The sequence below is a fragment of the Oryzias melastigma genome, linkage group LG1 (genome assembly GCF_002922805.2).
Source record: "Oryzias melastigma strain HK-1 linkage group LG1, ASM292280v2, whole genome shotgun sequence".
In the NCBI taxonomy this organism is placed as follows: domain Eukaryota; kingdom Metazoa; phylum Chordata; class Actinopteri; order Beloniformes; family Adrianichthyidae; genus Oryzias; species Oryzias melastigma.
Genome location: NC_050512.1, coordinates 25,122,383 through 25,194,029, shown reverse-complemented (window position 1 = coordinate 25,194,029; position 71,647 = coordinate 25,122,383). Strand labels below are relative to the sequence as shown.

The 71,647-nt window shown below is 39.2% G+C and overlaps 3 protein-coding genes across 5 annotated transcripts in view; all 3 read left to right on the top strand.

The window, feature by feature from the left end:
* The window catches only part of LOC112157282 (sodium/potassium/calcium exchanger 3), a 58,879-nt gene extending 28,445 nt beyond the window's left edge, over positions 1-30,434 (top strand). For both annotated transcript variants that reach the window (XM_024289950.2, XM_024289947.2), the window contains 15 exons: positions 12,382-12,458; positions 15,391-15,465; positions 17,230-17,314; positions 17,517-17,620; positions 18,638-18,712; positions 21,630-21,655; positions 21,740-21,793; positions 21,861-21,994; positions 22,865-23,025; positions 23,180-23,444; positions 23,527-23,693; positions 26,271-26,385; positions 26,481-26,593; positions 26,667-26,732; positions 28,856-30,434. In XM_024289950.2, the coding sequence (XP_024145718.1) occupies positions 12,382-12,458; positions 15,391-15,465; positions 17,230-17,314; positions 17,517-17,620; positions 18,638-18,712; positions 21,630-21,655; positions 21,740-21,793; positions 21,861-21,994; positions 22,865-23,025; positions 23,180-23,444; positions 23,527-23,693; positions 26,271-26,385; positions 26,481-26,593; positions 26,667-26,732; positions 28,856-29,008 (1,670 nt within the window). In that variant the 3' untranslated portion in view covers positions 29,009-30,434. The remainder of the gene's footprint in view (positions 1-12,381; positions 12,459-15,390; positions 15,466-17,229; positions 17,315-17,516; positions 17,621-18,637; positions 18,713-21,629; positions 21,656-21,739; positions 21,794-21,860; positions 21,995-22,864; positions 23,026-23,179; positions 23,445-23,526; positions 23,694-26,270; positions 26,386-26,480; positions 26,594-26,666; positions 26,733-28,855) is intronic.
* A 2,835-nt stretch (positions 30,435-33,269) lies between these two features.
* LOC112157425 (ras and Rab interactor 2) lies at positions 33,270-63,707 on the top strand. Of its 2 annotated transcripts, none has more exons than XM_024290137.2 (13): positions 33,270-34,071; positions 39,710-39,845; positions 46,813-46,901; positions 47,233-47,422; positions 47,500-47,614; positions 49,452-49,524; positions 49,964-50,055; positions 53,259-54,593; positions 60,091-60,173; positions 60,245-60,470; positions 60,550-60,681; positions 62,258-62,461; positions 62,747-62,886. In XM_024290137.2, exons 1-12 carry the CDS (start codon positions 34,046-34,048, stop codon positions 62,437-62,439), a joined length of 2,679 nt encoding a protein of 892 aa, XP_024145905.1. In that variant the 5' UTR covers positions 33,270-34,045; the 3' UTR covers positions 62,440-62,461; positions 62,747-62,886. The 2 variants fall into 2 exon arrangements, with proteins under 2 accessions (XP_024145905.1, XP_024145904.1); XM_024290136.2 differs by having other exon boundaries at positions 33,271-34,071; positions 62,258-62,421; positions 62,747-63,707.
* A 4,282-nt stretch (positions 63,708-67,989) lies between these two features.
* The window catches only part of LOC112157446 (NACHT, LRR and PYD domains-containing protein 12), a 9,269-nt gene continuing 5,611 nt past the window's right edge, over positions 67,990-71,647 (top strand). Inside the window, exons 1-2 of the mRNA XM_024290173.2 lie at positions 67,990-68,188; positions 69,710-71,357. Coding sequence (XP_024145941.1) covers positions 68,161-68,188; positions 69,710-71,357 — 1,676 coding nt within the window. The 5' untranslated portion in view covers positions 67,990-68,160. The remainder of the gene's footprint in view (positions 68,189-69,709; positions 71,358-71,647) is intronic.

Below are 71,647 nucleotides of genomic sequence, written 5' to 3'. Positions count from 1 at the left end.
CTGACAAAAGATTAAATTTTAAATATTTGCTAAATACCTAATTTGTTTTTGTTAGTTTACTTGATTATTTACATGCATTCGTTTTCTCTTTTTTCATTGAACCTGCATGTTTTTGTGTTAGGCTGGATGCTTTTTTCCATCTCCTTATTTTTGTTCATTTAATCCATTTTCTTTAGAGGTCTGTGATAAAATCTGCACTCCTCTTCACGTCTGATAGTAATTCTCCAGAACTGGGTTGTCAGAGTTCATCTAAATCAGGAGAAAACTCGTTTTATTTTATTCAGGACGGCTGCATCACGCTTGCCTGAACTTATTCCCTTTGACTGGATGCAAAGTAAGTGTACTCGCCAGCTGTGGCATATTTTTCCTGTTATCCTGAGATTTGAGTTCAGACGCTGACTGAATGCGTTCCCACGGTTACAGATCCTCCAAAGGATGTCGACATGAATGAAAAAAAACGGATGCACAGACGTGAACAGCTCAGATGGGATCTGGAGTTTTCACCTTTCATGCAGATCATTTCTTTGAAGATGCTTCTTCCTCTGAAGTTAGCCAGCCCTCTCCACCTCTTCAGTACGTAATCGCAGCTTGAGATTGTCAATCAAGCAAATGACCCTGGTATCATTCAAAAGAAATATTCTGGGGGTTTTTCACAGCGAGCAAACACACTCATAGAAAAGATAAAAACATTTCCCTGTGAGCATAATTAGTCAGAAATAGGAGATGGGAATAAATGTAGTCATAATTGGCTGGATAGCCTTCAGTTGATGGTAGTTTGATTACAAACCAGGAGGGAGAAGTATAGCAAATCCATAGTTTTTCACAGCTCTCTGTGGAGCATGAAAGCAGAGACTCATTCATCACTGGAGCAGCAAAAACGTCGATAAAGATCAGCGGGTTTGACTTTTTCTGGATGCAATGCTTCAATAGTTTCATAGAAGTTAGTGGACAAAATAAATATTGATATGTAAAGGAAGACTTTACTCACAAAGAGGTCTTAAGCCTTTGTTCAAGACAAAATCTATTTTTTTTCAGACTAGAAATCCTTGTGGAGTACAAGTCGCTGCAGTCAAAAAATTCATAATAAAGGAGAAAAAAATATATATTTAAGTCGCAATTTTGGAAGAAGAAAACAGGACATTTCATCTTGAGAGACAAATCATAAATAATAATAATAAATACACTCAGTGGACACTTTATTAGGCACACCTGTCCAACTGCTCGTCAACGCAAATGTCTAATCAGCCAATCACATGGCAGCAAGTTAATGTATTTATGCATGTAGACATGATTAAAACGATCCTCTGCAGTTCAAACCGAGCATCAGAATGGAGAAGAAAGGTGATTCAAGTGACTTTGAACGTGACATGGTTGTTGGTACCAGATGAGCTGGTCTGAGGATTTTAGAAACTGCTGAGATACTGAGATTTTCACCCACAAGCATCTCTAGAGTTTTCAGAGAATAGTCAGAATAAGAGAAAATATTTTTACAATAATATATATATTTTTCTTCAATTCTTTCGATCCATTCACTTCAATTTGGTTCAATTCAATTTTGAGTGTACACATTTAGACACATATTTTTTTAGAAATACATTAATAATCTATATATGCATTGAAGATTTTTATATTAATCTGATACAGTTCACATGCTGTAAAATGTATTGGTCGAATAATAATCAGATTGTTATTAGCATACAGTGTTACATGGATTCTCAAACGGAGAAGCTCCAACAATTGTTCAGCCTCCCCTGGAGGGTGTTTCAGTTTGGCCACCAGGTGGCGGTCCACTTTGGTATTACATCTTATTCCAAAAGAAGAAGAAAGTAAGAGCAAAAAATGTTACATTAGACCACAAATGGTAAATTTAAAAAAATATTTCCTTAAAAGAGTTTGGAAAATTTATGTCTGTGAGTTTATGAAGATGTTCATTTAGTCAGCAATGTATGTTTAGGTCGGCTAAGTATTAGCACTAACCGTCGTATTGGAAATCCTATTATATGTTAGCATCAAGCTACCGGACTTTAACATTATGTATTAGATCAATCTTTACTTGTATTGATCTATTAACCTTAGTTCGATTCAAACTAATTAATCCATTTTTATTAACCCAGCTCTGGTATCTACAGAAATGACCGGTGGGTGAAGCTTATTTAGATTCATGACACATTGGAGGAATCTAGTATATTAGCACAAGATAAGAACAATTATTCAGAAAACCATAGTAGAGAATGTCCTAACAAGTCAAGTAAACTTCGGGACTCTAGCGCATAAATATGAACATTTCTACTCCTTGTTATGGACCATCACTTTGACTGAGACCACCTTTATAGATCAGAGATCCGTCCCCTTCCACTCCTCCATAGTGTGCAGCAGCAAAGCAGCTGTAAACCATGATGGAGAGGCTTCCTCTGAGCTTCTCCAGCAGAACAGCTCATCCATCCACAAGCCTGACCTCCAAAGACAAACTCCGACAAACCACCCCATATCAGTCCTTCTCATATTACCCCCAATGCCAAACCCAGGCAGAGGTGCCTGCTGGTTCCCATGGTAACCTCGTGGAAGTATTACATCATGGCTGAATTTTTCACTCTGGATCCCTGACTGCTGCCTTCCACTTTCTGCTGCATCTTCTCTCAGAGCGTTATGTAACACTCGCATCCTCCAACTCCAGGGCTTTGCTGTCATCCTGGGTAAGGAAGGAAGCCGTGGGTGGGCAGAACTTTTTTGGGGAGAACCATTAGAGGTCAGAGCTTCTCCCCGCAGAGACTGCGTGTTTACTTTTACAAAAGATAACCCCCTGATGTCTGAATGTTTGATTCTCTTTTCTTCAGTATTCCGTGTCACTAAAAAGTGCAAATTATTTTCACTCCGCTCAAAAATCAGCCTTGCAGTAAAATTCGAAGCAGTCTGCGGTTCCTGCGCCTGAAAGCAGCAGATCAGGGAGATGAATGCGCGGGGCAGAAAGTGTTGATGGGATGCCTCCTGTCCGCCGTGTTTTCCCGTTTAACGGCAGAGGTTGCAGGAACTCCCGAGAGGCAGTAATGCACTTCTCCACCTTTTCCAGCCCTGTTCCACGCAGAGTATAAATAAACATGAAAGATGGAGGTGGTCAGGTTTGTTAGGTAAAGATGCAGAGAGTGGCTATCCGCTGGGGTTTGTACTGTACACGTGTGAAAGAGCGTTCCAGGCCAGAATACCGGCTCGTGCACGTGTACCCATTCTCTTTATGCACCGTTTTCTCTCTGCTAGATAGTTTCTCGCAGAGGTGACCCTATTAATGCCGGACATATTCTCACATCAACAAACTCAATTAATCAGCTGCACATTTACATATTTTATGAGAAATGCGTTGTGAGGATTACCTTAAAGATATTCTCCACCAGGCTTCACTCTTCAGAAATGTTAAAATGTGCAATTTGTGTGTGTGATTTCTGTGCCTGTGCATCGTGAGCAGTCTTTAGACAACAGAAAACAACACAGATAAATGCTGTAAGCTGCATCGAATGGTGTTGACCGCCCACACAGGGGGTAGCCACTTCTTCAATACCCAACAGCAGCACTTAATGCTGGAGATTTAGGAAAGTTTAAAGGCAGAACTTTGATTTCCTATTCATTTCCATAGAAAGTATTGCAGTTTCGGGGGGATGAATGCATTTGAAAAAGGCATCTCTACTTCATATAACATTTCTCTAGTTTGTGGAGCAGCAACTGCTACAGACTGTAGATGCTTTGACTATGACCTGAACCTACGATGGGCAAATGAAAACTTGTCAAAGTTTGACATCTCGCCACATTTCAACTTTTGTCTATAAACTTTTATGAAGTACTACAAAGAGTTTGACATTGGTTTGACTTTACCAAGATAAGGTCAGAAAAACATTGGTTGCTAAGGAAAATTTGGACATTTAGTTTGATGTAGGACATTTAAAATTGGTGAACTTACTTCTCAACCACAAATATGCAAAAAACATTATGGTTGCTATAGACCAGGACCTTTAGATAGATGCCTCCTTTCCTTTGAAATCTGATTTCAATGCCAGTTTAGTACAATGTAAAACCAAAGCCACAGTAAACGGAACAGTTGAACCTCTATATATAGGGGAGTGAATATATGTACTGTAGTGTTCATTAAATGCTAGGTTCTCTTTTTTTCTTTGCCTTACGATGATCAGGCAGCAATATTTGTGGTTTTAACATTTCGGGTTGCCTAGAGCAACCTTTAACAGTAAAATAGCCATTTGGGCTCATTTTCCACTGATCAAAACCTAGAAGGAGTTGTATAGTCTTACTTTAGCCTTTAAGAAATTTGGATTTGTATTCATGACCTTATTTTTGTTTTTTGTTTATTTTTTTTTAAAATTTGAAATATTTGAAATATTTTTAGCCTGAACAAAAGCGAAAATATAAAAAGAAACTTGCGTGTCTCAAAATTTGAAATTTTTTAAAAATGTTTTTACCTTTTACCATTAGTATAGGCCAAATTAGCGAAAGATGTAGCTCGTTAACAAATTAAAAGGTGAACTCCAAATTAGCACAAGATTCCTCAGTAAATTAAATCAACCAAAAATGTTAGCATGTTGCTAAACAAAAAGCTAAACTCTAAATTAGCCTACAAACCCCAGAAGAGAAAAAATTAGCCAAACATGTTAGCATATTAGCTAAACTTCAAATTAGCATAAAAAACTCATTAGAGGCCAAATTAGCCAAAAAAGCTAGATTGTTGCTTAATTACTAGCTGGACTCCAAAATAGCCTAAAATTCCTCAGTAAACTAAATTAGTCAATAATGTTAGCATGGTGCTAAAATAGAAGCTAAATTCAAATTTACCCCCCAAAAACTTAAGTAGATAACAAATTAGCTGAGAACATCAGCGTTTTGCTAAAATATTTGCTAAACTCCAAATCATCATAAAATTTTTCAGTAAACTAGTTAGTCAAAAGCCTGTTGTTTTAAAATAGAAGCTAAACTCTAAATTAGCATAAAACCCCCAGTAGAAAACAAACTAGCAAAAAAAAAATGTTAGCATGCTGCTAAAATAGAGGCTAAACTCTAATTTTTTTTGAAAATTACTATTTTATTTTCTTCAGCCAGAGAGCCACCATGGAGAGATAAAGGAACCACGAGGTTGCAAACCCCTGGCCTAGAGTAAGGTAAACTAGGTTTGTGATGAGCTGAATCCAGTGTGGTTCCTTGGCCCTTCAAGTTATTGCCAACCTATGTAGCCACAAGGGGGTCCAAGTCTGGGTCGCCCTGTGCTGGTATCCTGCCTGTATAAAATATTGGTTTGTGTGAGGAAGGACATCTGTTGTAAAATTCTCTGGCATATCACCTATGCGAATAATTGAAAGCTGATTTACTGTGGCGACCTCTGAGGGAATGTGCCCAAATCTTGGTTGCCCAAACCAAAAAAACGGCTTTTTACGCTAAAAGAGCTTGGTTCCCACATACAAGGACTATGAACAAAATTAAATATATTTAAAACAGTCCTCTTTTTGACTGCACATATCTCAGTAAAATGTCAATTATAGTGCGGAAAATACAGTATTTATAGAATAAAAAATCTTCTGTTCTTTGCTCATCAGATCCTAGACATAATAGCAACAACAAATGCAAAATGAGAATTTCCATTTTAATGTTATTGACTGCATGCTCTCCAGTTTGACATGTAAAATTCACTTGTATTTATCTTAAACTGTTGTTATTTTAAAGCTTCCTTTCAAATAAGACATCTTCTCTTCATCAGTTTTTTTTAAAATGTATCCTATACTATCATAATAAACCATTCTAAGAATTTGGACTGACCCATCAGTGAAATGACTCCAAAGTCTGTAAACTTAACAGTTATCAGGCTTTTTGATGTGACAGCTGGACTTTGTTGTTTTTTTTTTTTTTTTAATTTTTAGAATATTTCTTAGACAAGCTGCTCAAGTTGTGTCTCTAAAGAGAAGAAACTACAGCAGGAAATCCTCCTGCGTGTCCATTCAAAGCCTGTCTTTGGTGACCCTTTGTGGCTCCACCTCAAACCGCCTGCAAAGTGAGAGTGGTGTCAGTTCCAGCAGGAGAGCAGCTGAATGATGCTGATGGATTCATGGACGGAGGCTGATTGTGAAGGAAATCGGCATGATTCAGAAAACCTTGTTTTTTTCTGCATCTTTGCCTCTGTGTGTGTGATTTTTTTTTTTTTTTTTTTTCTCGGAGCAAAGCATCAGCAGATGTTCAGGGTTCATGCCGGTGACCCCTCTTACAGCCGCTTCATGTTTGATTCATCCTCATGGACAGGTGACGAAACAGGACTCATTCAGGGAGCCAGGTTGTTTGCGTTGTTGGTTTCCTCTTCTCTCAGCTTCGACGACTCTCTGTTGCCATGGAGTTTTGCCGGCAATGGGCCAAGACGCCTGACAGGCTGACATTGACGTGGCAGATCTAAGATGTTTGCAAGCCCATCGTTACTATCTTCACTGAACCTAAATATTGAACTTGTTTGCCATTTTGTGAAGGCTAAAAGCCAAGTTTTTCACATTTCTTCCCAAATTAAAAGTCATTAGATTTTATGCACAGAAGGTCTTATAATTTGTCTCAAGGACTGGAGGAAAATAGTCTTCAATGACTGAACCATCTGCAAAGTACAATTTGCTTAGGTCCACAAAATGTGTGTTTCTCGTGTATGCATCAACGTTCTGCTTCTTATTCAGGATTTGAGCCACAAGGACATAAGTCTTAAGAAATTATCCAGACGTCCTTCCCGATTTTCCAGCTTTTGGGGGGAAACACCATGGTGTTCCCAGCCCATGCTGGAAGATGCAGTACTTTTAGCATGTCCAGGGTCTTTCTACTGAACATGGTCATATCACCTCACTAGAAAGGTGTCTCCAGATGTTCAGACTGCCTCTGCTGGCTCTTCTGGATGTGGAGAAGTCGTGGTTCTTATACAACCTCCACCAGTGGGTTTCAGTTGGGGTTTGAACTCAGACTCTCTGTGGGAAGGAAACTAATTTTGTCCTGACCTTCACCCCTACAGCTCACGGCCATAGTTTAGGACAGAAGAATTGATTGATCAATACATTCAATACTGTCTGTACTATGACATGACTGTCAAAGTCTGTATTTTTATATTTATTCCCCTAGTGTGTTAGTCAGTTTCATCATTCATCCAATCATCCAGATAGCAAACTGTGGTGGAACTGAATGATTCTCCTTCCACCTTTTCTGAAACGGTAAAATTACAAAGGTAGATGTCCCAGAATGAAACCCTGGGGAACCCCTTTTGTGTTTTGTTAATTTGCTCTGGTTTTAAATGTACTTTTGTCCTTGTGTTTTTGGTTTAAACCAACATAACATCCATTGATGTTCATAAAGACACGACTCTGAACCTTTTTACAAAGTTGTGGCTGAGAAACTTGGAATGCCCAATTCCAATAATAAATATCCGATTTGGTCACCTCTCCTATTTAAAGAGCGATATGAAATTTTCTATATCTCGATGTATTAGGCGATAACGATATATATCATGTTCTGAACCAAATAACTATATTTGTCAAATTTGAACGCTCTGCAACTCGAAAATAAAAAGTGCATTTGGTTCATTCATTTTTCGTGATTAAATGTAATTATTAACTAAAGTCTACTAGAGTTTGATTGATTGCTTGGAAAGGAGTGGGAAGAAGCAAAATTGCTCCAACAGTGGATCTTTTTTCCCCAAGCTGCTTGCCAATTCCCTGTAGCCCTTTTTAGTCTTGTTGAGGTTTACAGTGTTGTCTGTGGTGTCTTTGGACAGCTCTTTGGTCTTGACTATGTTAGTAGTTGGAGTCCTCCTGATTGTACGGGGTGGACAGGTGTCTTTGTGCAGCTAACGATCCTTAAACAGGTGCTTCTAATTGATGATAATAAGTGGAGTGAAGGTGGAGTTTTTAAGGTGGACTAACATGACTTTGAGGGTCAGAATTCTGCTGGTAGACGAGTGTTTAAGTACCTATTTTTAGTAGTAGCAAACAAATAAATTATAAAAAAAAAATCATACAATGTGATTCACAGATTTGTTTTTGGATTGTCTCTCACAGTGAACATGCACCTAAAATGAAAATCTCAGATCCCTCCATTATTTCTGAGTGGGAAAACTTGCAAAATCACAGGGTGTTCAAATACTTATTTGCCTCACTGTACGCAGCTGTTTGCATAAAATGAAATTTATGTCGATGTGGTCGTTCATCTGCAATTACAACCCTATAGGTTGCTTCTCCCAGTGAGATCTGTGAAGACTCAGAAAAAAAACCTTAATCTGGCTCTTTATAACTTCTCAAATCTTCCTCAATAAACACATTTTGAAGATTCATCCACCATCTGTCTACATCCGTCACCAAAAACCTTCTGTTGAAGTGAGTTTGAGGAGTAAACAGGAAGGAAACTGGATCAGACTCAGAGGTGAGATAAAACTAAATTTATTGGTGAGTTTCTTAGTCAGAAAACAGACAGAAAGGCAGCCTTGAACGGCAAACAAAAGCTCAGTTTAACACACAGTGTTTGTGTACTTGTGCAGGCATGTGTTTGTGATTGAGCTTTAGAGGCAACTCGGTGCTGTGAAGTGGAACCTGCCAGTGTTGTTTACACGAAGGTTCAGTGGGTTTGTTGTGGGACTGCGTGGCTCTGCATCACGTCTCCTCGCAGTTATTACCTCTGCTGGGACACCGGACTTCATGCTCGCTGGAAACATAATTAAAAGTTGTGTTTTTATTTCAGGACTTTAAGGGATTTTGTTCTGATGTTTTATGATCCATCTGCGTCTCCGGGGACGTTTTTCCACGTTCTTGTTGTATTCTTCTGCTCCTGTCATAAGATCTGCTTTCCGCTCACACACCAGCCTGGCATTTTGGCTGCACGGATCTAGGCGAGCTCACACTGGCTGCTAACAGTAAATATTAAACACATCCAGCTGTCGCTGAGAGATGGCAGACTGCTCTGCCGCTCTGTGTTCCTTGTGGCTTTTTACAGCCTGTTCTGCATTGTGTTTGACTTATAAAGTTATTACGGTGGAACACAGAGCAGCCACTCACACGCAGCGAGATACTGTTCATGCAAATAGGTCAGCAGAGTACAAAACAGGGAAGGAGTGGGAGAAAACAGTGGGAAACTGGTGAACTATTCTTTTTTTTTCTGCGCTGCATGTTGAGAAGGAGGACTGAAATAACACAGAGGTGGAATGATGAAGTGCCCAACCACTCCTTATGCATATAACGCCCTCCTCCTGTTCTTGATTTAAGGCCAGGCATAACCTAAATGCTGTTGCTCCAATCCACTCTGTTTGTTTTTCAGACTGTGACGCCCCCCAGGGGTGTCACCCGCAACCCCTCGCAGCATGAGCAGTTATGGACAGGCTTGGCATTACAGGAACTTTAAATGATTTGAATAAAAATTTTGATTCAAGGTGATGGTTCATAGCACCAATACTATCTTTTTCTGGACTGGAAAATGTTTCTACAAATTTTCATTTTTTACTTCAAAATTAATTTCCTCATTAGTTAGCTAAAGCTTAGGCAAGCCACACCTACGTAATTAGCATGATAGCAGTATTATAAATATTATTTAGGGGCGCTGTGGCTTGCTTATGTTAGTAATTATGTACACAGTAACATTTCGTAACTTTTGTGTGAACATTTATGTTAAATAACAAATTTATCTAATATTCTTTTGAGCTCAACTTCTGTTAGCATTGTAGCTAGCATGCTAGCAATGTGTACCGCCAGAAGTTTCGCATCACATCTAAAAAGAAGAAAGAAGCGAAATGATGTAACAAATATATAGATTTTTTAAATTGATATATTGGCAGCATTTCAAGAATTTCTACTTTTTCCGAATTATCTTATTATTACGTAAACAATCACAGAGAACAGTGACATCTGGTGGTCAACTGGAATCATTACAACCCTTCATACTTAAAGCACTGGCTGTTTAAATGTCAGTACAAAATGTTCAGAAAAGACTGAGTGGTCTTCACAATGCACTGTTGTTATTCCTTCATTTGTGCTGATTAGCAGATCATTTTTATAGATTTTAAAAGTTCCCCAAAATGTCTGGAATGAAGACCAAAAGTTTAATAAAAAAAAGGTAAAATTGAGTTCATCTTTTCAAATGAGTCCACTTTGGTAATCTAAAAAGTATAAAAGATTAAAAACAAAAAATCAAATATAAACTTGTTATAATAGTGAAGTTAATTATTTGCTTTCATTAAACTCCTTATCCGATCATTTTTTAATCTGTTTCCTGGCCGTCTTTTAATTATGAATCTGGCATTTTTAGGCAAAATCAAAAAAACCTGTGTTGTTTTCTAGGATATAGTTCATTAGAAATTCATTGTTGAGTTGTGGAGCCACATCTCATTTCCCATGATCTCTTTGTTTATACTCACTTCCATTAGCTTACAGCCATTCACAACCTCAAGCTAACATTACCAGTGTGACACAAATGATGAGCAATATCAAAGCTAACCAGCCATACTGGTTTGAGCCAGATTCTTGCTCAGACAGGGAAAATCAAGACGTTAATGGATCTATTTGATGCAAGTTGATGGATCAGAATGGAGCAGTGAGACTTTGGCCCGCCCGTTCCAGTTTCTTTGTCACAGCTAAAAGCTTTTTAGAACAGATTATTTCTGTTTGCTCCTAGTTCACAACGATTTGAATAATTAAATACTCAGAAATGCAGTTTTAAACTGAAATTCATATATATGTCTCATCCATCAGAAAAATGTCACAAGAAAATTAAAAAAACACAATTTTATTGGAGTGGGTCTTAAAAAAAATGCACAAAAAGTTGGAGACATTATCTGCTGCAGCCTTGAAATGTTTGCTTTATGGAATAAAAGGAAAACTTTTTTTTTTTTTAATCAAAACCAAGATGCATAAATAGCATTTCCTGTGAAAATCGCATGAGTGAATGACTACTGCTCTAAGAAATACAAAAGAAATGGATCTAAACAGTCATATTAATTGCCTAATTCAAATTATTTCCAAAAAAAAAGCAAAATTTAATAAACACTTATACATACATAGCAGTACTACATGTAGTGAAATGTATTGCACAACAGTCCAACAGAGTACAAGGCTTAAACATGAGAGCAGTAAGTGTAAAAGTTAAAAAGTCTAATATAAATAAAATATATGACTATATTGCATACTATATGGGCAAGACTTTTCACACTACTGCTCAACTATGAAAGCTGCTTTGCTGTGGCGACCCCTCATGGGATTTGCCAAAAAGGTTAAAAACATACAATATGTAGAGTTGAGAGTTTAAAGTCCAGGAAGACCAAGAACCAGGTGTTCTGATTAGGGAACAAATGTAAAAAATAATTGTAAAGCTCTCTTAACTCTGCAATAACTGTGAAAATTCCCTTAATAGCAAAAAATCTTATTTTATTATTGTTTCTAAAAACTGAATTATGATAAATTTAAAAAGTTGCTTCAAATGATAACTACTTTGTGTTTTTACATTATAAGTCGTTAACATTTTAAAAAGTCCCAACTGAATGACGGTTCAAGTCCCACCCCCAACCTGAGTGGGAAATTTCCTTTCCATATTTGACCCCGCCCCCGAGGAGGCAGTGAGCTGCAGTCACGTTGAAGCTTATTGGTGGTTGAACCTGCCCCCCCCCCATAACTCGGCATCAGCAGCCGACCTTTGATGCTTCATGTTCAGCATCGAGGTACCATTTTAGTCGTTGGTGTGACCCACTTTCAAGGCCGACTAACCACCAGTGAGGCCGCTGTGGTGAACGTTTGCTGAAGTTCTCTAAGCTCTCCAAGAGTTTCTAAAGGTTGGATTGGTTCTAAAGAGATTTATATCTACAAAACCAAAAACACAAGTAGGAGTTTCCTGATCTCTTTTGTTAAATGGGCGGAAGAATGTGCAGAGGAACTGGCCCATTCATTTTTTTTATGGTTTCGCTCGCTGTAATGTCTTCGTCTTGGGTTCATTTACTATGCCCAAAATTTGTTTTCACCACTGGGTGTTTGCAAATTTTTGATGTCTTTTCACGGAGGGGGCTAACTTTTTGCTCAAAGTGCCAGAAAGAATGAAAAGAAAAAAAAAAATCAATTGTAATCGAAAAAAACATTCTGATCACAATATAGAAGTTTTTGCGGTTAGGATGAGTGTGTCTCTGTGTATATTTTGTGTTCTGTTCATGTCTTGGGCTGATTGGTCAAATGCATAAAGGACTCGATTTGATTCTTTAAAAACTTCAAGTTGCCATAAAAATGTTAAACATTTAATGTAATCATTGTTACGGTCCACATTCTTGCGACATACACAGGCTGATGTGGCAACAAAAACACATTTTGGATTTATTGTCCAGGCCTAAACTGCTTTCTTCTTTGTGTCTTGCAGCTCTGCACGAGTTCCCCACAGACCTGTTCACGCATGAAGAGCGGACGGAGGGAGCCGTGGCCCTGCATGTCCTGTGTGTAAGTTCACGTTCACCTGGCTCATACACCTGTTCATGATGGGATTAAGGCGCCTGTTACACCTCCAAGACAACAGGTGGGAAACGAAGACCACAAGTCAAAGAGAGGCTGTGCAGACATTAGCATCACGGTCCTTAGTAACCATTTGATTTTCTAATACAGTATTTTTTATCGCTTTAGAGACTTTATTGCAAAATACTGCACGCTCTTCTACCTACCTAAAGTAAATCTAGCAAATTCTGATGCAGAGAAAAGCAGCTTTAAAGCAGTCACGCCCACAACTCAGAGGCAAATTTCGAATGAACTCCTTCCGCTCTGCAGTAACTATGTCCTAGAAAACAACGTAATCATAAATAAAAAAACCCCTGAGAAGAAAGGATTCTTGGAGTGGAACTTTAATCCAACAAACAGCATCAAAGAATAGAGGAATCTGGTGGCTAAGTGACATCATAGCAATCCCTGAAGTGTGTTTGCTGTGAATTTACCTGCTGTCCTTATATTTTCAATGATTTGAGTTTAGGGTTCAGTTCTCCTCTATGATCCTCCTCTATCACTATTACTCATATGTGCAACAGAGTTCTAGAAATGTCAAAGAAACACAATTCCGCAATTACACTATTTCTATTTAATCATTAGTATGCAAATAAACACAAACCAACTTGCAGTAAGTCGTTCAAAAACACGCTGATGGATGTGAAGAATACTTTGATTTACAGCAGATTTTTTCAAATTTCTGCATTGGCACTAGTACTCATGATCATCTATCAAAGGAGATGTTGGCATCTTATTCAGGCCATGGAGCGGCGAGCTATGTGGGAGCGGGAGTGATTTTTGGGAAACCTTGGTTAGTGATTTTACAGAGGAGCTGAGGGTCCAACAATTCTGCAGGACACGCTCAACTTCTGATGAGCTGTGATGCTGTGGGACCCCCTATGGCGTGGTATCTGGTTGTTGGTCACGTGACACATTTAATTTAAAAACAAGTGTTTCTATTGTTGTTTTGTGTAATATGCCTTAAAAAAAACACCTCCTCCAAGCACAAAAACATTTTTTCGATAGATGCAAATCTTTTCTAAATTAACATGTTTCCATTTGGCAAATTTATCCTTGCAAATCCATTTTGCAAACTTTAATAGTTAACGGAAACGCAGCTACTTTCATGCTGATCAACATCCAGAACTTCCCTCTTGAACAGACGATTCTCCAGCTGCACTTCTCACTTTACTGTTGATGGACTTCTACTCGCTGCTTTCAGAGAGCCGAGAAATGAGATTCTCAGCGGAGAAGCAGAAAAGTGTCTGACCCCTGAAATGAGTTTGAGTTGAAGAAATGGAACTCTCCTGTTTTCTTCGTCTCACATCTCCTACCCGGACATTGTAGACCTCACAATTCCCTTTAATTTTATTGCAAAAGTACAAAAACTGAAGAAAAACTGAATAATTAAAAAAAAAAACACTCTTTATATTATTAATTTTAGGCATTATAAAAAATGTACAATTACTTTAGTGCATTATATTTCTAAGGGGAAGTTTTTACAATGCTATATGGCAGTGTGTCAGCTTCATGTCCTTCTTAAATGTTTAATTTCCCACCATGGACATTTCAGTAACGTCTCCATGAAGAAGGAAAAAGAATGTGTTCCCTTCACTTCAATGAGTCCAGTTCCATTTCAGCAAAGGCTAAACATATATTGATCTGATTTCCCAATCAATATTTAGGTGAAATCCATCCATTTTTGTTCATGAAGATTGTGCACCTTCAAGACTAATGGTTAAGTTTAGGCCTAATAAAATGGTTTTAATAACATTACAGTCAAAATCAAGTTCCAAATAAGTGTTGTCGAGTCCCACACTAAAAACTATGTCCATTCACAGAATTCATGCCTGGATTTAGTAACATGAATGGAATTACAACAAAATTGACTTAAAAAACATTGGTTGCTATGGAAATGAAAAAAATACTCCAACACAGACAAACAAAAATTCATACACATACTTTTGAGCTCTGGATATGAAACTAATTCAATGGTTGCTACGGAGTTTTACCCTCACGAATGAGGATATTTGCAATTCAAACCTGAGAATTTTTGTGAATAGTAAGACTTTTCTCAATTGGTTTCCAGAAGTGACTTGAACTTCAGTCGGGGGGCAGGCAAAGGGCTTCTACACCACAATGTGTTACTATTTGGTTGTTAGTCTTTTCATTTTAGTTTTGTATTTGCATCATTTTAGTTTGTAAAGCAATAAATCCATTCATTCATCTTTCTTCTACTCATATCTTAGGTTATTTTTTTTATTTATTCATGAAACATCACGGCTGCAGCAGACATGATGGAGGATTTGAAGTCAAACGCAATGATTGATACTGTTCTGATTTAAATAAAAACAAACAGAGAAAGTTAGAAAAACATCAAATGAAAGGCGGATTTCCTGCAGCGTTTCTTTGCGTTATTTATGAACGTACGAGTTGTTTTGCTGCGCTGAACGTTGTGTCGCTCTCCTTCCAGGTCGCTTCAGCAGAAACAGAAGCCGTGTGAACAAACTCCCCCCAGAGTGGCTTTAATGCCACTGTGCTGTAAAAGTAAAAACTAACTTCCCTGTTTAAAAATGTAAATAGTGTGAGCCCACAGGCCGCGCATCCATTTTTAATGCTGCATCCGTTAATGTACGCCGCTGAATTTGCATTAGATCAGATCTATGACTCTGCAGCCATCAGCCATTAGACTCACTGCTGAATCATTCATAGTAAAAGACGCATCAATGAGCTGCAGTGAAAAGGCAGCAGAGGCATTCGTGACACGCAGAATGGGGTGGAAAATATTCCAAAGGCTGTAAACGGCGTCACCTGCTCGCCGTTGTAGCAAACAGCTGGACGTCTCTGTAACATCAGGAGGATGAGTCACTTCACTCCGTCTCTGCTCGTCTCCTCACAGACCTTCTACATGTTCTGCGCTCTGGCCCTCGTCTGCGATGACTACTTCGTCCCCTCCCTGGAGAAGATCTGTGAGGTAAAAAACCCTGAGTGTCTCCTCCCTCCTTCAGCACCCTCAGCACACCTCTGGTCTGTCTGTGTTCAAACACTAAAACCCAGAACCTCTGCAGATGGATTTTTTTTTTTTTTTTTGAGTTTTTCTCAAAACTAAAAAGTGCTCTATCAAAACCATTTTACCTAATTTTTGGTGACTTTCAATCAAATCAAGCATCTATTACACAAGATTTCTTATAACTGCTTCACTTTTTGGAACAGATGATTAAAAAAATGATCAGAATCAGGAAAATCAAGTTTTTTTAACTGCAAGAAATTGCATAACCTCAAAGTTTGCTAACAGTCTTTTCCAATTTAATGGTATTGTGTAAGATTTTTATCAGTGAAATGGAAAACGCTTAATTTCATTTTTCTATTTAACCTTTTCATGCCTGAATTTATTTACAAATATTTAAAATATATACTTTTCAAAGTTTTTTTTCTATTCAAAGTGATGCTAAATTAAGAGTTCTGGATTAAATGGTACGTGAATGACGGGCTCATTAATTTAATTCTAGTTGTTTTTTGTTTGCTTTGTGAGTATAAAATTTGATCCAGCAGTTTGACATTTATTCTTAAAAATTAAGTAGCTAAATAAGACAAATGCATAATATTGTTTTTTGCTAAAAATGCCAGCTGGTAAATATTTTTATATTTTATTTATTTGTAATTATTTGGGGTAAGACAGCAGAAAAAATTGAATAAGCTGAAGGTTGCCAAAGGTTAGAAATGTGTCAAAATATCAGGTTATTTAAATGTTAAATGGTTCAAGAACGTAAAAAAGCATAGAAAACAAAACTACAAGTTAATCGGAACACTAAAGCTGAATCCAAATTGCTTCCCTACCTCCCATGGCTTTTTCAAATTTGGACATTACTACCACTTGATGACGTCATCAATAGTTGCCTGTCATCTATATTAGCATGTAGCTGACAGCATTTGGAGAATACATAAAATCGCTATAAGCTACTTACATTTAAATGTAAACTTCTGTGCTTCAGAGCACACCCACGTAAAGAAATGGGTTCCTCTTCTGCGCCACAGTGACACAGATCGCCCCACTGGTGGAGGGATAGCCAGTCTGAACTCACTATGGCTCCTCCCTAAAAAAAAAAAAAAAAAAAAAAACCCTTTCAGACACCAATAGAGCTTCAAATGTCCCTACAATGGGAGCAGTAGGGAGGAACCAGAGGAGTAGAGTAGCAATTCGGATTCAGCCTAAATCTGAAGGATACATATATAAAGTTGAAAGTTATAGTGGCATTCTGATAGCTTTTTTGACTATTTTGGCATTTATTAAGGTTTTTTAGGCTAATATGGAGTTTAACTAATATTTTAGCTGGCTATCAGCTTCAGCATTTTCAGTTATCAGCTTCAGTGATTTTAGCTTTCAAATTTAGCATCTTCAGCTGTCAGCACTAGCATCTTTAGTGGCCAAATTCAGCTTACAGCATTCACACTAGCATTGTTACAGGTGATGCTATATATCTAGTTTTTAGTTAGTTTAAAGCTAATAATAGTTAAGATGTGGTTTACATCCAGTTTGCACATGACCCGATTAGTCGACTAATCTGAAAAAATAATTGGTGATTAGTCGACTATTAAAATAATTGTTTGTGGCAGCACTAAACACCATTATAATTAAAATGCTACAGGTTTCTATTTTTTTTTAGTTTGTCTTCAGTTTACTGTTGGTAAAGTCCTGCTGCTGTGTTTGGGTTTGAACCTGCTTTTTCTGGTATCTCAGCGTCTGGATCTCAGCGAGGATGTGGCGGGCGCCACCTTCATGGCCGCCGGCAGCTCGGCCCCGGAGCTCTTCACTTCGGTGATAGGTAACAGAGTTTCACCTTCTGCTGTTTGTGGGACTTTAATGCTTCACAAAGTGGAACCAACTCGAGGTCATGTGACCATTGATTCTGGATCAGAACTCAAGCATGTCTTTATCCTTTTTCCTAAAACAGGAGAATGAGAGAAATGTACAATGACGTGCAGATAAATAAAGTGTTTAAAACTATGAATTCTTTTGTGCTGCAGGCGTGTTCATCACCAAAGGGGACGTGGGGGTCGGGACAATCGTTGGCTCGGCGGTCTTCAACATCCTCTGCATCATTGGCGTCTGCGGCTTCTTTGCCGGTCAGGTATGAAGCTCCACCAGATCCCCCCTCCACTGCTGGAGTCTAAATGATGCATCTCCGCAAAACCCCGCTCAGAGCAGAGGCTCTCAGGGGATTCCCAACGTGTCACAGAGACGATCTGAGAACGAGGATGAGCTCTGAAAAAAATAAATGCGCTGCAGTTCAAACAGAGATGCAGGCCTTCATCGGCGATTATGTAACCACACCGAGATAAAGAGCACAGAGAAAAGGGTTTGCTGGCTTCAGCGGAATGTTCCTCTGCAGCTTGGTGACACATGGAGGGCAGCTTTGCTGAGCAGAGCTGTGACCTCTGACCCTGACCTGGTGTTTACAGTAGCAGCTGTGTAGGAGGGCGCTCACCTCACCAGTGAGGTCATTATCCTAGATTAATGACCTTTCTTCAGAGCATCATCATTTTGAACCTGTTCAAGGTTTAGGGCTTTGATAGAATCAAGTCACTATTAATGAAGGGAATGACTGTTGTGGGATTGGCAACTGCTGCTACCATGCTTGCTTGTCTCAGCATTTACCTGGTGAGATTTTAGTTTTAAGGGCTACTTGGAATATAAAGATGCTGAAGAAATTAGTTTTCGGTGTGAAGTACGTCCTATTTTTTATAGGATATTTATCCTAGACAGCAGTGGATGCAGTTTACTTTTTTTACACACAGAGAGCTGTCAAAGGTTTGATTGCCTGCAATATTTCACAACTTTATGACAAAAAAAATTATGAAAATGTAACTCAGTGAAGCTGAATTTGACACAAAGCTCCTTTCTAAATCAGTCTGCATAAAAAGATAAATTCATAAAAGTCATAGTTAAGTAAAACAAGCATAAACCAGAAGGTAAAAACATTCTGTAAATGTAATTCCATCAATCATCTTCAATCCTAATGCTTCATAGGAGCTTTTCTTTTTTTATTAAGAAATAGAATTTTCTGATGTTTATAAGAAATTGTTTATGTGAACTGTAGTCAGCTGATGCTACGTTTTGTTTTTTCTGTGTTTTTTTTTTGTTTTAGGCAGTGAAGTTGTCTCACTGGGCTCTGCTGCGAGATTCCACCTATTACACATTTTCCATCACGGCCCTCATCGCGGTAAGAGTTTACGGCAAACACGTTGGTGCAACATGGAAATACATACTCTGTTATCACACTAAAATGTAAATTAAACAACCTTAAAAAAGGTAGTACTGGACATTTTTAACAAATTTCAAAATGCTAAAATATTGTTAGAAAAACAATGTGTGGTGACAAATTAATGATTATCTAAAGCTACAAAAAAATGTTAGATGCTAATCAGCAGAAATAAAGCTTCAGAAACAAACTCACAATTCCTCACAACATTTTAGTGCTAGCAGCAAGAGTAAAAGAGTTAAAAATAGACACTTACATATTCAAAAATAATGTTCAACACATATCTAAATGCTTAAGGAAAAAAAATGTAAGAATTTACAAAAAAAGTCAAAATTGTTAAACACAATGTAACTTTACTAAAAAAAATGCTAATTATGCTAAAAGATTAGCATCTTGCTTTGAACCTTAAGAAGAAACCCATCTTCTAGATTAACTTTTTAAGTCTTTTAAGAGCAGAAACCCTGTGCCACTTATAAAATTAAAAAGCTAATACTAAACTTGCTAAATATTAGTGTATTTCGCATCATTATCTGTGAATAAAATCCCTCAGACTCTCCCCACATTTATTTCTATGGATTCAAATACAGTATATGACAGAAGCGAAATTTTAAATTGTTTTAATCGACACTTTACAGAATCCGGATCTGTATTTGACTCTGTAAAGGCCTCTGCTCCCCCATCCAAAAACTTGCATATGTTATCCGGCGAACCATTCTCATTTGTACCTTTTAACCTAGAGCAAATCCATAATGCTCTCAAATCCCTCAATCCCAGAAAACCCCCTGGGCCAGATGGGATAGAACCCTTCTTTTTAAAAATGGCTGCTGATTTCATCGCACTGCCTCTTACCACTCTTTTTAACTTAACTATCACAAATTGTGAAATTCCCTCAGTGTGGAAGTCAGCATTTGTTACTCCTCTGTTAAAAAGAGGTGACCCAGCAGTCTTAACTAACTACAGACCAATTTCTAATTTATGTGTCCTTGCAAAAATTCTGGAATCGCTTGTGAGTGACCAACTCAGAGACTTTCTATGCTCAAATGAGCTTCTGTCAAAACTACAATCAGGATTCAGAGAAAAACATAGCACCGTCACTGCTGCCACAAAAGTGACCAATGACATTCTTGCAGCTCTTGACAAAAAGCAATACTGCGCTGCACTTTTTATAGATCTGTCAAAAGCATTTGACTCTGTGGATCACACAATTTTAAAACAAAAACTCATGAATTTGGGTTTGTCAGAGTTTGCAATGTCTTGGTTTGCTAATTATTTGAGAGGAAGAACCCAAAGTGTTAAACATGATGATTTGTGTTCTGAATTTGTGAATGTCCATAAGGGGGTGCCACAGGGCTCAGTATTAGGACCCCTCCTATTTATAATCTACATCAATGAACTGGGCCAAAATGTATCTGAAGCCTGTATACATCTTTACGCTGACGACTCAATTATTTATTGTTTTGGTTCATCCCCTTCTAACGCTGTTCAATCTTTACAGAAAGCTTTTGATATTGTGCAACATACACTCATTCAGTTAAAATTACTTTTAAATGCTGACAAAACAAAACTAATGTTGTTTTCACATCACAGAAAAAGACCACAATTTATACCCACAGTGTCCACTATTGAAGGAAAGGAAATTGAGGTTGTCCATCAGTATAAATATCTGGGTATTCTACTTGATGACACTCTGAGTTTTAAACCCCATGTTGAAATCCTTGTGAAGAAACTTAAACTTAAACTGGGTTTTTTATACAGACACAAATGCTGTTTTTCTTTTCAAGTTAAAAAGCGCCTTGTTGCTGCAACTTTTCTACCCATTTTAGATTATGGAGATCTGCTCTATATGAACGCCTCTGCTAATTGTCTTAGTAAGATTGATTCTGTGTACCATGCTGCTCTAAGGTTCATCACCAACAGTAGGTCATTGGCCCATCGCTGTCAGCTATACCTCAAAGTGGGATGGCCTTCTCTGTCCACCAGGCGATTAACTCACTGGTACAGTTTTATTTACAGAGCTATACTTGGACTTCTTCCTGATTATATTTGTAACTTAATCACACAGAGATATGTTCAATCTCATGCTCTGCGTTCCAATAACCATTTATTACTCTCTGTTCCTTCTGTTCGTACTGAGCTTGGGAAAAAGGCTTTTTTCTCATCTGCTCCGTCCTCATGGAATTTGCTTCAAAAGGACTTGCAACTGAGAGAACTTATCTCCATAAATGCTTTTAAATCTAGATTAAGAGCACTTGAGACTGCTTCTTTAAATTGTACATGTTTTAGCTAATTAATTTGTATGAAATTTTAACCTTCATTGTAATTCTGTTTTATTTGCTTAACAAATGTTGTATTTTATTGTTGTATTGATTCCTCCCCAGGGCTCCCTTGAAAAAGAGGTTTTAAATCTCAATGGGATCCACCCTGGTTAAATAAAGGTTAAGAAGAAGAAGAATAATTGTTGAATTAGCTGATGAAGAAACTAAAATAGATTCACTTGCTGCATTTCCATCACACATGTGCACAAAACTTAATTAAAATTTTCAGAAATGTTGGAAAAACACAATTACACAATTTTCATGAAATCGTAATAATGCGAATAAACACAAACCAACTCACCCTATAAGTCATTCAAAAACACAGTGACGGATGTGAACAATACTTTGATTTACAGCAGATACATTCAAATTTCTAATTGACAATCATCAAGTTAATAGACATAATTCATAAACCAAAAAAAAGCTAAAATAATCCTTTTAAGCACAGATGGTATCAACTCTTTACTATTTCAGTTTTCTTTAATTCCAGTATATTAAAGTGTTAATGAAATTTCAGAAACCGCTGCCCTCATCGTTGTCTCTCTTATTTTCGGTCTCTATAGTTCATCTACGATGAGAAGGTGTGCTGGTGAGTTCTAATGTTTATGTACAACATCAACAGTCTGTAAATGTTTGATTACTGGAGAGTGAAAAAGTTTAATTTTGTGTTCAGGTGGGAATCTTTGGTCCTGATCCTCATGTACGCCGTCTACATCCTCATCATGAAGTGAGTGAACCACCATGAAGGTCAGCTGCAGTCTGACTGCAGACAACTGACTGATGATTGTTGTCAGGTTCAACGGCAGAGCTCATCGCTACTTCGACCGTCGAAAGAGGAACTCCATGAATCTGGCCAACGGACTGACGGGAAGCACCGACCTGGAGGACAACGTGTCATGTGACGCCACCGCCGTCCTGCTGAAGAAAGGTGTTTATATGCAGACTCACCTGGGACCTTCTGTCACTCTTTTTTAGAAAATGTACTTTACCCAGACTGAGGTATTAAAGTGATATTTAATACACATTTCAATCTTTAAATAGTTTTTTTAAAGAAAGGGTTTCATCACGATTTGTTACAACTGGTATTTTTTAAATGGATCTACATGTTTTTGTCAAAAGTCCAAACTAGCAGCTGCACCTGAACTTGATGAAATGATTGGCAGGATTTTATGGGTATTTGGTTTGATGTATGGATTAGTAATCGGACAAATATTTCGTACTATTTTATCAGTAAAAACTGGAGTTTTACAAGAGAGACAGATCAATGAGATGAACCAAACTTTAGATCAGATTCTATGATGGATAAATAAATTAAAATAAAAAGATGAGTGGAGGATCTGAAATATTTTGGATATACAGATTATTCTGAGTTTTTAATGGTTAAAGTGGAAATGTAGATTGATCGATTGATATGGTTTATTTCAAGTATGTATTGTGGAAAATACAAGACAAAACATATTTTTAAACTCATTACAGAAACAATGAAATGCATTGATTAGAAAAAACTAACAAACAAACACAAATACACACTTATGTCCCATTTTATTCATTAAATATAGTAATTATTAGCTAAAGTCAAGTAGAGTTTGATTGATTGATTTAAAAATAATTGGAAGAAGCAAGGATGGATTGATGGATAATTGAATAGGTGTGTTAGCACATGGATATATTGATGGGTGGATCACTTGATTGTTTTTGTAAAGGTATATTTTTGGATTACTGGCGGTTCTTCATTCAGTCGATGTAATGCTGGTTGATGGCGTGAACTCATCACGGATCTGCCGTGGTCTCTTTGCAGTGAACTTCCACTGTAAGCCGTCTGTGCTGATGGTGGATGAGCTGCTGTCCGCTTACCCTCACCAGCTGTCCTTCTCTGAGGCTGGCATGAGGATCATGATCACCAGTCACTTTTCCCCAAGAACCCGCCTCACCATGGCCTCCCGCATGCTCATCAATGAGGTACCTGACCAAAACTTTGCAGAACAATCTGAGTGTTCCGATGAAAAACAAACAACTTTGTTTTCTTCTTTCCTAAATACGAAACATTTCTTTAATTTTATCTTTATTGAGACAAAAAGTGTTAATTTTGGAAAACTCTGTGTCAATAATTCAGAGACAAAGACTGATCAACACCACAGAGACTCGGGTTAACCACATCACTAACGGCGACTCAGACTCTGCTGCCAGGACTCAAGGGAGGCGGGGCTTAGAAAACGGACTCGGTTTGGTGGAGCAGGGTCTGAACGGGAAGTGCAGACTTCAGCGGCTGGAGTCGGGCAACGAGACGGAGAACGATGACAACGACAACAACGAGAACGACGAAGAAGGAGAGGGGGAAGATGAGAGCGACGGTCCTCTGGTTCCCTTCAAAGTTCCAGGTTGGGATCGGACCCTGATTGATGAAAGTGTCACCCTGTCATCAGCTCTGAGGTTCATACTATCCTTTCTGTCTTCGTCCAGCGGGGGTCTGTAACAAATTTAAGTGGCTGTTCATGTGGCCGCTGTCCCTGCTGCTCTTCTTCACCGTGCCCAACTGTGGCAAGCGCCGCTGGGAGCGTTGGTTCATGGTCTCCTTCTTCACTGCCACCATCTGGATCGCCGGCCTCTCCTACATCATGGTTTGGATGGTAGGTCATTGACTGGATGTGAAAACTGTTTGACGTCACCCATAGAAAACGATCCACTTCAGGCTCCAACCAAATAAGTAAATTAAGTCGCCATTTTTTGTGATATGGACACCATCATGAAGGAGCCATTAAGCAGGGATTGGTCCTAAATTGGTCTAAATCATAATTTCTAACGAGTTTGTTGGAAGCCACACCTTACCGGTTGAAAGGGGTCCAGGAGTATCTGTCGATCAACATTTTGAATGTTCGATGTAAGACCACATACTTTTATTGAAGCATCTGATTGGTCAGTTTATAACTCGAAAGGTTTCAACTACAGAAAAAACATTAAAAAAATTTGTATTAGCAAAAACATGTTTGAAAAAAAAGTTAGCCGTGCAAGAACAGTTGTTCTGATGGATAGAATGACTGTTTATGTCTCTGTAGAAGTCTATAGGATTTTGGCTGGTTGTAGTTAGCAGGTATTTCTTATTTAGAGCGTGAAGGGGAGGAGCCACTCGATCCAGTTCTCATATACAGTCACCGTAAACACCTTCTATAGCTATAGATTTACACCACCCTCGGTTTCACACACTCAAATAACCACTTTCAATGAAAAGTTGATGTAACATACATATGCATTTCAGGCTTCTGGGCTCAAAACTCTAGCATTCACTCATAGCTACGCACGTTTCTATGACCGTTTGGGGCTTTACGTACAAAACATGTGGCAATTGAACCAGGTTGAACTTTGACCAATCACAAACTCGGATTTGGTAGTGACATATGGATGGCGTCCTCTTTAATTCTTAGTAGTGCCAAAAGTTTGAAAATTGATCATAGAAGAGACAATAATAATAGTGGTTTGTTCCCAACTGGAATAATATGACAACAAGTTTTCCGAATAGAGCTGTGAAATAAAAAGTCTGGAGCTGGAAATTCATTTATACTAAATGAAATTTATTTTAATACTTTTATTCTATGTTGCATTAAACCACTTGGAGCCCCAGGCCAGTTGAAACCAGTTAGAGGAAGCTGCAAGGACCTCATCAGTAGTGTTCCATTGAAAAACAAAGCCATAAATTACCTTGTTGGTAGGAGCAGGGAAACAGACACTGACCACTCAGGATTTAGATTATGTAAAGAGGACCATATAAGGTATTGAAGTCCAATCTGATGAAAATCCTGTTTTTAGAGTTTTTAACATATATGTGTGGCATTTTTATTATGAAAGAGAACAAACGTAATAAGAAATGTCCGAGTATTTCTCCTTTTAAATTGCTGTCAAACTGTCACAGACAGACTCTGTTCGAAAGTAATTGAACCTTCTTTACGTCACAACAGCTCTGCTGCACATGTACTAAACCCCTCATCTTGTACGGCTAGCGTGTCTAGCTCAGGTGCTGGAGAAGAGAAGATGGCATCTTCCCAATGAACCGCTGTTCACATTTCCGTGGTCAAATCAGACGTTTTTTGTGAGTTTCATTCAATACTTATGGTAGCAGGGCTGAGAACGCTGGAAAATCTCAGCAGGACTCCACGGACCTTCTTGATGTGACCACTGAAACGCGAACGTCGGCTCATTTGACCGCGGCAACGTCAATAAACATTGGATAATTAGCTAAAAGAGTCTTTGGTGAACTGGAAGGAGAAAGAATCAGGATTTTTGTTGGAAGTTCGCTCCACAAAGATCTTCACTTCCTTGTCTGAGCTGACATCAAAACGATCAAAACGAAACTGCTGGACATTTTTATGTAGAAGTGGTGATTTACGCTAGCGAGACACAGCTATCATAATCAGACAGGGGGGATCAGGGGCGAGGCTTCTCAGCTTAGCTCCAAAAGCCACGCCCCCTCAGAGGAGATATTGGAAACAGAGGCTTCATGATTCAATTTTTATTAAAACGACTACATTCCAGCTGAGTTTTTTTGGTGACGTTCTTCCTCACGCAGAGGTTAGCAGGTGAAACCTCACAGTAGCGATAGTCTAATGTGAACATTATACTAATTTAGCCATTTTGTCCCCGTTCCTGGTGACCGACCTTCTGTAGTCGGTTCTGTAGTTACAGGCACTTATGGTGGGAGCAATCAGATTAACACTTTAACATCCGAGCTTTAGCCCTAGTGTTGAAATAAGTACGACTATCTTAACTCTTCATCTGTTTACACAATTCCAGTGGATTCTGAAGGAAAAGCCGCCTTACGCTGATAAGCAACATTTTACAGTAGTGAAATGCTTACACATAATTAACGTAAATCAGCTGATTTAATTGCAGAGAAAAGCAGCTTTGCGACGTTATGCAATACCTTTTGTATTGTGTACGTTAGGTTACACAATACGTTAGTATTGTGTTGCATAATTGCACAAAGCTGATATGAAAAGCTGCTTTCTTTTCCCTACAACAGAATCATCTGGAATTACATCAACATCCTAAATGGTTGAAAAGTTACAGAAGGTCAAAGTGTGTTCATTGAGACCTCCATCATATCAACTGTTTTCTCAATCAAACTGCCTTTCTATCATCATTGAAGTTCCAGGCCCACACGAGAACAACCTTCAGCTTCAAAACTGCAGTTTCATTGACTCTCGTGTCTCCAGGTGACTGTGATCGGGTTCACCCTCGGCATCCCTGATGTCATCATGGGCATCACCTTCCTGGCGGCGGGCACCAGCGTTCCAGACTGCATGGCCAGCGTCATTGTGGCACGACAAGGTTGGCAGGAGGTTTTGAGGAGGGAACTAAAGCAGAAACCTTCTCTGTCGGGTCCTTGTCTCCTCCCCCTGATATTCTTGTCCTCCCCGCCTCAGGTATGGGAGACATGGCCATCTCCAACTCCATTGGGAGTAACGTGTTCGACATCCTGGTGGGCCTGGGGCTGCCTTGGGCGCTCCAGACTCTCTGCATCGACTACGGCTCCGTGGTGAGTGCAGATGGGATGTTCTGTCACTCATTTGTTTAAGGCAAAACTAAAGACCGAGTTTATTCCTCCTCAGATCCACCTGAACAGCAGAGGACTCGTCTTCTCTGTCGGACTCTTACTGGCCTCAGTCTTCTTCACGGTAAGTCCTGGACGGATGGAGGGATCTGGATTTGGGTTTTCTAGAGCTTATCCAGCCGCATCCGATAGACCAGGGGTGTCCAAAATTCACTTTGAGGGCTGGTGTCTTACCTGTTTTCCAGCCAACCTTCCATTGACTCTCCTTATTGGCTAAACACACCTGATCCAGGTAATCCGCAGCAGATAAGGCAGGGTTTCTGGAAAACAAGCAGGAGGCTGGCCCTCGAGGACTGACTTGGACACCCCTGATATAGAATGCATCAACCGATTCATTACTTTGCGGATTTACCTTTAATAGCCTCACCTATGTATTCATCCTTGTGGGGGATTTAGATTACTTACAACGATCAAAATGTAGGAAAAACATCAAATGACTGTTGTCTTTCCTCACAGCTGATGTTCAGGAATTCTGATGCAAAGAAGAATCTAAAGTCTTTGACTATGAAGTTTGATCCAAAGTGGCCAAACGTCACCAATGAAACATCTCTATAGCAACTTTTTTTTTATTTTTTTATCTCTGAAAGAGATAAACATGTGTTTGATTTTGGAGCAACTTTTTGGAGCAACTTATTTCCATGTTGCCAAACCCAAATTGTTAATGTGGCATCATTTAACGCCTCAGTCACAACAGGTGGGTGAAAAAATGGCAAACTTGTACCAGGTGTACAGGTGGCCCACATGAAACATAAATATCAAGATCGTAGACCTATAGTAAGTCTGTAGATGCTGTGGGTAACATGTTATAGTAAGTAAGGATGAGGTAGGGGTACTCAGGCATTTTATACAGACTTTTCATTTTTTCATAGCCCCCATACCCTCCACACTGCGCAAGGATACATTAGTGCTATTCAAGTGTTTATGACTTGCCTTACAAATATTTCATGATGCACATAATAACCCACACATGACAATGTTACACTCCATTTTCATGATGTCCCTTAAAGTCCCACTAAACCATATTTTTTCTTTTGTAAAATCATTCCCAGTTGTCTTTTAATTATGGCGGTGACATTTTTAGCCAAAATCAAACAAATCAAACGTTTTTTGAGGACATATTGCATATAGCATTAGCAGCACAAAAATAGTGATGCGCATTATTGGATCAATCCAGCTGTACAGTTTTGAGCCAGAGGCCAGTTTGGACGTGGAAAGTGAATGTGCGCAAGAGGAGCAGAGTGGTGAGAGAGACTTGGGCTCGCCCAGTCAGTGGTTGCGTCATTAACCCCAGGTTTTTTTAGCTTCCGGTGTTCTGATCCAACACAATTTGATTAAACCTAGTTTTAATCATAAATTATTTTGTATAGGCTCTTAATTATGCTACAAGAACATGTTATAATCACAAAAAAGACGATTTTCATTGGAGTGGGTCTTTAAGACGTGCCACAAGGGAACTGTAAAACTAAAGCCACACCGCCCTCGACAATACATGTTCAAGTGGCCATAGACACCCATATGCATGTTACAGGCTTCCAATTTCAAAACACTGGCATTCACACGTCAATACACAAGTTTTTAAGTCATTTTTCGGGCTATATGCACAAGTAGTTCACTTTCGGCTTATCCTTTTCGGGGTCGCCACAGCGAAACAGCACCCACTGTTTCGCATCAGTGATTTGGCAGAGTTTTTACACCGGATGCCCTTCCTGACACAACCCTGTACTTGGAGGGCACAGGGACCCAGTTAGGCAGCAGCGTCAAGGGTCTTGCCTAAGGACCCAATCTGGGTGGGGATCAGTGGACAACCCTGGGAACAGAACCCAGGGCTCCTGCGTACCAGCCCTTCACCTAGCCCACTGAGCCACCATATTGGGCTATACGCACAAAACGCTTGGTAATAGTTAACCAGTCAGGGACTTAAACTTGGTAGAGACCAAACAGAGATCATAAAGAATAATGAATAATTGTGGTTTGTGTCCAGATAGAATTATATCATACGAAGTCTTTCATATATCGGAATAGAGCTGTGAAAGAAAAAGGCTGAAGTGTTGCGTCGATATTTTGCACCAACACTCTTCAACTACATGCGCTAGTTTCAGGTAGAGACAGACCTGTGTGAACACCATATGCTAGAAGCGTGTTTAAAAACCCACGTTCAGCTCCCCTGATGGTTTCTCCTCCCTGCAGGTCCTTGGAGTCCATCTGAACAAGTGGACTCTGGACTGGCGGCTGGGCCTGATCTGCCTCATCATGTACGCCGTCTTTCTGTGCTTCTCCGTCCTGATCGAGTTCAACGTCTTCATCTTCGTCAACCTCCCCATGTGCCGAGACATCCACTGACCCTCCCCCGCTTCTCCGGCTCACAGAGGAAACCTCACCTCGTTCTCGGTTTCTCGGCGCCTTTGAGGACAAGTCTTGACTTTTTCTTTCTTTAGAGAACTTGGTTCCTGTATGGTTTTTATCTTTTGGTGCAATACAGAGGAGGCGCTGAGAGGAAGAACCGAATGGTTGCCTGGAAACCGGGTGAACACCGTCGGACGTCGGTGATGCAGCTGCTACAGAGGGAGACGAGACATCAGCCATTTTTAGCTGTTTGTTACTATTTGTACCCATTTGGATATAAGCACACATTTAAGGTATTTTTAAGCAAACAAACAGCTTTGTCTGTGTATATATTTGAGGATTCTATAGTTACTAACACTCACTGACACATGGGGGACTGGTCTTATGCAGAACCATATCAGCCTTGCAGAGATCCTCCAGTTCCAGCTGGCGTTGCATGCTGCAGCCTCAGCTACCGCTTTGCACTGACCGACCCGAGATGCATATTTAAACCTCTGAAAGTCTGTTTCTCTTCCAGATGAGGGCTCCGCTAAGAGCCCACAGCCAGAGGAAGCCACACTCAGCACCGTCACTTTATGAATTTCAGACGTAGTTGTTTTTTTGTTCGTCTGCAGGTCCTCAAACGTGTTACTACTGATGCTAAAGCTGCCTGTTAGAGCTCCCGAGCGGAGATAGACGTTAGGTCTCCTTAAAGCCAAAAGTATTTTTAAGATTAGAAGTTTTAGAAGATTTGGGTTTAAGTGTGAGGGACAATCTGAGAGCTGAGGGTGGCGCTGTGACCGCAGAGACACGGTGGTGATTTATTTATGAATGAATTTATTCAAAGACCGTGTCGGTTTGCAGCGTGCGCCCGCTCAGGTCTCGGCGCCGTACTGTACCTGTTATTCTCTAATGTAAGAGCTGGAAACGGACTTGATGTTGCTTATATGTTACAATAGAGTTTTATAATTTATAGGTTTTTGTACAGTTAAGTTCACAGATGTGTTGCTGAGTGACAAACTAGAAACTTTGACGCTGCTCAGCCTCAGCATGATTAATTAAAAGCTTCTGATGCCCCCCTTCCTTGCAGCCACAAGAGGGCGGTGCAGAGCTGGCATTCAGTTTTGTTCAGGTTTGCATGCCTTTGTCATTATTGGGATTATTTTGTGTGTAATTTTAGGGCATTTCCAGGACCAGGGAGGCACCAACCACCCCGATGACGCTGTACATATCAGCAGTAGTCGTCAGGAACTCGGCTACGAGTTCACGTGTGCAGAAATCAGTAGAATGTAGGCCTGCAGCTGCTAGTGTTCTGCTAATGTTGTCATTTGATGCTCATGTCTTTGAACCGTTTGTAAAGCTTTTGTTAACGAGGACCTCAGAAGTGGAGCCAGAAAGATGATGCCTGGTTGTCTTCTTGCAATAAACTGATCTGCAGCTTTCAGCTTGACAGTAAGTTCTTCTCAAAGCACACAAGTCCTGTCAGCTGACAGCAAACCAGACTCAGAAGAACATCCAGATTTATGAAATATGTCCTCTAATGTGGGAAGAAAAAGTCATATAAGCTTTAAACATGTCTTCAAAAGGTATTCTCACTTTCTGATAACATAATCAAAATATTATAGCCTCAGAAAATCAAATTTAGGCACATTTTAGACTAAATTTTACACTAAACAGATCCTCCCAAAAAAATTTAGGCCGCATTTTGATTCAAAATGTTCATTTTGTGCAGCAAAGAGAAAACAGACTTCAATATTAAACTGATTCGAATTGGTCTTTCAATTAGAATCTGTACCAACTTTAGACAGAACTGATTTCACTTCATTGTTCATAAAAGCCCTTAAAGCAAATAAACTAACTAAGGCTCAATCGAAATTCTTTCCTTCTCCCCTCCCCTTCATTTAGCCCTCCAAAGGGAGAGTTATGAAAAAATAGTGTCACATATTCCGGACGTCACTTTCATTCGTTGCCAGTCCGCTAGCGTGGAGCTTACACCGCTTGAATATACATAATAACAGCGGTTTTATGACTTTAAAAAGGTCATGCTACAACAGAAAGTCATTACTTACATTTAAATGTACACTTCTGTGCTTCAGAGCACATAAAGAAACATGCTTTTATCTTTGTAATCTAGAATCTCCAGAACTTCTTAGTACTGTCAAATATTTATTCAACAGTTACTTCTTTAGCATAAAACATACTGGTTTTATGGCTGGAAAATGTTTGATTTTGGGTCATTTATGTTTCTCTGTTAATGTTAAAGTTTTTTGTCAATTAAACAAACTGATGTTAACAAAAGAGACATCAGAAATGGTCTTAATGACATACATTTTTGGGAGTTTTTAAATTTCTTTCTTTGCTAGATGTTAGCTCAAAGATGCTAACACATAATCCTTTGAATCCACCTGATCAAATTTTTACTTCATTAGCATGAAGATACAAACATAAATCAAGATTTCTTATGATTGGTGGGATTCTTCTTGAGCTAAAATTAGTAAAACTCAAAACAAACTTTGTAAGGTTTTTTTCTTTCCTGGGTGTTGACATAAAAATGCTAGCTACTTTCATATTAATGCAAGCAACCTCATGTTAGCCACATCACTGTTTCCTGTTTAGAAGCTAATTCAAACTAAATCAAGTTCCAAGTTTTTGTTCTGGAGAACTTTGATACTGACACCTACTCATCTGCCATTGCTGGTTTTTCATTACCGTCTGGTTTTTGTGTCAACTAAATGCTCAGTTCTAACTTTGTTTTTTGTGCTCTATAATAATAAAAAAAAAACCTATGATTTAGTACAAAACCTTTTAACGGATGCCAGAATCCACTCCAGTGGACTCACAACCCTACTGAGAATGTGGAGGAAATTACGGTTCAATGTTTTCTTTTAAAAATCAGTTGAAATGAATCGTAACATTCTTTTACTTGGAAGAAGGAACTACGCTCTGTCCTCATTGTAGTGACCACAGAACTCTGACGTCAGCTTTAAAAGAATAATAAAAATACCTCAGTTTTAAAGAACTGGAAGCTTTGCCCGGTCATTTCTGCTTTTTGGCTATTTCAGTTCAGCATGTAAATGAAATTCGTTTTTAAACCGTTTCTGTTATTCTTTAAGAAAAAAATCGATTATTATTTCTATTAAAATAAGAATTGTTTCTTTCAATATATAGGATGCTCACACAGACACAGAAGTTCTTGATAAACATTGATTAGCTTAAAAAAATGTATGATTTATAAGAAAACCATGCATAAAAATAATCTAAAATTGGTAAATGATCAGGGTTAAAGTATTTTTGTTAGGTGAAACAAACATGTAGTCTTAATGTGATTTTTTTTTTTATCCTTGTTTGATTAATTTTCTTGATTTTCTTGATTAAGTTGCAACTTTTTTGGAAATCCTGAGTTTAAAGTTGTTCTATATATTTGGCAAATCCTTCAGGGCAGGGGTCTGCAGTCTGTGACTCCAGTGTCTCTTTTATCCCTTCATTTTGGCTCTTTAGTTCTAAATAAAAATGACAATGATTCAAATAAATAATCAATTACTTATTTCAGTTTTGACATTTCTTTTTAGATTTTTAATATGAAAAAACAACAGAGCAAAATTATGTAATAGAAATTTTGTTGAAATATTCTTTAAATTTGTGCTTCTATTGTAACGTTACTCAAATAAAAGTCTCCAAAATTCTTATATTTGGGTAAATTACTCTGGAGTGGTTAAAGTTTTAAACAAATGCAGTTTAAAACAATTAAAATGTATTTAGAAGTATGTGTTTTGTGTCTCACATCTTAAAAAAGATAATAAAAATCTCAGTTTATGTTGGAGTATTTTTAACAATTGGATTCTGCTTCATTGTTCTTTATATTTGAAAGTAAAAGGAGAAAAATTATCGTGGTGCACCAAAATCCTGATAATAAAAAGCATCATCTTTGACTGTCTTGCATTTTATTTTGAAATTACTTTGCTGCAGGAAACAGAAAACAAAAATAATCAAAACATATAGAAGCATATAAATCATATAGACACTGTTATAATTCAATTTTGTAATATTTCAAATCTACATTTCATAAAGATTTTTACTGATTACAAAAACGTAAATATTGTATATTTTTCAAATCCATAATGTGGGACTTTCCGGTGTTTCGCTGGATTTTGATCTATAAGAAAATGGACCAAATGGCTCTTTTAATACTAAAGGTTGGAGACCCCTGCTCTAGGGAATCTTTTGGCTATAAACTCCAAATTAGGAAGGCCACTTCTAGTCTTCGGTATGGCTTGACTGTGGATTTGAACACACAACCTTCCGGTCTCAGGGTTGACACTCTACTACTAGGCCACCGGAACTGATTGCTTTAATTATAATTTTTGGTCATGGACCTTTTAACTGTAAAATCTTTGAAATAAACAAATTTGTTCAATCTGTTGCATCCACGCTAGGTGTAAACATCTTCAGAAACCAAGAATGAGTGCTCTTATTTTACAACAAAAGCACACTTTTTGAGCATCTGGATTAATATTAAAAACTTTCAAGCAGTTCACAAGAAATACAAAAATTGAGGTGTTGAAACATAGTGAGAGGACACCACCTGAGCCCCCCAGGCCTCACAAGATTTATGTTCACCCCTGCTTACGGTCATGTTAAAGCCTTTTTTCTGTAGTAAATAAAAATATTTTTCAAGCTTACCCTTAAAAAAATAAAAGGATTTTATTATTAAATGTAAAACATTACCATAAAGATAAAATGGTCTCCTTTTTATATTTTTAGTTTATCATTATTTTCTAGTTTTTTTCTCATTATTATTTTTTAAGATTAATAATAACATTTTAAAAAGTCCTTTTAAGAAAAAAAAAAAAGTGAAAAAGTCTCCTCAGCCAATCAGAAGCGGGCGTCATATTACGCCCCTCCCCCTGATGCTCCCGAACCTCCCGGTCCTCTCGGCCGACCCCGGTGTCTTTGTCCGGCTGGGAGCCATGTAAGTCCCGTTCCGTGGGGCTCCCGGAGGCTCCTCGTTGGTACCGAACCGAACCGAACTGAACCGAGCCGTAAAAATACGGCGGCATGGAGCGAAGCGCGGAAACTTCCAGGTGAGCCAACTTTTTTCTGCTCTCTCCTCCTGCAAACTGAAGGATTTTCCAGATTTTTCTTCAATCTGGTGAAGTCAAACTGAAGGTCTTTCGCTCAGTTTTTTGGTTTCCTGCTGTCAGTCCAACAGAAAAGATACATTTAAAACCAGCAGCGAGTTTGCAAATGTTATTTGACTTTTTGTTTACAGGGACTTTCACAATAAAAGAGAAAAAAAAAACTTCCGTTTTATTCCTAATAAAAGTGTTTCCTGGTCTATGATTAGCATATTGACATATATGTTTGGTTAAAAATGTGTCGGGAAACAGATCAACAATTTTTTTCTTCAAATTTCTTCACAGCAGCTGGCTTTAGGGGGCGGGGCCTATGTGTTGCTCCACCTCCTTTCATGCTTTTCTGTTTGTGTTTTTATGTTTTTCTTGTTCCTCTGCCTTTCTGAGAACTCTTAAAGTCGATGAAGTTGCTTATCGACTTGATCTTGCACAAAGCACATAACAGATGTGTTCATGTCTTCATGGAAGAGTTGGGGGAATGGTAATGAACTGTATTTTCAACTATCTCCTATTTTTTACTGTGTAATAATTGTAAGTTGTAACATCAAAAGCACAAATATTTTTAGTAGTTTATTGTTTTAAACATGTGTTATTGGTTTTTATGGACAGAAATAGCTTCACTGTTTCAGTGTTTGTGATGTTGGGTTGTTTTTAAACCAGTTCCCCATCTTTACTACAGTTCCATGAAAAGTATGTGAATCCCTTTAGCCAGAGTACTTCCTGTTTCAAAAACGAATATGTAGATTCAGATTTTTCTGCTACAGGAAATGTTTGGTTGAGATTATTGCTGCCAAAGGGGGGTCAACTGATGATAAATCTGTAGGTTCACTTGCTTTTACACTATCTACTGTGAACTTGTGTGAGAAAAACTTTTAGTTTTTGTCAAACTACATCGCAAATGGGGCCGTAATCTAAAATACGCCTTAGGTTGCCAAACAGGAAAAGCATTTATTGAACACACTTAAACAAAAATTTAAAAAAGTAACTCGGGTAGGAATATTATTCCAGAATAAATCAACTTAAACCGTAAATAACTTTTGATATTTTACTCTTCGTGAAAATCTATTTTGTCAAAATTATACAAGTTAGAATTGAGCCCAAGATAACATCCGGCCACTAATAATGGTAAACTAAAATGATCTGGAGGGCCGGATAGAATAACCCAGGGGGGCCGGATCGAGAAACTTAAAAATGTATCCCCTCCATTTGCAAAGAAAGATTCCAAATGCAACTTTTCTTGTGTTACCCGCCACCAGACTGCTTTTAGCGCTCAAGCTAATCGAGAGAATCCGGTCGATTTTCAAAATAAAAGATTTCCGTCTCATAAAAAAAGTAAAAGTGTATAATTTATTAGTTCTTCCTGCCCTGTGGCAAGGGATCCACGGACCGGCGCCAGTCCGGTGGTTGGGAACCACTGAGTTAATTTAGTTACTGCTGGACTTTTTATATTGGAAACATTTTCCTGCTAACCTGATGAACCTACTCAGAGGAGAAGGACGCGTCTTTAAGATCAGAATCCTGTGATAACATGGCGTGCATGTCAGAACCATTCTTTAAGTCAGATCATTCCTGAAGTAAAGTTGTAATATTTTATAATAGACTAAATAGATTGACTTGTTTGTGTAACAAGGTTTCTGATGAATAAATGGTGAACTGGCCCAGCTCCAGTTACCTTTCTGTTTAAATCAGCTTCAACCAGGAAGTTAAGTCTTGCCCATGGCCCAGAGGAATCCACTTTCACTTCTTGATTCCAAATCAAACTGTCTGCTGTTTTAGGGAACACCCCACCCTAGAATAGAACAGAGCCAGAACCAGGCTCACACCCAAATCTTAACACTTTCATTTAAATAAACCACGCCCCCTTTTTCCAACTTAAGTAGTGCCAATTATTTAACACAAATGTGTGGAAATACTACAAATATTCAGTGTGAAGTTGGTTTATGGCTTCAGTATTTGGCTGATGTTTCCTCAAACCCACGAAGAGGTTAGCTTCACCAGAACCTTTTGGGTCGTTCCTCGTGGCGTGACAGGGAATAAAGATGGCATTAAAATCAGGAGGAAAAGAGCGAAAACAGCTCATCAGAACTCGATTGGGGTTTTGATGCTTGTGTTGCTCAAAGTTGAAGTGTCTCTTTGTGCAGCTGCTGTAAGGAACAGAAATCACTCTGGGGTTTGTGAAAAATTGACATCATTCAGTCCAGTTTTCCCAGACAAAAGGTCGTCCGAACTGAACAACTTCAGCTTCTTTTGGACTCTCACAGTTGACAGTTCGAGTGTCTCACCGTTTCTCTGCAGTGCAAAGTCAGCAAAGCCGGCAGCAGTTTCACACTGATGTCTGGAATTTGGTAAAAGTAATCCACAAACCCCCGTTGACCCTCATCCCCGCTATGTTTGCACGTTCTAGCTGTCGGCACTTTTCTCCGGTTTCTGTTTCTGAAGCGAAACAGAAAAACTACGTAAATCCTTACGTAAAAAATATCTTTTTTTTCACTCCATAAAAGTCCTTTAAAGCTCATGAGTTAGGGCTTTTTAAAGGTTCGTTTTGTCTCAAGTCGCACTCCAGAGATATTTTTATCACATCTTCCATCTAAACCTGAAGAAATGTAGACCTTTCCTTTTCGTCTGCTGTTTTCTTCTCTACGTTTATTGGAGCCAGAAAACAGTCTCGCCTCGTTTCTGACCTTCACTGTGGATATTTATGTGAGGGTGGAGTCTGACACAGTTTCTGTCATTTCGTTTAGTGGCTTTTCTTAAACACAGACTGTGATGTTTATTTCAACCTTTGGGAGTTTGTTATTAAAGATTGATGTAATTAGAGGTCAGCTCATAGAAACGTTTAAATCAACCCAAACAGACTTAACTTTTAAAGTCTTTTCTATTTAACCAAACAGCATCGGTGGATGTGTGCAGCTGAGCTCGAGAACCTCTGACCCAAATTCTTCTTTGCAGCCACAAACTTGGCGGCTTCACCTGGATTTGAGCAATTGTGTTTTTCCTGCTCTCTTTGTCCAAATCCGGCTGTTTCCTGCGGACGCTCACGCCCACCCCATCATATGGGCAGCCTCGGGGTGAAAACATGACCCACATGCAGGAGTCTTCTCTGCAAGCGGGGTTGTGCAGCTGGCTGCGGCCCCCCCTCCCTCGACAGCGCAGAGCCTCTCCAGGAATGCACAAAGCTGCACTTCATGTTGTCTTGACAGTTTAAATAAGCTCCAGTCGCATGTTTTCCAAAGAGCACACTTGTTACCCTTAAAGCGGCACGCAAGTTTGTCCGCTCCAAGTCTGTGTTTAATTAACAGATAGCAATAAAAATGTCACCAAAACAGACTTACTGAACTAATTACAACATAGCCTAGCTATAAGGCTAACTAATTAGCTAAAGTAAAAAATCATTTTTTCTTTCAAGATTTGCATTGTTTTCTAAAAAATAAGCCAAGAAAAGATCATATCTGTTAGCGTTCTATGCACGCTAGTTAGCATATCAACATTAGCATATTTGATTGATTCTAACTGAAATGAACCAATCTAGATTATTTTTTTTTTCATTTTTATTTTTTATTTTCTTTAACATATTTAAAAAGTGTAAAAATGTGAAGTCTTAATAATAAATTTATTTTACTTTACTACATAAGTGTCAGTTGATTTAGTTAAAATTTAAAATTAACTTACAGCATAAAATGTTAGTCAATGCAGAATACAGGTATGCTACATTAGCATTAGCATGCTAATCCTTTTTATTTCTTTTAAACTTCAGTTTTTTTCTCAAGAGTTAAAACAAGAAAATCAATAAAATAGAAAGTAATTTTGTATGTTAGCATTAGGATTCTATCTCTGCTAAAGCAACATTAGCATATTTTATCAGCTTCAGCTGAAATGAATAGATTTAGATAATTTTTAAAGCACATGCATAAAACTTTAGCATTTTAACTTAACTACATTTGTATCAGTAGATTCAGATCAAATTCAAAACAAACTTACAGTAAGTTTGTAAAGGTAGCAAACGCTAAAAATACCACATTAGCATTAGCATGCTAGTTCTTACTCTGCTAAAAATGAGCTTTGATTCCTGTTTATCCGTCAGTGTTTTCTTGTACTTAGACATTACATATTTACATAGGTCTAAATTCTAAAATTGGCATGCTAAGTTTAATTAATTAGTACTAGCAGACGGAAAAAATACAACAATAAATGATCACATTTTGCGGTTGTGTCTGATACTACAATTCTAAAATCCAGTCCTATGGAAAATTTAGTGGGCATCTATACTTACTAGATTGGCGAATATAGACCATAATGCATTGTTTCTGAACGTTTGAAAAAGACATCTTGTATTTGTGTTGCATTTTTAACTTTTAGCTGATGTCAGCAGAAACAGGTTGGACGTATAAAGGTTGCCAGCTGTTTTGGTTTATGAGTCCGCCACTAAAATGTGAAAATATTCCAAATCTACGAGGAGGTAACAAACACATAACTTTTTTATTGGTTAGCCACTAACACAGTTACACACAGGTTTGGTAGACGTGCGCACATCCACGCACAAAAAAGTTTCAGGTCTTACGGAGGTGAAGCAGTTTGAATGGCAGAGGACCTACAAAGGTGGGAGGTCACTCTGTTTTCTACAATACCCAGCATGCTCTCTGACTCACCTCAGGCTATGATCCGCTCATGTGGAAACTTGTTTCGTTTGCCTCATTTTGATAGTTTTTGTTGGCAAACATGATGGTTTCACATCTTCCAACATAAAAACAGAATCCATTCCCCGCCCCCCCCGGTTAACAAGACAGACTCAGCAGAGTTCATGGTTGAATTCTTCCCGGTGTTTTTATTTGATTAAAATAAAATGAAACCTTTGAAACTTCTGCTCTTTGGGACATTGTTTTGTTTTGGCACAATCTGTATTGGGGGCAAACATGGCTCTGAAGTAAATGATGACATCATCAGCAAAAAGGGTTGTTTTTTAAGGTTTTAAATAGTTTTAAATACAAGATAACATTTTTGTTTAAAATATGAACTTTAAACCTTTTCTTATTCTCTTTCCTGAATTTAGTTATCAATAATATGGCCTGTTAGTGAAGAGTTAACAGTTGAGAAGACACGAATCCTCTGTAGAGTCTGTTATCCTGACCGGATCAGCAGAGATTTTTGCTTGTTGACTGTTCTGCGAAGGCACTGAGTTTTTTGGATGCTGGGTGGGGGTCGACTTCCTGTCCGTGTGAGATAAAAGCTTTATGGTGAACTGGAAGACAAAAGCTTTTTCAGGACTGTGATCGTCTGCCAGGAAGGAGGAGACGCCTCTAATGGTTTCAGCCTGGAGAGGAGGAGCGCAAAAGGAGACGAGGAGAAACAAACTCCTGAGACGGGGAACTTGTGAAAAACAAAGATTTGTCTCTTTAAACACACAGATTTGGGTTTCAAAAAATGGAATTGAATTATGAAACGGATGCACGAAAGATCATGAAGGTGGAAATGGGGAGACAGACTGGAATGAAAGCATTCCATCGAGCAGCACCTCCAAAACACAAACTGTGGCCAAAGCAGGAATTTCCTTCGCCTGCACCGCAGCTAAAAGCCTATTTTTGACCCGCAGAGATCCAGCCTCCACCAACCAAACTCCAGACCTGAGAGCCACCGAGTCCTGGTCGCAGGAGGACCACATGGCCTCCTGGATACCGCCCGGAAACTCCGCCTGCGGCCTCAGCAACCGAAGCGGAAGTTTCTTCAAGGTGAGGGACGACGGCGGTGGAGCAGATGTTCACAAATGTACAAAAAACATTTGGAGCCGCGCAAAAACTGCTTTTAGAGATGCACTTTTTTATTTCCTTTCTTAAAAAAACAAAGCAAAATGTTTCACCCACAGCTCTGCCACACATTCTAGGTGTGGTTAAAAAATGTGTTCACGTTCTATGTTGCCATGGCTACAGCCTCAATGAGTAATTATAAAGATGTATTTGGAGCTGCTATAAAAACAGCTCTGCACCACGAAAGTGTCTGTAATATTCTTTCATTGGTAGTAATATAGAACAATTTATCTAGAAAAGAAACATATTTACTAGAGCTTCTATCTGCGATTAATTTAGATAAATCATTAAACTGATGGCTAAATTTAATTATGAATTAAATGCAAACATGAAAGTAGAATATGTAAACATGATGGAACACACTAAGACTTTGTTTAAAAAAATGTAAATTTTTATTTTTTTTATTTTGTTTTATTAGAGCATAGGAACAGTCTGTTCTTCAAAAAAAATAGGAGCATGTATTTAAATATATATAATTCTATAAAGCAAACAACATTAAAGAATTTACAGAAAAGTCAATTGTTTTGGAATTAACGTTTTTTTAACCCTTTGATGAAATCCGCAAAAAAATCTGCAATATCCGTTTTTATATTATATTTTTGCTCATAACAATGTGAATTTAAGAACTGGTGTAACTGGATTATAAACTATTAATTTTTAATTGCTTTAGCATTCTGTTATTACAGCAAGCAGTCTTTAAAAAAATTAACAACAAAAACTATAAAGATTTTAATATTAGCAAACTTTTTCCCGCCAAAAGTGTTTGAGAATTCATGGAGGCAGCCATTTTAAAATGAGCAGGAAAAGCCCTCCACTGCCTCTAGTGGAATGATGATGAACTACAGGAGAGAAAACATGAACCCAGTTGGGGTTTTTAAGAAAAGTTTGGATCATGCTAATGCTTTAAAGGTCTCAGAAATGCATTTATAAAATCAGATGCGAATTGGGTAAAAAAACATCAATTGATGGACAATTTATATTCTACCAGAAAACATACATTATAGCATTATAAGACATCTTATGCAGGGGAAATGAAAAGAAGCAGAATAAAGACAAACCTATTTCTCTGCCAGTTACATGCATACATTTAACAAAAAGCAAAAGTTACATCTACAACTAAGTACACATTGTTTTTTTTTTTTTTTTGCTTTTTTCTAAGATCATATTGTTACTCATAATAACTTGCAGTATAAGCATCAAAAACAGTTGAGACTAATGTAAAAAATGAGAGAATCTATAGGTATCTTCTTTTTTTTTTTTACTTTTTTTTCTTTTACACCAGCACAATAATTATATAACAAGGTCATTAGTTGTATTTTTCTTAAAATTCGGCGCCATCACCACAGTGTATTTTCTTTCTTAGATTTATTAATCTATTATTCCTTTTTAACATTGTAAAGAAGCTTTTAATTAAACAGAATCAGTGAGGAAATGACATAAAATTGAAAACACACTAAAGTTTAGAAACTATTTACAGGTATTAATTTGGTAACAAGGATTAACGTGCAATTATTCCTTAAAGTTTTGACTTTTTTTGTTCCCACTTTAGAATTTTTGCTCATAATGAGAGGCTTTAATAAAGGAAATAAAACAGTACTAGGAGAGTTTTTATGTACAGCCATGTAGTCATTTTATGTTGTTATCAGCGTGATAATTGAAAGGATAACCATTGGTTGCTAAGGAAAAGTTTATTTTAGAGTTCAGATGTGAAAATTGCTTCACATAATTATGAGATCCAGACATGAAAATATTGTAATGGTTGGACCATCACTTTCCTAACGTCTGTCTTAGTATAAAAGCATTTTCGCTCATCATGAAAGAAGGATTTTTTTATGTATAGCAGTCATTTTATATTTTCTTATCAGCATGAGAAGGTTTCTAAGGAAAGATTCAAAATCCTCTTTAAGTAATATATACACTTTTTTTTATCTCTATTGTTTTGTCAAACTGATGCTGCTTCTTTTGGGTGTAAAACTTTCCTTCAGAGGTTTTCCCGAAGCCCCACTGGGACTAATAAACTGTTGTAGAACACTTTTGTGTTTAGTTGCTGACAGAGTGATGTCAGTGAAAGAGCTGCTCAAACACAAGTCCCAAAACTTTCTCTCCATCTGTCCCAATTTGTCTCCTCTTCACTGCATCTCTTCTCTATTTTTTCTATTCTCAACAAAACCCCAAACACTTACTGGTTGTTTTTTCTTTTCAGATTTCATTTGATCTATTCCTGGAGCATTAACAAACTAGGATGCATCTGTTTCCTCTCAGCCTTTCATCTTCACTGCTTTAAACTGTCCGTTTTCCTTGAGATGGAGTTCGTCCTGGACTGAAAGACCCGACTCTCTTTGGAGGAGAAACTCCACAGTCCTGACTGCAGGATTCAGTTGTGTTCTGTTTGTGTTTGTTTTTCGTGAGTTGAGCAGATTATTAGTCAGAGAGCAGTTCAACAACAATTCTCTTAGTCTCAGAATAATCCACACTCGTGCGTGGGGGTTTAGAGCTTTGATCGGCTGCAGGTTTGCCTCACACGGATTACATATGGTCCGTAAAACTCTGACTCCCATTTCTGCCTGGAACCTCAGGCTTTTTTTTTCTTTTAAGAATCTGGATGTTTGTGCGGATAAATGAGGGACTCTGACCTGAAAGTAGCTGAGAAACCAGAAAAACACCTGAAATGTCTAATCTGTGATCCATCTGTGGGATCTGTTTGATCTGAAAACTTCATTTCATTACAAAGAATGATTGCATCTTTTGCATGTTAACAAATGTGTGTTAATTAAGGATTTTTATGGCAAATCTTAAGCTTTTTAGGAATTTTATCGCTAATTTCTGTCAGAATATGAGAGGTACGCCTCAACACTTCTTATTTTACTTTAAAGTAACAATCCGTCAGTAGTAGAACTGAATAAAGAGCTGTTTGTCTGCAGCGTTTGGAAGCTCGGTTACTCTTAAAAACTGTAACTCTAAAGCAAACGGACGAGACTTTTTGGACCGAAGACACAGACGTGCACTTTTCATTTCCTTTGCTGCTTTTTCCATCCTCACCACCTCTGTGAAAACCGTCAAAACCAAACATAGTTTCCCTCTGACTCCATGCATGACTTTAACAGCAGCTCCTGAAGAGAGCGGCTGTCTTCTGCACACGGCTGAGGGAACCGCTGTCCCGTCTGTTTCTGGATCTAATGTGATGAAAGGGGGGAACAAATCCAGAACGAGTGGCAACAAACATGGACTTGGGTTCAGAAGGAGCTCTCGATGCGTCTGGACGTGACCGTTTCCCGTGGAAATCATGCTCTGTGAGGCTCGTGGCTCTGATCCAGTCGTTTCACAACTCCTCAGCCAGCTGACCTTCAGTTTACAGCTCAGGAATTCCTCTCCACCGACTGTTTATTCCTTTTTTTTAATCCGTAAAGTTACAAGTTATGCTAAGAAACAAGGTCTCTGCTTCTGTTCAGGCCTGGATTTTTTAAAACTCCTGAAAGTGCAACAGACTTTTTGTTTGAAAATGAATTTTGGGATTTTTTTTTTTTTTTTTACGAGTTTGCTTTGGTTCTTGAAGGTTTTTCAGGTTTCAAGTCTGCATTTGGACCTGAGCTTTACCAACTTTTATCTGGTTAATGTGTAAAGATTTAGCTGTTGGTGATGCTGAGGAGCAACCTGGTCCCACATCTGTAGCCTTCCACCGCCGTGCTTTACAGCAGACGTCCGTTCTTTCTCATCAAAGGATAACAATTTTCTGGTTGTGATCTTGGTTGTTGGTAATACAGCCTGTAGAGTCTGTAGATGCAGAGGAGTGAAGACAGATTTCTCATGCCGTCACATGAACTGCTAGTTTTCAATCTACCTTATTTAGCTCCGCCCATTTTTGTCAGTTTGTCAGCAGAGGTCTACATGAAGGAGAGATCCTCTCCCATGATGGACAGGTGATGTACCAGGACTGTTAAAGAAGAATAAGCTTATCTGACTCTACAATTACATGTTTGAATAGTGTAGCAGATGACTGTGGGACAGCTGGGGGAACAAGACGAGCCAGAGGGGAGGTCCACGACCAAGAACAGGAGCACAGACGATCCACCTGGAATCTGGAATCCCTCCTGCTCTCCCCGAGTGGAGTTGGAAAGAGGGACAACACATGAACTGCACTGCACCAAACAGAGGATAAGAAATAGTGGAGTAGATAGAAATAGAGGACAGAAGTCATTATATAAGTTAGTATAGTTATTATAGTAGCTTGTAACTAAATTCAAAGTCTTTCAATCCTAATGGTCTCCACTTAGAGTTAGTGACAAGTTTTATTCTTTTCATTTAGTTTTTGTTACGTAGAAACAGACAGAAGGAAAAAATAACCATTTCTGAGAACTTAAATGTCTTTTATTTGAAGTCCTACTCTAGTCATCTTTTGATTTATATTCAAAGTGTTTTCAGTGGTTTTTTAATTATGATTGTGCCGTTTTTAGACACAATCAAAAAACTTAGCACAGAGCAAGCCCACCCCCACTTCCTATCACCCATCACTCCGGCTAGCTTACAGCCCCTCACCGCCAATCTAAAATTAGCAGTGCAGCTAAAAGGCTAACCAGTGGTACAGTCTGAGCCAGATACCGGCTCGGATGAGGAAACCAAAGACGTTCATGGATCTATGTGTCTGTCAGTGGATGCATCAGAGTGGAGCGGAGCAGGGAGCTTGCGGCTTGCCGTAGTAGCTTCTACATCACCGTTACAAGCTTTTTCAAACAGCAGTTTTTCATCTGCTCCTGATAAACAAACAAACAAAAAAATATTCAGTTTCGAGCTTAATTTTCTTAATTTATGTTCTCCACCATAAAAAAATTAAGACACTAAAAACACAATGTTCATTGTTTTTACTGGATAACAGATAAAGGTTGAGTAAACCAGTAAATTAATCCTTGCAGAACATCATGTGTACAATCCAACAGCAGCAGAATAAACATTCTTGTTTATTCTTTATGTTCACTAAAAGTGAGTTACAGCCCGTCAGAGTGACGTCAGCCTCCTATAGTTCAGCTGTCTGCTGTGTCATTCTCTCAGGGTTGATGCTCGGCGCTTCTTCTCAGAGCTCACAGAAACTCTGAAACTCGCTCATCCTCAGCCGGCGTCGTGTCACCGTTCTTACCTGAAGTGAAGCTGTTTCAGAGCTGGATCCACTCAGTGTGGTCAGCAGGGGAAATGTCAAGCTGCTGCGGTTTGGACCGGAGCCCAAACTTCAGGGGAATGTTGTGGAAAGGATGCCTCCTAGTGGTTGAAAGCCTTACAGCAGCTTTTGTTCATTACCAAAAGCCTAAAGAGAAAATGTTGGTTTTGTGAAATGTGTGACGCATCCGTTCCCAGGAAAACAAAGTCACTGATGGATCAGGACAGATGATAAAAACTCTGTTGTTCATTTGTTTGGGGATTCTGAAGAAAGAAAAAGGTTTTTCCTGTTTACAGAAATCACAGTGTAGTAAAACAAAACAACATTCATTTCTTCTGCTCAAAAACAAAGTTTTATTTTGAAAAAATGCACAAAAACCCATTTATATTTCTATTGTTTGACACTTTATTTCCTAAAACAAAAATTATTTTTTCATTTGATAAAGTAAAAGCACATTTTATAAAAAAAAAAAACCTCTACATTTAGCCTTCCAAAACACAACACATAAAAAAATAATTATACTTACATTTGCTCTTTAGCAGAAATGTTCTGAAAATTTTTCACTTCTTAAACATTTAAGAAACTCAATTTTAGAGAAAGATTTCTCTGACAATTTCCTAAAACGTGTTAAAAATGTTTACCCTCATCCTGATTTCTTTGTTTTTAGTTTGTTACACTGAAAGGATTCAAAGCATAACATTTTAAATAAGGACTTCATTGTTTCACTAACAATAAAAAAGATGTTTATAGTGAAGGGAAAAAAAGTTGCTTTGTTCTGTTTATTGTGAAAAGTAAGTGAAACCAAATTCTGGATAAGGAAGTGAAATATTTGTTGCTGGATGAATTCAGTTCCACTTATTTTCCGTTTTTTCTGCATGAACGACTGTAGATCAAAACAGAGTCTCAGAATGAAGTCCAGCGCTGCCAAACCTTCATTCTGACCAGTTTAGAGGTGGACCTGCTGCTGCTTTTGGACCATTAATTTACTGCAGAACATAAATGAAGTCAAATATTCACCATGAAGCTACCACCACCGTGTCTGAAGAAACAGGAGACATTCAGGAAGTTCTTCTCCTGTTTCTTCAGTCCAGAGAATATTTGTCCTAAAGTTTGTGAGATGATCTGGAAGTCTTTCTCTTTGAAACAGAATTCATTTTAGTCCAAAATGGAGGATGTTTTGGATGAGTCGTTCTCTCAAAGCCATTTTGGTTGGTCAATCCTGGGATCATCAGTTTCTGTTCCTCCAAATTAGGATCAAAATGTTTAGTGTTCTTGTCAGAATAAATCATTTCTGTGACATCTCACTCTGATGTATTTTTTAATGATAAACACATGAAACCCTGAGATAGAAAGAGTAAACCCATATTTCAATGACAGAGCAGATAAGTCCTATCAGAGTCGGTATGAAAATAGTGTAACGTGACAGGAGACAAATCGTCTGAACTTCCTGTCCGCATTTGCCCTCTGTGTTTATGCTGCCGTCCTCATTGCGTCTGAATCTGGCCACGGGTCATTTCATCAACGGAGCTCGCTCTCCACGTTTCCTGTCTGAAGGAAATGAGCTCTAAACAGGAAAAAATGACTAACTGCTTCCTCAACTTTTGTTCAGGATTGGTCTTCTGGAGCCCCCAACTCCAAGCCTGCCTTCTTGTTTTGCCGTTCCTGTTGAAGCAATGCTCGTGGTTTTGTTTTCTGCTCTTTGTCCTCCTCCTCGCACTGGTTAAAGCTTCTGTTTTCTTATTTAAGCTGATCGACTCGTTTGCGTCAGAGATCGGGGAGCTGAAGAAGGAGATGGTTCAGACCTCTGTGGAAAAGGAGCCCATGAAGTTACCGGGGTAAGACACAGACCCGACTGCTGGAAGTCTTCTTTTTCAATATTTAAAAGCTATTATCCTACACCAAATTGTAAAAAAAAAGTCTTTAAATTGCCCCAAAATAATGACTGTCATTTTCAAAATATATAGTTATCATTTTTATTTTGTTCCGTAAGAAAATCAGTTTTTATATGTTTAATTAACACTTTTTAGACTAAATAATATGATAAAGAAGACATAAGGCTTGTTAGGAACTTCAGTTTCAAACTAAAAATGTAAATTTCTGCTTGATATTTGACAAAGTTTGACCAGCAGAGGGCGTGATCATGTTGCTGTGATTCCATCCTCTCAGGCTGGATAGAGACGTTTACCTGCAGGTCACACACTGCGGTGAGCTGGTGGGTGAAAGGGACTCTGGGTATGACTCCCTGCGGCGGAGGATGAGCGTGCTGGACAGGTTGACTCAGACTCACCCGGTGTGGCTGCTGCTGTCGGTCAGTGAGGAAGAGGCTGACCGGATTCTGCTCAAACAGCCTCCAGGGGTAACGGCGACTGGACCCAAACGGGCCTGAATGTTAACAGATAGTCGGTTTCATGTTTTTCTTCTGTCTTGGAGCAGGTGTTCCTTGTCAGGAAGTCAGCCGCCCTGCAAAGGAAGGTGCTCTCTGTTCACCTGGACGAGGATCAAGCGGAGACCCCCATTAATCACATCCCCATCAGAGAGAGCCAGTACAGTAAGTACCATGTCTGTTTAAACTTTATTTCTTAAAAAACAAGATTTTGTCTTTTAAAAAGCTATAAATAAAGTTTTACACCTCACTACTCCCTATATAACCCCTAAAAGCCTCTAAAGTGTGGGACTGTCCACTCCCCTGGATCTGAATAGAATTTAGACACATTGTCATCACTTTTTCCTTTTTATTAGACACCAATTGATTATTTGATGAAGTAAAAATTAATAAGCATAAACATTTTACAAAAGTGAATCTTCTATTCTGATGATTAAAACTTGGGTAATTTATAAATAAATGTAAATAAACCTACATTTTTTATATAAACCTTGAATTCTTTTTGGGTTAATTTGGGGTTAATTTCTCACTACCCAGTAGGAGCCACAAAGTCTTCCTTCACCCTTTAAATACAAGACACTGATTTATATTTATGCTATTGTTATTATTATGATAATTTTAACCTGGACATTATTTATATTAACAATTAGGCTTTCAAATGAGACTGTCTCTGTCATGAGTTTAATCCAGTCCTTCACTGAGGCTTGTGGGGACTTTTTCATTTTCTTAGAAAAAGCCTTGCAGCTGCCATAAACCCAGCCACCACAAGTCCAAACAGTTTTTTTGGTAATCCAGGAGGATTAACAGATTGATCTCTAAACAGACACAATTGTGGTAATGTAGGAATAGGTAATCCAAGCACATGTTCAATACTTGAAATCACTTCAACCCAATAAGGAGTCAACATGGGACATTTCCAGAAATGTGTATAAATTCCCTATTTTTCATACTCCTTTTTTAAGCCAGTTACACCACAAAAAGGTAATTTCTCCACAAGCACTAATGGGTTTTTGCAAACTGAGGAATATACCTGTTTATAAGGACAGATTTCTAGTATTTTATGCATCTTAGTCCATGTCCACTGTGAATGTGGTAAGACTGGGTTTTGCTGTATTGTACTGGTGGGTTTTTGTGAGAGAAACTGAATGAAACTAAGACAGGGTACCAGAGCTTTTTTAAGTTTAACCCACTTTGGATCAGAACCAGGATTTGTTCTAGTGTCTAGATTGTTAGTTCATTTCTGGAAGTGCCAGTCCTTCGGCATCCTTTAGAGTGCTCAGCTTCCTTCATCCAATTCTTTGCTTCTTACAATTCCATTTTTTTTACCTAGCCCATTACATTGTTTCCAATAGACATTACTAATGATTACTGGTATCATCATCAATGTGTAATTAAATTGTGTAGCTACAAGTATCTTAACAGCAACTTTTCCCCACAAAGTGAGATTTAGCATCCTCCTTTTTTCCAACTTTACCTTCAGTTTTTGAAGTCCTTATGGAATATTTGAAATTGTAAAACTTAAGTCTCGTCAATAATTCAAAGCTTTTACCTATTTGTAATTTACTATACTTTTAGAGACTCAAATTTAGTTGCATTCCAGAAGTTCCGCTCAGGTGACGATTTCTTCAACAACACCAACTGACGAAATCAGGACAACACCAGGACAGGAAACAGCATGTCAGAGTCAGACATGCCTGTTTCCTGTCGGCCTCTGGATTTACCACACAAAAAAAGACCCAGGAAAAAATGAGAAACGAGAGTGTGACTGAAGGCTGTTGTACACCAATATTTGTTTCTTACATTTACAGAAAAATAATAGACATAGAACTGGAATACTATTAAATCTTTAAAAAATGTCTTATGTACAAGGTTTTCGGGGCACCACATGTGTCATACCTGTGATGCTGTCTAGGTTTTTTGTCGTTTCTTTTATTCATTTTTTCTGTGTGAAGCTTTTAAGTTTCAATCCAATAATTCCGACCACTTCTTCTCTTTTTTTAAGCCTTTTCTCTTGAGGGATCTGGCATCAGCTTTGCGGATCTGTTCCGCCTTGTGGCCTTCTATTGTATCAGCAGGTAAATATCTGTCTTGTCTTTTTGTTTTCCTCCCAGAGAAGTTTTTGCTTTGTGATCAGCATTTTAGAACTGCACAAATCCTTGGGTATAAATAACCTTTCTCAAGTTAACAGTCAGCGCCAAGAGTTCTCACTTCTTCTTTTATTGCGTGCCAACTTAAGTGACACAGACGGTCGCAGGACTTCAAAAACGCTCACAGGAAATGGCAGAAAATGCAGGATCTGACTCAAAAGATGCTCAGAGAAGCTCTGCAGCTGCAAGTTTTTGGAGAGTCACAATTTCCATCATGCAGTCTGCAGAATTTTGGCAGACTGGGTTTTGCTTTTTTTTTTACTAGCAGCAGAATGTAGCAAACCATCAAGAAAAAATAGTAATTTTGAGTCAATTCACAATGTTTGTGAGCTTTGTGAGCAGTTGCTTTACTTTTTTCTCCATCCAGGGATGTCCTTCCTTTCAAACTCAAACTCCCAGAAGCCATTGTGTCTGCAAAGACCCAGAAAGAGCTGGAGGAGGTGGCCCAGCTCGGAGCAGGTGAGCCGCTCTGTTCCTGAAATCTGTATTTCTTTCCTGTCTTTAATTCCACAAATGTCACCGGCGGCACAAAATAAAACGCGCTCTTTCCATCACCGTAACTCTTCCACTGTTAAAGCAATTTCAATTGATTATTTTTATGTGTGTTCATGTTGACTTCGCAAACATTTACTGTAACGTGTTGCATATCAGTGCAAAGCTTCTTTTGTCCACTTCTGAATCTGCTAGAATTATGATAATTGCACAATAGTTACAATAATTCAAATGTCAGCAGTTAGAAAAGTAGTAATAAAAGTTACTGTTTTAGATTCCATGTCAACTTTTATTTTGAAAATATAAAAATATTCAAATTTTTCTTTGAATTCTTTAAAATTTTTTCTTTTATGTTGTAGCACCACTAAAAATTAAGGGTTCTTATTGAGATCATTGTTGAAGGAATCAAAACTTTTAAAATGATTCATTAAAATGGATTTTTTTAGCCATCATCTGGATTTATTCTTATGAATTTGATTTAAATCGACTACATTTTTATTCTCTTTACTATGGTAGATGATGAAACTGGAAGTGGTGAGACAAACAATAAAAAGAAAAAAAAAAGACAGAACCAGACTGATCCAAGAAGCTCCTCTGCATTCAATTTGTGCAAATCTCATCAAGGTTTTCGGAAAAGTTCTGTTAATGTTTTCATTTTAATTGATAGAAAAGAAAATGCTTTTTTTTTCATACAATAGTCCTTTGAGGCACAGTTGGGTTTTATTTGAAACAAATTCATGAAATTATGTCACTTCTGAATTTGGTTGTCAAAGGATAGACTTCTTTCCTATTTATTTCAAAATAAAAGCTTCTGTCATGCAATGCTGATACCTTAGTTGTGTGTTGGCACTAAACTTTTCAATTTTTTTGTTGAAGTTCATTGAATGTGCAGATCATTTAGTTCAGATTGTTTTTATCTAAGGGAATCGTTTGTTTTCCTTTGATTTTTTTTTCTTAAATCTAAAAGAGGCTTAAATAAAAACCCAACAGAAAGCAGATGTGCGGGAAGAGGCAGGTTGAAAACATTTTCTTGGTTAGTCACTTTTGTTTGGGTCCGTCTTTTGGGTTGTTTTGGTTGTTATAGTTCCCGGCAGTGAAGGCGTCACTCTGCGTTGCGTAGAAAAGAAAAGCACGTTAGCTTCATGCTGTCCAAACAGGCTCTCTCCATCTGAAATTCCAAAAAACCTCTTTTGACAGGCTGAGTGGTGCCGGCTGTTTCACAACCAGCCTGTTGTTGTGTTTGCATGTCTGCATTCCTGTGAGTGGAAGTGGGTGTAAGCATGCGCACTTCTGCTTCTTCTGGACTGATGCTCCTGCTTTTAACCCATTCAGACCTCAAAGTCCCATCAGCTTTTGATCTACTTTTGTGCTCTTTTAATTATGATGATGCAATTTTTAAAAAATGAGTTGGTTTCTAGGACATAGTTTCTGCAGAAGTTCATTAAAAGTTCACCTTTGAGTTGTGGGCGGGACCGTTGGATTGGAGTAAACCGGCCCCCGCTTCCCTTCATCTATCTATTAACATGCTCTCCCACTAGCTTACAGCCCCTCACATCTCTAACCTAACGTTAGTGGTGCAACAAAAATGGCAAGCAAATATGGAGGTATCTCGACATACAGTTTTGATCCAGATACAAGCTGAGTTAAAGCAAACAAAGACGTTCACGGATCTATTTGTCTACAAGTGGATGCTTCAGAATGGAGAGGACCAGAGAGCTTTTTGCTTGCCGTAGTAGTTTCTGCTCCTGATTCACAAGTTGGATAAAGAATTATTCAGAAATGCAATTTTAAACCCAATTTTCTTTATCAATGACCCCCATCACCAGAAAGATGCTACAAAACATGTTAAAAACACATTTTATCAGTGTGGGCTGGTTTAGAGCTTCTGATTGGACCGTCACATGTCAGTCAAACATTCACCCCGCCCTCTTTAGGACCCTTTTGAACCTGTAATAAATGAGTCCTAAATGCAATTAATCTTAGAAGTGAAATAATCTGTTCATGAACCTTATCTCTTTAACAATGAAGTGATTTCACAATAAGCCACCTAGTGGTCACTCTGAGAAGTGTTTTGGCTCCACTTCATTTCTGTTTCAAATCTGTAAGATCATTTTTTTTTCACTTTTTTTGCTTTGGATTGACTCTCTTTATGTCCCCAATAATAAAATCAACTCTTGTTTTTGGGAGCCAAAGGAAACAGTTTAACCGCTGTGCTCTCTTATGGGGTCCAGATGACCCCACCCTTATACTGATGTGTGATCCCATCATAAATGTAGACAGGATCTTATGTCTGCCACGGACACCATTGAAGATAAAAAAATCCTTGGGAAAAAGAAGTTCAGAGTGCTGTCTTGTGGGGTCAAGATGACCCCATTTTTAATGTAAACATGCCTAGGATAGCTCAGAGGTTAATTAGTTGGGAAGCGATGTGATTGTTAGTTACAGGGAGGTGAAAGCGGTTTTTGGTTTCCTGCTTAGGGTCTTCTGCTTCCACACAGCCGCCGGGTTTCCGTCTCAGGGAGCCAAAGTTATAGAGGACATCTGAAACCGGTGATGGCCTGATGTTTCCATTTTTAGACTCCCGTGTGAGTCACTGCGGGCTTGAGTCACCGCAGCACTTTGGGAATGTGAAGCCTCAATTAAAAAAAAAAAAAAAAACTACAATATTTTTAAACATCAGAGAGTAAACAGAAAAGGAAACGACACAAACAGATTCTTTGAAATCTGAGCCACAGAGAGGGACAAAGGGCTGGTTGAAGGGCTGGCTGAAGTGCTGCTCTGTGTTGTGTTTCGGCCCTCCCACCCCGTCATTTGCATGGGCGACTCCCCCTCGGTGAATCTCAGCGTGTCGGCACACAGTGAATCAGAGACGGCAGACACGCAGCAGGTTTCACAACATTTCTCCCAGCAGACCGGCGAGAAAAGAGCAGCTGTTCTCTTCTTTTGTGGATCTTTAAACCTTCAGGTAACGTCCTGTCTCGATAGGAGAACATTTGAGATGTTTAAAAGTGTGTTCCTGTGCTCGTCTGATTCAAATAGCTTTTTATGAAGAAACTAAACTAACTGATGAGGCTGGAAGTTGGGTTTGTTGGATGTTCAAGACAGTCAAGGAGCTCCAACGCCGTCGTGTGATCGTAAACATGCTGAGGGTCTCTGCTCTTGTCCTCCAGGCTTCTGGGACTCAGCCCTCTGCGGTCAGCGGTGTTCCTCTCCGGTTCCTCTCCGCCCTCTGAGCCGGACCCTCAGCCTCCAGCGGAGCAGCAGGAACGCGGCGGTCCAGGAGTGGCAGCAGAGGTTCATCGGGGGTCAAAGTGACAGCGCGCCTCCAACTCTACAGTCCCGCACGCCGCCTCCGCCTTTCCTCCTCGGGAGTCGGCTCTCCAGCGCCCCCTTGTGCTTCGTGAACCCCCTGTTCCTGCAGACGCACCACGAGCACCGCGGCTGCGAGGACAGCCCGCCGCTGCAGCCCCGCCAGGAGACGGCGGCAGAGCTGAAGGCGGTAACGAGCAGCCAGACGGGCCAGCAGCCGGTCAAACTGAACAGCAAATCGCAGACGCCCCCCCCTCGACCACCGCCCCCCCGCTTTATGATACGCCGTCGACCTGCACCGCCCCCACCTGGACCCGCCAGGAGCATGCCCGTGAATGTGGCCTCAACGAAGCATCCGTCCTCCAAGAGACGCCCGGCCCCCCCTCGACCGTCGATGGGCTCTAAGCCCAGCAGCCCGTCCAGGAGTACCAGTTCATCAAACCCTCCCCCTCCAAGACCCAAAAGTCCTGATCTGGAAGCCCGCCGTTGCCACATCGCCCTTGACGATGAGACCATCGCAAAAGCGCTCTCTCAAGCGAAGCTCCCGTCCTGTCAGCCTACGTCTGCCGATGACGAGCTGCTGGAGAGCGCCGCCAGCCCATCAGGACCCCACAAGCGGGGGCGCCAGCGGTTCAGCGACATGAGCATGTCCACGTCTTCATCCGATTCCCTGGAATACTCACAGTCTCCGGGCTTCTCCCTGGGCCTGAGCCATAGCCCGACACAGGACCACCAGGACCCGGGGGAGGACAGCAGCGAGGATGACGAGGACGTCGAGGAAGAGGAGGAGGAGGACTACGGTGTCGGTCTGGAGGCCGACCTGGAAATGCGCCTCCGTCCGTCCTTCAAAGTGCGCAGGCGAAGGGTCGGCGTGAGCCTCAGCGGCGGATCCTTCGTCCTGCCGCGGTCGCTGAAGGGACGCTTCACCAAGATGAGCGGCATGCTGAGCTCCCTCATGACCCCCGAGAAACGGGCCGTGAGGCGGATCGCCGAGCTGTCCCGGGACAAGAGCTCCTACTTCGGCTCCCTCGTTCAGGATTACATCAATTTCGTCCAGGAGAACCGGAGCTGTCACCCGTCTGGGATGGACTTCCTGCAGACGCTCCGACAGTTCATGACCCAGATGAAGGCTTACCTGCGCCAGACCTCTGAGCTGGACCCCCCTATTGAGTCCCTCATTCCCGAGGACCAGATCGGTGAGTTTATAAAGCAGGAATTTCTAAAGCTTTGATTCTTGGTACTTCATGCACTAGATTGTAAGCGACGTCACCCTCAGTTCCGTTTATGTGGAAGTCAAACTCAGCATTTTCCAACGGATGAATGAAATCTGTTAGGAGACGTTTGTCTGATCACTGCTGGTGTTGAGTTTCAGAAAATTCAGCAGGCTGCACCCAGAGGAGTTATTTGTGGCCTCTGCTCACTGGCATTGATTCAAAGGGGATATGAGGCGGACGCTGAAGGACAAAAGTTTGAACTAAATGAAGATTTAATCTCAAAGTAAAGTTTTACTGACGTCAGTGCTGACTTTTACCTCCATGTTTACAAAAACAAACCAAAATCTTCCCTAAAAATCTTATAGTCATTGAAAATGTCAGTTTCTGCTTGATCCTTGAAGGCTCTATGAAAAAAGCTTAAAGGTTTTCTAGGATCTAGTGAATTCTATCATTTCATGACTGAAATTCAAGAATTCATCAGCCTCCAACATGTCTATGAAGGAGTGTGGCTCCATTTACTCTCATAACTCTTTGATGTTTTTTGGCACATCTCTCTGAAGGTCTTTTTTCCCTTTAAACTTTCCAAAACGTTCTTTTTTTACTTGAATCTGAGTTTTGGTGCGGTGGCTGCAGATTAAACCCAACCAGCTTCCTGCTGGTTTTCCAAAAACGCTTCCTTATCTGCTGTTGATTACCTGGATCAGGTGTGTTTAGCCAATAAGGAGCTTCAATGACAGATTGGTTGGAAAACATTGTTTTTAACCGGACAGACTTCCTTTAGCTCCAATAAAACCTAAAGCCTGAGAAGAAACAGGTCATTGTCGACCAAATCCAGACTTCGTCCCTCGATGTCTAGATTTGGACACCTCCAGCTCTAAAGTCTTGAATACGGCAAACTGTGTTTTTGCCGGTTTTCCATAAAAGTGGTGCTGCAGGGTAAAAAATAAAACTCTTTGTTGATAAAGTGGCCTCACCTTCAAAAGCTTTAGCGCAAACTTAACAGTGACTTGAAAGTATTTCTTACAGAATAAAAGCATTTAATTATGCCGTGGCCACAAAAGAAGTTCATCGGGTCCAGAAAATAGATGGATGGACGTTAAGTCTCTACTGACACTGCGTTTCCTTTGAGCAAGGCTCTTGACCCTATGAGGAACCTGAACCTGAACAAGATATCCTTGAAAAGCAGGTTTCCTCTCCGGTGACCTCTCCTGTGTAAAACAAAGAACTATTAGCTATCAGGAGCTGCATTTGGTTTTAGCTCCAAATGCGTCTTCAGTGGAAGTGATGGATCATAACAACCATTGAGTTTTTTGTGTCAGTGGGGGTGACAAACCCATGCGGAAAGTTTTGTGTCTCTACATCAAAGTAAAATTTAAACTTTCCTTAGCAACCAATGCTGACTAGGTCAGTTCAGGAGCAAATGAGCGTCCTTAAACGTAAAAGTTTTAAACTATTTGCTGTGAGGTTTTAGTTGGTCAGACCATCAACAGTTAAACCCTCAAAGGGTTTTACAGTGGGGGGGGGGCGGGGCTTACTTTTATTTGCAAGTTTATAACGGTTTCATATTTCTGCCTGTAGAGAAAACAGTCTGTTCATGAAAACCGCAGTGAGGAGGAGTTTCCCTGCATGAATATGCATGTGTGTGTCTGTTTGTGTGTGTTTCTGCCTTGTCCATTGTAAACAACAACAGCAGAGCCTTGTTCGCGGACAGAGCAGCCACAGAGTCCGTGGAGCAGAAATGCTCCCGTTAAGCCACAGATGACTCCGTCTCTGCAGCTTCACCTGAGCGGAAGACTCAGTAGTGCTGCCACAAACAATTATTTGAATAGTCGACAAATCACCAATTTTCTTTCAGATTAGTCGACTAATCGGGTCATGGGCAAACTAGATGTAAAAGACACATTTTAACCATCATAAGCTTTAAAATAACTAAAAACTAGATATAAAGCATTACTTGTGATAATTCTAGTGTGAATGCTGTAAGCTGAATTTGGCTGCTGAAGTTGCTAGTGCTGATATCTGAAGCTACTGAAATTGATAGCTAAAAACGCTGAAGCTAATAGCTGAAAACACCAAAGCTAATAGCTGAAAACGCTGAAGCTGATAGCTGAAAACACCAAAGCTGATAGCTGAAAACACCAAAGCTGATAGCTGAAAACGCTGAAGCTGATAGCTGAAAACACCAAAGCTAATAGCTGAAAACGCTGAAGCTGATAGCTGAAAACACCAAAGCTAATAGCTGAAAACGCTGAAGCTGATAGCTGAAAACGCCAAAGCTGATAGCTGAAAACGCCGAAGCTGATAGCTGAAAACGCTGAAGCTGATAGCTGAAAACGCCGAAGCTGATAGCTGAAAACGCTGAAGCTGATAGCTGAAAACGCCGAAGCTGATAGCTGAAAATGCTGAAGCTGATAGCTGAAAACACCAAAGCTAATAGCTGAAAACGCTGAAGCTGATACCTGAAAACACCAAAGCTGATAGCTGAAAACGCCGAAGCTGATAGCCAGCTAAAATATTAGTTAAATGCAAAATTAGCCTAAAAAGATGGAAAAAAGCCTAAGTTAGCCAAAACCAGTAGTATGAAGCTGAACTATTAGCTAAACTCCAAAATAGCCTGAAAAACAAAAAAAGCCTAAATTAGTCAAAATAGCTAGCATGAAGCTGAAATATTAGCTAAACTCCATATTAACCCTAAAAAAACTTTGAAAAAGCCTAAATTAGCCAAAATAGCTAGCATGTAGCTCAAATGTTAGCTAAACTCCAAAATAGCCTAAAAAAAACTTAATAAATGTCAAAATAGTCCAAAAAGCTAGCAGAACACTATTATAACTATCAGCTTTACTACACTCTGACTCCATATAAATATAAAGTAACGACTTATCAACTATTAAATTAGTCTTTGACTATTTTAATAGTTGATAAGTCGTTGATTAGTCGACTAATTATGGCAGCCCTACAGCTCAGATCAGAAACTTGAAGGTTTGCGTCAGAAATCTCAGCTCAGCCCAATCTGTTTCTTCTTTAGGTTTCTTCTTAGACTTTAGGTTTTATTGGAGCTAAAGGAAGTCTGTGTGATTAAAAACAAACACCACTAAGCCTTTGAAGGACATCGTGAGGTCCAAAGTTCAAACACCTGCTCCTCATTCAGTACACAGCAAGTTCCGCCTCAGGCCGGTCCTCCTTCAGGAAAGCATGCATTAACCCTTTAACTCTGGAGTTCCGGTGTTTATGTTCCTTTACATACGGTTACTTTTCAATGCCGCTTTTCTCCTTCAGAATCTACTGGAATGACGTTGATGGAGTTAACGGTTGAAAACTAACAGTATGTTCAATATTTAGTGTTTAGGCGTCACCGGCGATGTCTCAGGTGTCAAAGGGTTAAAGTAGCCAAACCCCGCCTTGAGGCGGCCCGGCGTGCTTTTTCACTTCTGATTTAAAATCTTCTGACGGCTTAAAGACAGTGAAAGCCCTGCCCGGAGGCGTGTGTTTAAATATGAGCCTTCACTGCTGTCAGTTAGCAGTAAATCCCAAATGTCACCTGGTTCACTGCTACAGCATAAACGTGAGACACGTGGATCCATCAGTTTTGGAAAGTCCTGGAGAGAAAAATCTAAAAACATTAAAGCCTCTGAACATCTGATGATTACCTGAAACCCTTCAGAAAAATGCACAATCATCTCCTAAGAGTGTTGGTGAAAATTACTTTAATGTGACTACAAAATAAGTTTCACTACAATAAAATGTATTGTTTTCAAAAATATTCTATAATATGGCGACTTTTTCTCTTGTTTTCACTTTTTTCTTTTCAACAAATGAAAAACTGAGTAATTTTTTAAAGATCCAGATGCAGGCGTTTTTTTTTCTTTTAATTACTAAGTGATTTTTTTTCTCCCAGGCTTTTAAAAAGTACAAACAAACTTCAGACTGAAGACATTTTAGACTAAAGGCTAAACATTAAAGGGGGTTGCTGGGATTTATTGTTGTAAACTCTGTTTCCTCATGGAGCACAGCGATTCAAATTTCATCCAAAAGAATTATTTACAGCCTCTTCACTCATGTTTACATTTGACTTTAAAAAGAAACAAAAATGTTTTCCAAAAAGGATTTTGGGTAAAACTGTTAAATTCCCTTGTATTAAATAGATTTTATTAATGGTTAGTAATAAGAGTCACGTTTAGTGTCCAAACAGAAAAATTTGAGTCTTTTTTTTATTTGTTTTATTAATATAAAGTATTTTATTGAAGAGAAGACCCACACAGCAGCTTTATTTAATCATACACAGACACATAAAAAGTTCAGGCACCAATAATATAAATAAAAGGGAAAATTTAATAAAGTATCTGCATTAAAACGATAAAATATTGAATTAAGATGAAAAGCAGAAACAGCCTCGTGTTATCAGTCTAAAGTCAGAGTTTTAAGCTGCTTCAACTAAATCAGTAAATTTTTTATGTTTTGTTAATGTGAATAAACAACAATGTGGATCATCAATCTTTTTTCTGAGGTCCTATGATGGTATGGGCCAACAAAAACACTGAATAATTCAGTTTATGCAAAATGTATGTATGTTAGAAAAGTATATGATTAAAGTTTTTTTTCTAGTTTTACAGATGTTTTTCTAAAACAATGAATTACCTGAGAATCATTTAGTATAAATAATTATGAGAAAAATATTCTATTAATGCTATGTTAGATATATTCATGTTTAAATGAGTAAAATGACACTTAAAGTTGTTTTTTTTTAATCAATAAAGAGAGTAAGTGGAATTTAAGTCAACTAAAAAAAAAATCAAACTTTAGAATTTCAATTTATTTGTCAAATTTATCAAATAAACTCTTATTTGTTGGTAATTTTTTTTTTCTATAAATCTTGATTTAAAACAAACAAAAAGGAAACTTTCAAAACCAACAGATTGAATTATTACATATTATTTTTTTGTTTTTGTTTTTTTCTGCCTTAAAAAACCCAAAAGTTTTGGTCTGAAGAAAAAAATGTTTTCTGAATTTTTGAATTTGAGTATTGAATTAAAAATTTTTTTGTCTCCGCCTTCACCAAAGAGACATTCAAATTTCGAATAAACAGTTTAAATGTTTTAAAGCAAAAATCTTTTTTCAGGGTGAAAAACTCACAGATCAGATTTAAAGTTTGTTTCGTTTTCACTTCTGGTAAATGTGTACTTTTTGTGTATACCGTAAATGGAATTATTGCGTGACGCCAAAATGTTCTGTTGCGTCACGCCGTTTTCTTTAATTTCTGCCCTGAGGTCGTGTTTGACCGGTTTCTTTTTGCCCCCCGGCGCCGTTGGATCATGACTCAGCATCTCTTCACAGCAGCAGTTGATAAAAACTCACGGTGACTGAAGTTAGTTTCAGTTTTGTTGGTGGTCCGCTGGGTTTTCCGTTGGGGTTGTGACGCATTTTCAGAAGAAAAAAATGTTGCTCAATATTTTTTGAGAATCTTTCGTCTGCTGTCGTGCAGATCGGGTTCTGGAGAAAGCCATGCACAAGTGCGTCCTGAAGCCTCTGCAGCGCGTGATCGAGGTGGCCCTGCACGACTTCCAGGTGAGAGCCCCCCCAACAGAGTCTCAAATCCAAAAAGTTTCGAGCACAAACTGAGGATTCCTGATCGGCAGGTGAGCAGTGGCGTCTGGCGGCAGCTCAGGGAGAACCTGGCGCTGGCAAAGACGAAGAAGCCCCAGGACCTGGGGGTGGATGGAGCCGTGCCCCCCGACTCCATGGCAATCGAGAAAATCCGTCACAAGTTCCTGAACATGCGGAAGATGTACTCCCCGGAGAAGAAAGTGACGCTGCTGCTGCGAGTGTGTAAACTGATCTACACCATCATGCAGGATAACTCCGGTACGCCACGCTGCTCTTGGTAACCGTCCTCCGGTCCCGCCGTCCTCCTGACCTTCACGCCTCTCTGCTTTCATTCCAGGGAGGATGTACGGGGCCGATGACTTCCTGCCCATGCTGACCTATGTGGTGGCTCAGTGCGACATGCCGCAGCTGGACACCGACATCCAGTACATGATGGAGCTGCTGGATCCTTCTCTGCTTCAGGGAGAGGGTAGGTTCCTGTCATGCTTATTATCAGAGAACCAGTATAGTCCAGATCCGCCACAGAACCCAAATGATCCCAACTCTATCTTAATAACTGAGTATGGAGAGAACGACTTCCTGTGACAGGAAGATCAGAGAGGAACAAAGAGAGAAACACCTTAAATCTGGATCAGTAAATCCAGATGGACAAAGTGAGTATGACAAGACCCAATTCTGTTGCATTACGTGACACAATACAGGCGTCGCCATTTGGAGCCAGTTGACAGCGATTGGTCGAATCACGTTTTTAGAGGAACTACTGAGTGAGCTCGTTGGAAGTCCACACAGGTTCTACTGAAAGCAGCTCGGGAGAATCTGTCAATCAAGCTTTTGAGGTGGGGCCAGCAGCCACAACAAACTTTTGCTGAGGCATCTGATTGGTCGGTTTATAACTTGAATAACTTGCGATAAAGCAAAAGATATCTTTAAAAAAATGTATAAGATAGAAAAAAGTATCAGTGCAAGAATGGTTTATCTGACATATAGAATGACTATTTCTCAGTAGAAGTCTATGGGTTTTGGCATCTTGGAGCCTGGAGATACTTCCTGAAGGGAGGGGTTATGCTGTCCAGTGATATACTGTCTATGATCTGGATAACCTTTGTTAGGGCATCAGGTGATCCATGTGAAGGTACATTTGACTCCAACGTCCAGTTTGTTTTTTTGCTGTGATCGTTTCGTTCAGTGGTTTGACCCAGTTTAGGGGAATTAAGTTCTGCCCGGCTTACAGAGGAGAATCAGATCAGGTTTAGGCATCAGTGGAGATCAGTCCTGATCTGGAGCAGTTTAGTATTTATGGTTTGGCACATTTTAACTAAGATGCTTTGCCGTGGTTCAGTAAATATGGTCTTTCATGGTTTGGTACAGATGATCTGAGATGGTTCAACATTTTGATGAATCTGCAGGGTTCAGCCAGTCTTTGATGTTAGCTGGTTTAATGGAGGCCGTCTGAGTCGCTTTCGTCCTAGTGTGAGCCGTCAGAGGAAACGTTCACGCTCAGCTGCTACATTCCTTTCAGGTGTGGTAAACGGACCGGAGCCGGCTCACATAAACGGGAAGGCGACACACCCAGAGCTCAATACTTTCCTGTCAGAGTCTTGGGTGAGAAGCTGGAAGAGAGTTTGTTTTCCTGAAATCTTCTGGGAAAAATGAGATCTCCGTTCAAGATTCTGACCCAAACTGTGAAAAGTTTCTCTTCTTCAAAACATTCATTTTTGTTTATGTCACTTTTAATATTTGATCTTATTTTTTTTACTAACTTTTTTGTCTATTATACTTTTTTAATACATTTTTTAAGTTTAATTATTTTAGTTTTTTTTTAAATATTTTTAAGTAAATGTTCAATTTAATTCCACCCAAACAGTTTTAAGAGTTAGAAAAAGTTATTTTTGACCCCAAAACTACAAGATGTTGTTTATCCTTGTTTTTTAGTTGAATCTTGACTACTTTAGGAATTAGCTTCAGCTTCACAGCGTTCACACCTGCACTATTGCAGGAAATGCAGCATTTCTGGTTAACATCTGTGCTTCTGCTCGTTCCCACAGGCGGCTACTACCTGACCAGTGCCTACGGCGCCATGGCGCTCATCAAGAACTTCCAGGAGGAGCAGGCCGCCCGGGTCCTGAGCTCTGAGGCCCGGAACACGCTGCACCAGTGGCACCGCCGCCGAACCACCCAGCGCTCCATGCCCTCTGTGGATGACTTTCAGGTATCAAGCCTGACCTGAGCCCACCTTGAGCATCCAGGCAGTGAGTCCAAATGTCCATGAATCCAGAGAGGAAGAGTGCAGCATGTGGATCTAGCTCTGAGGATGACTTCTTGTAGTAGAAAGCTCATCTTAATGGACTGACTGCATGGAGAACCTTCACTGTAACTGCATGAGAACCTTCTTCCTCACTAACATCCTCTCGCCTCGAGATCAGTCTGATCTGGAGCTTCAGCTGCTCAGTCACTCTGATCTTCTCCTCAAAACTCATCTGTTCAAATCGTCTCATACTCCATCTCTGTCTCACCAAAGAACTTTTGTTCTGCAGAACTTTCTCCGGGTCGCCCTCCAAGAGCTGGACTCTGGCTGCACAGGCAAAACCCTGATGGTTCACCCGTACACCACCACAGAGGAGGTCTGCTCCCTTTGCGCTTACAAATTCAAGATCCCCGACCCGGAGAACTACGCACTCTTCCTGGTTACCGAGGACACCAGCCAGCAGCTGGCTCTGGACACCCATCCTCAACGGATCAAAGCCGAGCTCCACAGCCGCCCGCTCGCACACGCCTTCCACTTTGTTTACAGGAAGATCCCCAACCTGAACCTCTGTGTCCCGGTGCAGAACGGAAACTGTTTGGTTTGAGACTGTTGATGGAAGTTTTGTGAAGACGGACCTGAGAACGTGTGAATGGATGAGGGGGCGAAGAAGACTTGAAGTTTCAGATGTTGGATGGAGGTCATGAACATGTTTTGCTCCAGTTTGGTTCTGATTTTGAAATTCTGATGACTGTTTTGCACGACTGAAGAAACATCTATAGATCATGAGAGAACACCAGCGCTGCACCCATCCAGTACCTCTGTTTGGATGAGTAATGGATCCCATTTGGGAATTTTGCTTCCTTTATGTCAGAGATTTTATCAGATTATTATTTTTATAATATTTTTTTTTTGGCACACCTTTAGGCTCAGACACACAGAAGCATTTACTAGGCAAAGAAAAAGGCAAATTCCAGTCATTAAAATATCAACAATTTACATAAAATGATCAAAAACTACCAGCTCTTATCCTTAAAAAATCCTCTTGGTTTTCAAAATAAAACCCCAATATTGACTTTTACTGTCAAGGATATATGGGGATGTGTACAACCTGTTCAGGATGTACCCTGTCTTTGCCCAACAGTGGCTGGGATAGGCTCCAGCAACCCTGTGACATGAAAGAGGTTAAGGGGACATGGATGGATGGATGGATGGATGGATGGATAGAGGACGGACCGATGGATGGATGGATGGACGACTCAGTAGGTGGATGGATGGATGAGTCGGTGGATGGGTGGATGGATGAATGGATGGAAGAATGGATGGATAGATAGGTGGGTGAGTGGATGGATGGGTAGTTGGATGGATAGATGAGTCGGTGGATGGATGGATGGATGAGTTGGTGGATGAGTCGGTGGGTGGATGGATGGATGAATGGATGGTTGGATGAGTTGGTGGGTGGATGGATGGATGAGTCGGTCGGTGGGTGGATGGATGGGAGAGTTGGTAAATGGATGGATGGATGGATGGATGAGTGGGTGAATGGATGGATGGATGGACGGACAGATAAAAGTATGGACAGATGGATGGATGGATGGATGGACAGACAGATAAAAGTATGGACAGATGGATGGATGGATGGATGGATGAGTGGGTGGGTGGATGGATGGATGGATGGATGGATGGATGGATGGATGGATGGATGGATGGATGGATGGATGGATGGATGGATGAGTCGGTGGGTGGATGGATGGATGAGTCGGTCGGTGGGTGGATGGATGGACGGACAGATAAAAGTATGGACAGATGGATGGATGGATGGATGGATGGATGAGTGGGTAAATAGGTGGATGGACTGACATATGGACGGTGGGATGGAGAAATGGACGGATGGATGAAGAGATAAAATGATGGATGAAGATGTGTTGTTTGTAGTTTGTCAGTGTGTCAAACCTTTCAGTCCAGGTCACACCCAAACCGTTAAGTGAAACTCCAGACCGGTTTGAACATCACAATAGCGGTGGGTCGGTCACTGGTCCACAGCACCACCCATGTTTGACTAATCACTCAGTCTTTGTCTCACAGCCAACAAAAGCTGAGTTTTTCTTGGCCGATGTGTTGGAAACATCAAGTGTGGAGCTGCAAAGCAACAATAGACGTGCGGAAAACGTCCTGTTTCTACAGAGCAAACCAAGTTGTTGTTCACACCAGAAACCTGCAGGAGTGTTGCAGCAGCAGGTCGGTCAGATTGTTTTGGTGTGAATCCCCATTATGTTTTTAAAACTTTTATTTTGAAAAATATTGCTGAAGATTCTTACTTTATTTTAACACTTTGACCCATTTTTTTTGACTGAAAAAGAAATTCAGCTGATAAAGATGTATAAATTCCCCGCTGTGAATTGTGGGATTGTTTCAAATTGACATGGCGCTTCTGCTGCTGGTTTGGCGTGAGTTGATGGTTTGATGCCTTTAAAAAAAGTTTTTAAAAAATAACAGCATGCTACTGAGAGCAGTCATCAAAATGACCACGGTTAAAAGTTTATTTAAAGAATAAAAATAACAGTTTTAATGCGTTTTTATTGATACGGACAATTGCAGGTCAATTGTAGCTTCTCTTTTGTAAAAATATTTTTATATTTACATCAAGTGACAAAGATTTTGTATTCTGATTTCAGTACTGGACTTATTTATGCCAGTTATTTTATGAATCAACTTGTTTATGTTTTTTTTTTTGTTTTTGATATTAAAAAAAGCTGAAAGCAGACTGAGAAATAAACACTCGTAGAGACTCTGTGTTTGGCTCCTGATGAGTTTTTGAAGAAGTTGATGCTATTATTCTTTCTTCTTAGGACTTCTTTTCTGATCCGGGTCGCAGTTTGTTTTGGGGTTTTGCTTTTATATTTTTACGTAAAGAGAGTGACATCACCCACTAGAGATAGTTTACCTCTGGCTCCTACAAAATAAAGTTCATTCAGACGCTTTTTTTGTAATTGGTCCAATCAATATTTCTATAGCAACCACTCTCACCAATCAGGAATTAGCTTGTTTGAAAGCCACGCCCCTTCCACTTGAAAAAGGGCTACATGAAACCTGTCAAACGTTTGATACTTTTATTTGAGACACCTGATTGGTCAGTAAATAAGAACAGATATTCTGACAGCTAGAATGACTGAGTAATAAGTCTGGGTTTTTTTTGCTTTTTGGAGCCAGCTGGTACTTTCTGTTTGGAATGTGAGAGAGGGGGAGGGGTCACTCAGTCCAGTTCTCTTATACAGTCTACCCACCTGCCAGTAAAAACTATGTTGCTAAAAATGGACAAATTTGACTTATTTAATCAACAGGGATGACTGTTTATTTTTCAAACCATGAAATAAAAATTAATTAATGGATCAAAAATTGTGCAATAAACATCTAAAGGTTTTAGACTTAAAGTTTTTAACGGTTAACAACTGTTAACAACACAATCAATCACAATTCCAGTAGATTGTGAAGGAGAAAAGCAGCTCGTCGAGCCGCTTTTCTCCTTCACAAACTAAATATTTGCAAATGTTCCTACTTGTTCCTTGTTCCTTTCATTGTATAAAAATACTGCCAAAAACTGGATGACAAAGCAAATTCTTTAGCTTAAGTATGCAGTAAAGTTTTGTTTGCGGTGAGCTGGGTGTTAACATACACAAATCCATGCCTTCAAATTCAAAAAGGCTGAAATTCTTCCTTCTACTCAGTAAATATTTTAAATAAAACTAACATAAATGCCACTCTGACACCACAAATCCCACTTCAGCCTCTTTAGCTCAACAGATGGACTCAATTTAAAATCCTAAAAACCTCAAGTAAAAAATTCTGCGGAAATAAAAAAAAGAACAAACCATAACTTTGAATTTATACACAAACAATGGGCATCAGTTTCTGTTCCTCTATTATAATAAACACAATAAAAAGGAGAAGCACTTTGTTCATAATTATTAGAAGCAGTCAGTAAAGTCAATGCTGCCCCCTTGTGGATAGTCATGTCATCACTGGAACTCAGTTAAATCAGGAGATTCTTGGATTTTTAAGATTTGTTCATATTAAATTGCATCTAAAAATTATTCATTTATAAACTACTTTTTGTGGTTTTGTTAGTCTGTAAGGTTTCACACCAACAAACACAAATCATTATTTACCACGTATGCATCAACTTAAATTGAAATCTATTTGATTTCTATTGCAAAGCTCTCAAAGTCACAGTTTAGATTAGGGAAAGGAAGAGGAACCACTGTACAAGTTTAAGTAACAGGATAAAGAAGTATATAGATCAGAAAAAAATACTAAAATATAAAAACATTTAGGAAAAGATGTCTGCAAGTTTACAGAAGAGCTGCAAAGAGTGCAAAAACAATAAGAGAGACAGAGGATATTGCACGATTACTGCAATTCCACAACTACTTTTCCGGAGTATAAGTCACATTTTTTTTCATAGTTTAGCCAGGGGTGCAACTTATATGTATTTTTGCTTTTTTAGACATAAAAAGGCTCATACTTTTGTCATTTTCCCAGTAAACACCTGTTGTTCTCTAGCGGTTGTTTCCTCTAACAACTGCTAGAGGGCGCTGCAGCTGAGTATAAGGATTTGCTACTGAGAGCGGCAGAAGAAGCGTCGTCCAAAACAAACCTGGAAGAGAATCTGATTGTTTTTATCTTAAACTTTAACATGTTCTTATACAGACCAAAAGTTTAACATTCCTGTATTTTTTCTTTCCACAACGCTGGACTTGGTGGATTTGTGCTGAAACGTGAGAGTTTTCTCCCAAAAATCCAACTTGTACTCCAGAACGACTTATATGTTTTTTTTTTCATCTTGATTTGACATTTTTTGCTTTTGCGACTTAAACTCCAGAGCTTAAAATACTGTACTTTACAAATGGGCCGGAATCATCAACACCAGACAAAAGCCTGGCAGCAAAACTCAGACAGAGCCACAAATTAAGTCCAGTGTCTCTAAAACATGAGAGTACATTTAACAGTGACCACTCTGTAAAACCTCGATGAGCTGGGAATCTAAAAAATAAATGAATGTCATCTTCAATAGTCCGTTTTGATCAATGATCTGACCTGAGTTTGGTCTTTGCTTTGCAGTTTTTTTGCACTAAATAATATCTTGAAGTTGAGTTCCATTTGGACTTCGAGTCGACCACTTCACCTGGATGAACGAGGACATTCACCAACCCTGAACTTAAATTTGCCCTGAAAATTTAAATGAGAAAAAAATCGGCTTGAATATAATACATTTTCTTGCTAAATTTAACATACAATAATCTAAATGTACGAAGATTCCCCCCAAAATGTATATTTATAAACAAATTTAATATAATATATAATAAACTAAAATATTTCCTTCTGCTTCTACATGTATGTATTTTACTCACATCTATTTTATTAATATTATTTTTTTACTTCATTTCCAGAATAATTTTTAGTTTAAGACTTGGTATTTTCATTTTCAGAAGTAAATTTTTTAAATGTATTTTGCACCTTTTCGCTTCCATACTTGTAGGCGGAGTTTAAATTGCGCTCGCGCCGGGTCTGGAGGGTGGAGTCAGGCCAGCCCTCCCAACTCCCTCCTGCTCTCTAAACTCTGTCTTTTCTGTACTAAATTCGGGTGTTTGCCTGAAACTTTCCGCCGTTCTTCACCTTTTCAAACCCGGCTAATATCATTGGCGCCTGATGCTGAATTCCGCAGTTTTATTTTCAGGTAAGTTTGTTTACAAAGTTAGGTTTCATTATCAGTGAATGTCACGCGGCAGCTGCTAGTCCATTAGTAATGGGGTTAGCGTCAATATAACACAGTTGGTTTGACTTATTTACGTCTGTTTTGTGTTAAACTGAAGATAATTCGTTTTTTCTTTAGCACAAATCCATAATTTGGAAATAAGGTTTATTTGTTTGTAAGTTACAACCCTGTTTGTTTCTTTAAAATTTGAAACGCATTTCCGGATGCGACGTAAATTTAGAAAGCATTTCAAATTAAGAGCATGAAAATCAGGTTTTTGTTTACTTCCTGAAGCTGAAGTTTCCCTGAAATTATGAAACACTCGAAAGTTTTCATTATATAAAACTATACAAGTATGGCAACATTGTTACTGGTTTTGTAAACCAAACATTAAATATGGGGATGAAGAATTCGGTGTCCTCACTAACTACTTGTTTAGCATATTTTGGCTAACTTGATGTGTAATATTTAGTCCCAGTCAAACTATATATTTTTCTTGTTTAAAATAGTTCCCAGTAGTATTTTAATTATGAGTTTGTCGTTTTATAAAATTAAAAAAAAAAAATTTTTTCAAAATCAAAAGGTTTGTGAATATGTTTTCTGACCTTTCTTTTATTAAGCTAGCTTTGCTAATTTTCCCATCAGCNNNAAAAAAAAAAAAAAAAAAAAAAAGGGTGAGCAATACTGGAGCCATCCATGGTGCAATGACACTTTGACCCACCCATTTTAGCTGCTGAGCTTTTTTTGAACCTCAGGTTTTCATCTGCTCAGCAGCTTTAATCATAACTTCTTTTATATATGTTCTCCATTAAGAGAAGAAGGCAACAAGAACATGTTAAAAACACAATTTTCTTGGAAGGGGACTCTAACTGAGCAGAATCAATAAAAAAACAAATATTCACACATTTTCAAATATGTGCAGATTTTTTTTCAGACATTGCTTAGTTTTAAAGGAGTTAAAAAATCTTCAATTTGAATACAATGTAGCAAAAATGTTTCAAATTTGTAATAAAAACAGCCATTTTTGTTTGCTTTTTTAAAGCAATCCTTTGTATTTCTACATTTCACATATAATTGAATGTTTTATGTTTTTTTTTTCAGCCACTAGTTTTGTACTAGTTTTCTACTACTTAAGTTCAGATCAGTTTCAATTAATAATGAGCATGTTTAACATCGTGGTCTGGACTGGGGCTGCACGATCTAAAGAAACTGTGTCATGATTATATTTAATGACGTCAATATTGGGATGATTTTATGACTTGTAATACAGTAAAAATAGGAAAGCAAAATACACAACTAATACATCATTTTTATTTCACTGCAACAGTTTTTTTTACCAAATAAAAATTAATACTTTATACTGTAAAAGACTGACGTCTGCATAGATAGAATTAGTTTAGTTGCCCAGTCATCATTTGTACTACATAATTAAATAGCACTGAGTGTCATATAAACTTGTGGTTGTACATTTTCGTTTTCACCGACTTTCCTTCCTCTTTGCAGAAACTCCTGTAGCTGTGATGGATCTCCAGCTCAGCCTCTTCCTCGCGCTCAAGCGTAAATATGGAAAACTTCTAGAAGAATTTCACAACAAACCAATTCTTAATTTAGGAGTTCACTATCGAGACTTCAAGAAAGAGATCCCAGAAGAATGTTTTCTCCAGCACGAGTTCAGATACTTTGACATTTCGGATATTTTCAGCCGTGGCGTTTATTCTTACAGCACGGTGATTGACTTCTTTGTGTGCGAATGTGATCACAGCAGCAGCAGGAAAACGGTCTTCACCATCGGAGTGGGTGGAACCGGGAAAAGCACTCTGGTTCAGAGCTGCTGCTTCGAGTGGGCCGAGCAGCGCGGCTGCCCTTACATTTGCTGCATGTTTCCGTTCGCCTTTTGGGAGTTGAACCTGATCAAGCACAAGCTGAGCCTTCTTCAGCTTCTGCAGACGTTTTATCCGGAGCTGAAGAAGATTGACGCCTCGCGGCTCAACCACCCCAAAGTGTGGTTCATCTTCGATGGGCTGAACGAGTCCAAACGGAGGCTGGACTTCAGCTGTCCGCCCGTGACTGACATTTCCACGGCAGCTCCGGTTGAGGTGCTGGTGACCAATCTGATCAGGGGGAACCTGCTCCCTCGAGCCCACATCTGGGTAACCTCTCGGTATTCCGGAGTCTCTCAAATTCCCGATTGTCATTTGCTCACAAAAACAGAGTTGCAGGGCTTCACGGACGGGCAGAGGAAGGATCACATCTTCGATATTATTGGTAACCATAAAATGACTGACAGAGTAATGGACCATATGGCGTTCCACAAGAGTCTGGACTACCTTTGTCAGATTCCTCCCATTTGTACTTTAACTGCAAATGTTTATAAGAATCATCTTAAAGGAAAAGATGGATATAAACTGTACCCTCTGAGTCTCACGCAGATCTACACTCAGGGTTTAAATCTGCAGAAGACGTCTCTCCCCGAAACTCTTTCCAAACTGAAGAACCTGGCGCTGCTTCGACTTGGAGAGGAGAACCTTATGTATGAGGAAGACCTTCAGAAGATGGGCGTTAATGTTGAGGAGGCAACGGCTTTTTCCAAAAAGCATCCGTTCCTGCTAAAAAAAGAGCAGGGCCTCTATAAAACCTCCGTGTTTCGCTTTGGTCACTCCAGCGTTCAGGAGTATTTAGCCGCCTGCTGCAAACTGGACGAGATCGAGGCGAAGAAGCCTTCGCTCCACTCCGACTGCTGCGTCAAGTTGGTGGAGGAGGCGCTGCACGATCCCCGTGGAAAGTACGACGTCTATCTGCGTTTTGTCTTTGGGCTCCTTAAGGAACGCCGCCTACTGAAGTCCTCCGACAAGCTCTTCCTCTACACAAAGAAGATGATCCTGGAGTATTCACTGTCCACGCGCTCCGTCAGCCTCTTTCACTCTCTGCGGGAGTACGACAGCAGGGCTTTCCTGAGCGAGATCAAACACTTTCTGAGGAACGGCTTTTCCAGTCCAATCGGAGACTACTCAGCGGTACATTGGAATCTCATCTTGGAAAGAGTCAGGATCATCGAGGGGCTCCAGGAGGAATTTGAGCTGGATGTTTTAGACAAAAGTGACGAGAAAATTCTGGGACACCTGCCGGACATTTTAAAATCGCTAACGGCTATGTAAGTTTACACTCTGCCTTCAATTAGACGTCTAATGAAAAGTTGACGATTAATACTGGAGATGCTGGATTAACCTATAAAGATGAAATGCATCTTGACTGAGGATCAGAGCACAAATTTAATGTATTTAGAAAATGTGAAGATTAATACAAAAAGAATGTGGAAAGGCGTTCTAAAAATGTGGTGTAGTGATAGGGTGGAAGAATTGTTGGGAGTCGGATGATTTTGCAGAATTGACTTCAAAGGAAGCAGCTGAAGGTAACAAAAATAATATAACACTGTAACAACAT

Bases quoted from the DNA above. Each gene is read 5' to 3' on its own strand.
- LOC112157425 (XM_024290136.2), top strand. From the start codon at position 34,046: ATGGAGCGAAGCGCGGAAACTTCCAG. The intron at 46,902-47,232 runs GTAAGACACAGA...CCATCCTCTCAG, and splicing joins GAGCCCATGAAGTTACCGGG to GCTGGATAGAGACGTTTACC. The intron at 60,471-60,549 runs GTACGCCACGCT...CTTTCATTCCAG, and splicing joins CATCATGCAGGATAACTCCG to GGAGGATGTACGGGGCCGAT.